General features: G+C 35.1%; 1 pseudogene; it reads left to right on the top strand.

Annotated features, from left to right (window-relative positions):
• Positions 1-10,336: 10,336 nt before the first annotated feature.
• Positions 10,337-49,044, top strand: LOC149149931 (uncharacterized; annotated as a pseudogene).
• Positions 49,045-70,450: the final 21,406 nt, after the last annotated feature.

Genomic DNA, 70,450 nt, shown 5'->3' with positions numbered 1-70,450 from the left:
TGATTTCATATGTGAGTGTGTGTGTGTTTGTCTGTGCATATACAAAATTTACACGTCTACAAAATGGCTTCTTTATATGTGTGACTTTTGTATATGTACATATGTATGGAAATGTGTATATATGGAAGATGACCTCCATATATGCATAACCTTTATATATGCACATAAATATCGAAGTATGCATATACAAAATATGGCTTCTGTATATGTGCATATTCTATATATGCACATATATATGTGGAAGAGTGCATACACGGAAGATGGTTTGCATATATGTGCAACCTTTGTATATGCACATATATATGGAAGTCATATTTTATATATGCATGCTTCCACATCTATGTGCATATACAGAAGTTGTGAATATATGGAAATCATCTTTCATGTATGTATGTTTCCATATATATTTGTCTATATACAGAAGTCGTGCATATAGAAAAGTCATTTTCTGCATATACGATATATACAGAAATCAAATATATATAGAATATGACTTCTATATATGTGCAACTTTTATATATTTAGATATATATATGAAATCATGCATTTACGGAAGATGACGTCCATATATGCACAACTTCAATATATACACATAGATATGGAAGCCATCTTCTTTATATGCACACTTCCAAATCTGTCATAGAAAATGCTCATATATAGAAGTCATATTAAAGTTGTGCATATACGAAAGCTATCTTCCATATATGCACACTTCCATATATATATATATATATATATATATATATATATATATATATATATATATATTCATAAACTGCATGCTATCTTCCATATATACACACTTCCAGATTTATGTTACAGAAGATGCACATATACAAAAGTCGTACTAAATTTGCACATATGCAAAAACTATCTTCCACACACACACACGAAATTGTGCATATACGGAACATAGCTTCCATATATGCACAACTTTAGTACGACTTTTGTATATGTGCATCTTCTATAACATAGATCTGGAAGTTTGTATATACAGAAGATGGCTTCCATATCTCTGTGTATATATAGAAGTTGTGCATATATGGAGGTCATATTCTATAAATGCACGATTTCATATATATCTAAATATACAAAAGTTGCACATATATAGAAGTCATCTTCTATATATATTTGATTTTTGTATACTTCTCTATTTGGTCTTCATATCCATAGGAAACCTACATCCACCATCTTAGAAGATGCTTTAGAGCTTTCCAATATAGGAAAAAAATGCATTTAGGTCAATTTACAAGCTTAGAAAATTACTTCCCTTGAAGCTCCATCCATACATAATTATATAAGTTAATTTCAAGGGTGGATTGGTTGAATCTCCAGGAATACCAAATTTCATTTTCCTTGTAAATTCAAATATTTTCTGTAGCACAACTAACAATTTGTTCTTGTTAGATTTGCATTGAAATGGACAACCATTCCTAGCAAGCACAACACCTATCATGATCATTTAAGGTTTAGAGACCCAAACTAAAAAAAAAAATTATTCATATACTTTGGGTGTTATTATCAGATGAGGGCCATTTAATATCCTTTTAGTGACTGACACGAGCCACTCTAGGTTTCCATGGATGACAGGAATAATAGGTTCTTAGCAATTTTCTTATAATAAAGTGTTTAGATATACTAACATCTTCCAAGATATAGATGATCTAGATTCAATTGTAATAGATTGATTACTTCCTTCCAATGTTCTGATAATTTGACTATGAAAAGACCCCTGACAGACATCCCGGCTCAAGGTGTAGGTCCATTAAGAATCATAAATTTTGGAATACCACTTTCTATATGCCCATCACAAGATTGTACATGGCTTTAAATCTTAAAATGATTCCTTAATATAAGGAGATTCCCCCTTTTTCAGGAAACATTGCTATTCATGAAAATCTCAGATGCTTAAGTAGGTTGAGTTTCTTTCTCATTTTGTCCACCCAGAATTATATTTTTTTGAATATGATTTATACATGTAATAATATTTACAATATTTTTTATATTTTTTAAATTTCCTTTTTTTGGTTAGAATCAATTGGTATTGAACTAATAAGTCTAACATTATGAAGTTTTTTAACAATACACTCAATCATCATTTATGTAAGTTTCTATGATTCATATTTTTTAAATTTTTTATGAAGAAATATTAAATTAATATATGTTAATACATCCATAAAATAAAATAAATACATAATTATTAATATAATAATGTTAAAAAACATACGTGAATAAGATTATAATATGAGGAAAATTTTATTGACAAAAAAATTAATAAGTTTACTAATTAGGTAGATTTTGGAATAGGTTTTCCAAAATTTCAATTTAATTATCAATAATTATTAGGTGGATGGATCAAATTTAACCTCCATGGAATATTCTAGAATATTCTTAGTAGTATACACAAATCAATGATTAAGACTTATCTCCATAGTAGTTATGCTCTTTTTACCCTTTTAATTAAATTAATTAATTAAAAAAATGTGATATGAACAAGTGTCGTATCAAATGATCTATTGTTTTTTTGGGCGTGAGGTATTGATAACACATGGTATTGACCCATGATATGGCAAGAAAGTCTATTACATATTAAGAATATCCAAGATAAAGTGGGGGTAAATCTCCATGATTAACAATATTGCTCCATGTTTATATATGTATATATATAAGAAAGTCTATTACATATTAAGAATCTCCAAGATAAAGTGGGGGTAAATCTCCATGATTAACAATATTGCTGCATGTTATATGTGTGTGTGTGTGTGTGTGTGTGTGTGTGTGTGTAATTTATAAATCAATTATTTTTGTAATTAGTAATAATAGTAATTTAAAATAAAGTTATAATTTAGCTATTTTTATGATTTTTCATGAAGTGTTTTGATGTTTCTTTTGGATTGATTTATATCAACTTTTACCAACCATTTAATTTATATGAGTGCTAGTATATTAGTTAGTTTGACATTATGTAAAGTTCTTGGTTTGTAATATAGTTTTTAATTAAAAATGTAATGATTTTTTTGGATTGGAAAATAGTGTTTGTGTTCTAATAAAGTAATTAGTGTGCTAGAAAAAAAAGTAATATCTTTCCATTTCAATCTTTGCATCTAATTGCAATTTGCAAATATTTTACAATCAACTATATATAGATCATGAAGGAATGCATGTATATTAAAAAAAATATGCATGTTCATCAACCAAGAGGAGAAATTATATATTTTTATACATCTTTCACATTTATATATGAGTTTTATAATAAATCCATGAAAATTTACTTGATCCATAACTTTAATAACCCTTTAAATGTTTTTCTTTTGTGAACTGACATAGTCAACAACTAGGGTAGGCTTGTACTAGTATGACACAGGGTCAATTCAACTACTACCACTATAACCTCTAGGCACATAACCTCTCACATGGCACACGTGGCTAGTGAAGAGTTTCAACTAGTAATGTCACATGGAGTTCCTTAAGAGTGCACCCTATTGCCAACTGATCTACACCCTATGGGATTTTCATAATTGAAGGAGATGTGGGTGAGCTTTGATCCACTTATGTGTGCATGTGTCACAAGGATATTTAGTATAATTGACCACTACTTTATGGTGCCCCATGGTTTCAAGCTACGTATTCATGGGAATCGAATCTTGCACAATAGTTAAAAAAATCCTCACTTTCCAACATTAAATCCAACCTCTTTTTATAATAACCCTTTAAATATTAAATTCTGAACAACATCTTAAATAACTAATTCAACCTTTTTAATATTAAACTTTCAAGTTTTTACACAATCAAGATTTTACAAGTAAATGGTGAAGGAGTTCTATTTAAAATTATATAATAAATATTTTATTTTAATTATAATATAATATTTTTATATATATAACCTTTATCTATATCGTAATATAATTTCAAAATATCCTTTTAAAATTCCTTTAAATTAGAAAAAAAATAATACGGTAATCCTTAAGCTACATAAATATTTTCTTTAATCCTTACTAATTAATTTATAAAAGGAGAGGCATTATTATTATTATTATTATTGGGTGAGTTTAGGCCTCTGTGGATGAGGTCATGGAACTTGTGGAATTAGACCATCTAAGGGATGCAGTGGCAAGCCTACCTAGTGTGACTAGATTTTCAATAGAACAAAGAAAAAAGCTAAGAATAGTTGTTAACTTTGTTGCAAATCCTTCTATAATTTTCATGGATGAGCCCAATTCTGGTTTGGATGCTATAGTCATTACAATTGTTATATGGATTGTTTGTAGTATAGTAGATACTGAAAGGACAATGGTATGTACCATTCATAAGCCCAATATTGATATATTTGAAACTTTTGATGAGATAAAGCAATGTCTAGATTATATGATAACTTATATTGTTATTTGAAAGTGGTGATTACTGACCTACTATAATGGGTTCAATTATTGTTGATGAAAAGAGGATAGAAAGTCCTTTACTTTGGGCCACTATGTCAAATTCTCACAAGATTGTTGAATACTTTGAGGTAACTACTTGCAGAGTCCTATAGCTAGAAAATGAATGGTTTTGAACAAAGTACTATCAACTTAGTGTCTATATGTGAGTTAATTTTCTTACTTTCACCATGTAAATTGCAGGCTATTCCAGGAGTACCAAAGATCAAAGAAAATACAACCCAACTACATGGATGTTGGAAGCTAGTTCTATTTCTTTTGAACATAGTTTGGAGATAGACTTTGTAGAGCATAATAAATAATAAATAAAGAATCTCCTCAAGTAAGCATTAAATTTGCCAATTTTTTGGCACGAGAATCCTTCTTCTTATAATAGCTAGCATTATAACAAGTCTACAAGATAAAAATATATCCACTTCAAAGTCACATTCTAACATTTCATTCTTTTTCTTGGACGTGAAGGTGAAATAGAACCTTGGTTAAAGAGCTCAACACTCCATATCTGAGAGAAAAATATCTATACTTCACTACCGAGTACTCATAATCATTCTTTGGACAATTCATGTCATGTGTGTAGAAGCAATGGTGGACTTACTAGCACGGTCCCAATTATAATGCTATTAGGTGATTTTCTATTTGTAACAATCTTTTGGAAAGTTGACAGAAAGTTGTATGTACTAAAATTTAACATTGTATGGCATATTAGTACCGAGAACATTTTGTTTGAATAGAAAAATCAGCAAAATGTGTGATGTCATTTTGTATGATATAAAATATTCTTAGAAACTAACGACTATATTACTGTATATCAGGGACAAAAAAAATGATCGATTTACCATCATTGGGGCTTTGAATGGAGCAATTATGTTCTTAGCAGTAAACAATTATTCAAATGTGCAACCTAGAGTTTCAATAGAGAGAATTGTGTTCTACAGAGAAAGGGTTGTAGGAATGTACTATGTATTGCCCTATGCTCTAGCTTAGGTTAGTCCTCTATCATTATTTCATTTTATTCTAGACATTCAAAGTCTCCATGTGCCAAATGTTGGGCAAGCATAGTATGGGCCTATAGGATTGCTCATCCAAAAGTAAACTTTGGAGTTCAAATCCTTGGGTCAATATGCTCACATCTTCTCACTAGCTCATATTAGTATTATCTGATGCTAAGGGCACCCTTGGGATTTTTGGATGATATTTTTCCTAATTTGGGAAGGTATTGAAAGGTGTTACCTAAATTCCATTATGTTAACACCATCAAGCTAGAATATGGAAACTATAAAATTCTCTTTCTATTTATACTTTTTTTGTCACTTATTCCAATATTATAATCAGATAGGATTCTTGTTTACATATGTAATATTTGATGATTATTTTAACAGGTAATTGATCTTCCTTGCATATCATTGAGACAATAGTGATCTGTGAATTTACCTTTCCTGATTAGTCTGATAGAAACCCTACCATACTTTTCTCCAATAGGAAATATAATGGAACTGTTGGATGAACTTACTAAAAAAATTTCATATTCTTCCAAAGAGAATTTGTTTTATTGGTGACCAACAACAACAAAATATGTCAATAGCCAATTGTGAGTTGCATATTGATCTACAATGATCATAGATGACAAGTCATTTCTAGAAGGTTTCCTTATTGCTTGTGCACTAGATTTTACAAGCATCTCTTGAAATTGGCCCTTCCCTAAATCAGTGGTATCCTTAACCATTACTAAACCATTTTGATTTGCAAATAAAGCTATAGAATAGTAAATCACTATGATTCGTATTCCCTAGATCGGTGCACCCTCGCATTATCAGGACCTAATGAATGCATACACACTCCATTCTATGCTACATTTCTAAGCCTTTCTTGCAGTATGAGTACGTAATGTTATCACCATTGGCGATTAAATCACACTTCATTATAGCTTTTCATCAAAAAGTTATGTACCAAGTTCTAATGCAGAAACCCCAATTGGGAACTTCCCATAGCCAAGTATGGCTTTCAAGTCAATGCTTTATTGCTACAATGAGCTCTAAGGCCTTGTTATAATACCCAATCTTAACCAATAATCAATGAAATTCACAACACCAAACCTTGTTCACAATTTTTGTCAAATAGATGGTAGGTACCCTCCATTCTCCCACTATTAGTTAGATTTGATCAATGAATTAAACTAATAAATGTGAGCATTTAAACAATTTAGGTGACCACCCATAAATTGTTTGTTTGGGTATCCATTTAAGATCCTTCTCGATCATGGATGCTTTTAGGTGAAAATAAACCATCCAATAATGGATGCATCTCCACTACACATTGCATGTCATGTTATTCCTCTATATTGGTAACAACATACAATAATATGTGCAATTAGGAGAAGATACCCATGTCATTGTTTGTTAGTATATGATAGACATGTTTGGAAGAGTGAGGGGACAACCATGGGACAACTTGTAATATAAATCCATCGATTAAAACATATGGTGAACCATTATCATATTATAATAATCTTGGCAATATCATGATCCTAATTAATTTTTTGGAATGAGTAAGTTATTTATTGAGTACTTTATGTACCTATTCCTCACTTTATTAAGCTTAATTTTTTCTTAAAGGTAGCACCTATTTTATATGGCTACATTCATTAGGTGAGAAATTAATCATTAGGTGCAACTATCCCATAGGGAATATCCCATTATCTAGTAGTTGTTTGGATTAGCCAAGTTCATATTTTAACTAAGAAAAATATTATAGGAATTTATTAGTTTTAAATTGTTATAATTTTGTTTAATGTAGTATATAATTATAACATAATGCTATAATTAATATAAAATAGAGTTATCCAATTATAATGATTATATATAAAAAAGGTTATGTGATAAGGTTAAAATGTATGTAATTTTATATATGTTTTAAGGAAAGTAGGAAAATGAAGAATTAAAAGCTAAAAAGTAAAAATTATGTTAGTTTATTGTAATAAACTAGAAGGATAAGCACATATTGGCCATTTCCAAATTAGAAGTTATTGTTATATTTGACTTGAAAAATTCTAATATAAAAATAAACTTAGTTTCTATACGTAATCTAATCACTTCCATAAATTATCCAATTATTTATGCTTATAATTAAGCACATACATAATAATAATATCATCTACTTATAATCCTTAAAACTTATAATCATATTTTAATTGTATTTTAACATTAAAACTTTATCATATCTTAATGAGTATAACCTTGATATTTATATTAAACTAGGCTTTTTTTTAAAGTCGGTGGTAATGAATATGATGGTATCATTGACACTTTTCATCACAATTTCCAATGAACAAGAAAAAAAAAAATTGGTAGGAAAAAAACCGCCTATTTTAATATTATGGATAAAAAAGTACATTCTTATGATTGACATTATATCCTCATAAACCTTAAGAAATTCACATCAGGACTACATTGGGAGGAAGCTTCTCCGCTTACAACATAATGAAACTATTTACTCTCAGCCATTTTTGCAATTTACACAGGGTCTAATATGTGGTTCAGATCATTTACATTTCTATAGATCGCAGACTTAATGTATTCTTTTCTTATATGATTTCTATACAAAATCAGATACAAAATTTATACAAAACTTAAAACAAAAAGAAACAGGAATTTTATAGGGACTTATCTGCTATGAAGTTTTTCCTTTTTAAGCTCTCTTCAATGATCTATCCCGGCACTTTTACATTTTCTACTTATGTCTCCTCTGCTCACATTTTCATCATGATGTGCATGCCTTGTTCTATGTCCTGTAGTCACTTTTTCGATAATTCATCTGCAGATTTGTTATGTTCCCTGCTGATGTGCTCAATGGATGAATTCTGGAAGGAACTCCATATACATTTTATAAGTCTCAGCCAACCTTGTAGGGAAGTTTACTGAATGTTGTTCTTCCCATTAACATGGTCTATTATACATTTAGAGTCCCCAAAATTTTTTACTTGAGGGATATCCAAGAACTTGATAAACCATAATAGTCCCCATAAAGAAACAAGTTTTGCTTTCATACTTGTTCCCCACGGATAGTTGTAGAACTAAACTCTCCCCTTCTCTTCCTTCTTCTTTTTACTTTTCCTAGGGTCCTCATTCTAATCTAATACCACCCACTGTTCTATGGATTCATAGATTAAGTTTTCCCCCTTTTCGCTGAGACCAAAAATCAGATGATTCCAATCTTTCCAGATTTCCCAGAAAATGACCAAAGCTAGCATTCTCCTGCTTTTACTCTGAGTGCTCCACCATTTTAAACACTCCTCAATTGTATTAAACTGAGTGAATGGAATCTGCCTCTTGTTTGTGAAGTGTTTCCAAATGCTAACAGATCTATGACAATGTAAAAATAAGTGCTCATTGTCCTCAGAATTATTCCTACATAGATAGCATATCCCAGGGCCATAGTGGTTCTTCTTTTGTAAGTTTTCCCATGTCAAATTTTTGTTCTGCCATGTTAGCCAGAGGAAGATTACAATTTTAATTGGAATGTTTACTTTCCAAAAACTATAAAACCAGCAATATTCAACATTCAGAATTTCCTTCATGCAAATTTTGAGGTAACAGTCTACCACCTCTACTTCTCCTGAAATCTTCTTCTTTCCAGCCCATGTCAAACAATCCCCTTTGTTGTCATAACTTATCCCTACCTCCTTTAATGTTTTTACCAGTTGTAGCCAATCCTGTTTATACTGATCAACCAGATTCTTTTGGGAGAATTCATGCCATATTGGAATATTTCCATTCCATTCACTGATCAACTGACTTAGGACATAAATACCTCTTCTATTCAGATGCATTATCAGTTCTACTATCCCTGGTACACCCTCACCTGCTCCTACAATGCAATCTTTACCCAACATAATACTGTTACCAGATCCAAAAAACCACATAATATTTTGGAAAAGAATATTCTTGACCTTTCGAAAACTATTCCAAATTTGTGAGCTGCATTTTTTCCCAATTTCTCCTTGTCTAAACCAGAAGGAGAAATCCTTATTCTTCATATATTTGGATCGGATCAGCTCTCCCCAAATACTTCGACTATTGATACCCCTCCAAAGTGATTTCAAAATAAGAGCCCATCCAAAGAACTTTAAGTTAAGAATACCCCAGCCACCCAAGATTTTGGGTCTAGTGATCTTTTCCAGCTTCACTAAATGATACTTATTGTTCATACTTGCACCAGACTAGGAAATTATATTATTTAATTCGTTTAAAATAATTAAAAAATTAACTTACTGTTAATTTAAACTTGATCCTTAACAAACACACAAATATTTTCCACCCCATATTAATGTTAATGTTAGTGTTCAATAAAATAAATTCAACTTTTCAATTTATTTAGGTATAATTAATATTAGCGAATCACAACAAACACTACACATTAATGTTAATGTTAGTGTGCAATAAAATAAATTCAACTTTTCAATTTGTTAATGTTAGTGTGCAATAAAATAAATTCAACTTTTCAATTTGTTTAGGTATAATTAATATTAGCGAATCACAACAAACACTTTTAGTGACAGCTACAATCTTTACTCTTCGGCTCTCTGTTGTAGTTGGCCATAACAACGATTGCAGTTGGCCATAACAACGAGCAAGATGTTTTTTTACGGGGAAGAATCCCTGTTGAAGAATCAACATATTACATAATAGGTATACAATATTTGTATAAATCTGTACAATTAAAATTCTTACAATCGTTGCATCACTTTGATGTCAACCTTCGTTGCATCACTCTGATGTCAACCTAGCATAGACAACCTATGATGCGAAGCATCCAGCATGTAGGTGAATCGAGGCCGGGTGGGGAGGGCATTATTGCACTGTCCCAACCACCCAGGACACATCACGGGTACATCAACAAGCAAGATGTTGTTCCAAAACCCTTTCGTCTATCATTTATCAACAGCCACTGGAATCAGTAAGCGTTTATTCTCATACCATCCTCATTTAAATTCTTTGATTCTATCAAAATTCTCAATTTCTCCTCCACCGTTCATAGTCAGATCTTCTGATATCCATAACTTCGTTTCAAATACCAAATCCCTGCAATCCTCGAGACCTTATATCGCTCCATACAGAATGGTATACTCCACAAAATTGCCCTTCGAAAGGGCACCCCAACAACGAAATCTCATCATCCAATCCAATTCAGACAACGCCTCAGAGGACGACTTAGACGACGAATAGGAGAAGAAGAAGCAAGCCGAGAAACCCAAGGGCCCCGTGGACCCTAGAAAACACAAACCCTTGTTCGACCCCTTCAACGAGAACCCTGTGATTTAGGAGCCCGACGACCCCACAGACCTCCAGGAGGTCTTCCACAAGATGAGAGAGGACAACCTTGTTCAACAGGCCGTCGAGATGTTCAACGCTCACTCCAAGGACGGGCTAACCCACGAGGCCATGAAGCTCTTTGGATAGATGAAGGTGAAGTCTAGGATGCCAGATGTCATTGCACAGACTGCCCTCGTGGAAGCCTATGCCAAGGATGGCAAGCCCAAGGACGCGCTCAAGGTCTTCATGATAATGCAAGCCTTGGGGTGCCTGCCCAATTCATATAGCTACTCTGTTCTCATTCAGGGGCTGTGCCAAGCTGGAATTCTTCAGGAGGCAGTAAAATATGGCAAACAATAAATCCAATGCTATTGGGTATTGAATGCCTTATAAGAGACAATATTTAATGCACTCTAAGAGCTTGATGGGACAACCCTAGTCATTCTCTCGGATACATGCTTGATGGAACAACCCTAGTCATTCTCTCGGATACATACATGGACATATGTAAGATTTCTACGACACAACAGCCATAAGAATTTCAAGCCACCTCCACCTCCGCCTTGATCGCTACCGCTACCACCAGTGTGTAGGAACGCAGGCATATACAATACAGGATATACAATGTACGCATTTAATTGGCATGTTAATTTGAATTTGAATTTTGAGTTTCAATTTAAAAGCCTGCTCTCAAAATTTTAATCTCTATAACTATGACAGCCTAGAGGGTGCAACAAAAGGATGCCCGTCCTGCTCTTTGGAGGGTGCAACGAAATGTGGTCTAGTGGTTTCGGTGGTGATCATGGTGAACGTGATGCCGAGGTCTCAAATCCTCAGCGTGGTGGTAGCACTACTTTTGAGGTGCTGGGGACTTCTCAGGCATTGCGCTCACTGCAACAGTTGCACGAAGACGCTGAGGCGCAGCAAGATATACAATAGCTATTCTACCAAGGGGGAGAGCAACTTCTTTTGTGATGGTAGTTACGAGCCCTACCTGTGGATACACAATTCCTCTCATGCTGCTAAATATTTCATCTCACCCACGGTAGCCAAACAGCAATACATTAGTCCTGATGACCTTCGTGAATGCCTGGAGATGAATATTTATCTGGATGGAGGGAATGGTAGTTTCTCTGTACTCAAGATGCCCCCTACCTGTGGATACACAATTCCTCTCATGCTGCTAAATATTTCATCTCACCCACGGCAGCCAAACAGTGATACATTAGTCTCGATGACCTTCGTGAATGCCTGGAGATGAAGATTTATCTGGATGGAGGGAATGGTAGTTTCTCTATACTCAAGATGCCCAGAAGCCGCTGAGGTTTTCTTTAAGTTTAACTATTGAGGTCAGAATATATATCTACATACGCACTGCAATATATTTTCATCGAAATTTTTCTTTATTTAGATTTGTTGAGTTTGTTTCTTCTCAGCAACTTTGCATAATTACTTCCTCTAGAGATCAGACATTTTCATTTATTATATCTTCTGTCTTGTGCGTTTGCAGGTTTACATTTATAGGTAATGGCACGTACAACATATTACTAGTTCTTTTATTGTGAATACCATTTATTTTTTGCTCTGCCAGAGAGGTTTACAATGGCATAGTCTGGGTTATGCTAAATAAGTTTACACTGCATAATCTTGGTTTTATAGGAAAATTTTAATCATTGCTTTGGCAAAACCGCTGAGCATAGTGGAGATTTTTACATATTTTTTGAAACATAAGAGAGAGAAAATACTGAGAGCCAGAAACAACTGCTATAGATCTTTGAAAGAAACTCTAATGAAATGCGAAATTGTTTTGTTTTTTTTTTAATGATATCTGCTGAAATTTTTACAGGTTCATGGGTTCATAAGATGTCTAAGTTGGACCATTTGTAATTTTGCAAATGATTTTTAAAGTTTGAGTACTCCTGTTTTAATATATCATGGAAATAGAATTGTTCTATATCTATATATGTTTTGGCGTAATGGTTGTGAGGAGGATATATTTGATTTTAATTTTTTTAATGGTTATTTTAAAATTTGAATGTACATTTTGTTTTATTGAAATGTAATTTTAAAATTATATAAAAATAGATTTAATATTATAAAATATTTTATTATAATAAGTTTTCTCAATTTTATATTTTAAAATATTTTTTATTAAATGTATTGGATTTTTTTGGTTGGAATCTGGGTAAACAATTTATTTATTTTGGTGAAATTTTGATTATTTATTATTTAAAATTTATTTTTGCTTATATAAATTTAGCATCTTAACAACTTTAGTACATTTTGATTTGAAAGAGTTCACAAATCAATATTATGATTCCAATAAATCTTTACAAGATTTTAAACCTTTTTGACTAAAAAAAATATACTCAAAAAACTTTTAAAACATATCATAAATTCAAACCAATTTAATTAACATAAAAATATTAATTTTAAAAGTTTATTATTTTTTAATCCATTTAAATGTATGAACAACTAGTAAATAAAGAGAATTTTTTAAAATGAGTTTTAAAGAGGATATTCATTGATTTAAAAAAAAATACACAGTCAATCTGCCATTGAAAATTTTAAAAACCAGGAGGAGTCAAAAGGTAATTCAAATACACAAAATTCTATTAAAAGCAGGTCCCAAGTAAATCAACAAACCCAAAAACATAATTTCAAGCATATATTAAAAAAATTCATGTAGATATTCTTCATCAGAACATTAAAATTCCACACTCATATTTCAAGAGCTTCTGAAATTCCTAAATGGATACTATGGTTCAAATGGATTCTACAACATAGAAACATCAAAAATAAATTATTGGAACATGGATTCCATGTTCCACATATGAATATCGTTTAATGATCCGGATTTAAACAGGAACACAACAAATTACAGAGACAACCATAAACACAAAGATGCAGCAGAAATAATACTTCATTTCATTAATGTAAAATATTGAGATATGCTTACAAATAGAAAATGGAAATAAATAGCTAGGGCGATGGTAGCTTATCTCTAAGAAGAGATGTGGTGGCTACATGCCTCTAAATTGTGTTACAATGAGGCTCAAAGGCCTATTTATTGTTGAGAAATAATGGAAAACCCTAAACATCCAAAAACCTAACCCTAGAAGATGAAACGCCAAACTGTGGGCCCCATTTGGGTAAATTGGTACATCGACTTCCCGGGGTTGTAACTTTGGCATACGATATCCATTTGACACATACAATATCTTGTTAGAAAGATCTATCTGAGAACTACAACTTTGGGAAGGGCGACATCATTCCATGGACCCATGTTGCCCCCAAATTTCCCAAAATACGTCGTTTAGGGCCTCAAAACGGCTCCGGAAGTTCAGGACTCAAAAAACTACTAAAAATAGTAAACTGTGCTACAATTTAGGAAACTAAAAAACTGAAAGAAACCATGGTAGGTGTCCAAGTGGACTTGGTGGGTGGCAACCAATATCCACCCAGATCATTCCTCTCCCCTTAGGAAGCAATGGTCCCCATTGCGTTGAGTTCCTCCATGAGATGTGGAAACTTCTGCTGAACTTGGTCCCTGGTGAGCCACTTGCCCTGGTGAAGGAGTTGGCCTGCTTTGACAACTCGATACAATTGAATGTTCTGTTGGCGAGTGTGCTTGATCTGTGTGTCCATGATCTGATCAGTTGCAGTGTGTTCCATGCACTCTAGATTTAACTCTGTGGGTGTGAGTTGTTCTGCAATGTCGGAGGTGTCTAGTAATGGTGGAAAGTATGGCCAAAGGTGGTCCACATTGAACATTGGGTACAGACCGAGGAATGGGGGAATGCTGAGCTCAAATGCATTGTTTCCCATAGCCTTGGTAATGGTGTAAGGACCATATCGAAGTGGTTTGAGTTTCCGATAGGCTCAGGTAAGGCGTTCCTTTTGCAAATGCAACCAGACTTTGTCACCCACCTGAAACTTGTGTGGCACCTAATGTTGATCATGTCACTGCTTGTACTTGGCATTTGATTTCTCCAGAATGTCATGGTATTGCTGGCGAATATGTTGGATGTGCTCAATGAAGCTATTTTCCTTATCTATTTTAGACTGGACATGAGCCGAACCTATGTGAGTAGTTGCAAATCGTATGGCCACATCAATGGGACATAGTGGCTAGAATCGCAAGCCCACCTGAAAAGGGTTGTGGCCAGTCAAGCTGTGGAGAGCCCAATTGTAGTTGTGCTGAACATAGGGGAGGCTCTCGTCCCATGTGCGTGGATGCTTTGAGTTGTACATGCGTAGAATGTGTACAATCATCTTGTTGACAACCTCTGTCTGGCCATCAGTTTGAGGATGGAGGGCTGTGGACTTAGTGAGTTTGGTGTCCAACATTGACCACAGACTAGACAAAAATCTACTAAGGAACCTGTTGTCCCAATCTGAGATGATAGATTGTGGGATCCCAAAGTGTACCCACACTCGTTGAAAGAAAAGTTTAGCAATGGCTTTTGCCGTGATATTCTTCTTGCAGGCTGCCAGAATGGCCATCTTCAAGAACCTATTGACGACCACAAAAACACAGTAATTTCCATGCTTATTAGTGGAGGGAAGGCCTAACATGTAATCCATGCAGACGGATTCCCAAGGTCGACTAGGGGTAGGTAGCGGGGTATATAGGCCTTGCTCCTTGACTGTCGATTTGGCAATGGCACAGGAAGTGCATGATCTAATGTACTTCCCAACATCCCGTCGAAGATTCGGCCAATAGAAATACTTTTGCAGTACTGCCACCATTTTCTCGACCCCGAAATGCCCAACAACTCGACTATAGTGTGATTCCCAAATCATCTTGGCACGCTCGCTTGAAGGAATACAAAGGTGACCCAGGTTGCATAACAGGGCATCCTAGAGGTGAAAATCTAGAACATGTTGACCCTCCAAGAGTGTCTGGTATGTGTGGCCGAATTCTGGGTTGCTTTTGTAGAGAAGTGGCTAATCAGCAGTCTCGTGCCCACAAGAGTTCGGCATGGTGGTTAATGACATGATCGGTGGTCGACTGAGGTAATCTACAACATTATTGGTCCTGTCCTTCTTACACTTGATATTCAAATGGAACTTTTGTAGATATGTGGACCACTTCTGATGGCAGTCATTTTGCAATTTCCCTTGGGTCTGTATGAACTGGAGGGGTCGGTGGTCTATGTGGATGACCGTTTCCTTCCCCAAAATGTAATGTTTCCATTGTCTACAGGCCTACACAATGGAATACTTTTCTTTGTCATAAGTGGGATACTTTCGGACTGTGTCTGAAAGTGTCTCACTGTGATATGCCACTGGATGCCCGTGTTGAGTAAAGACTGCCCCAATAGCATAGTCAGAGGCATCTGTCTCGACCTCAAATGGTTGTTGCAAGTCTGGCAAGGTGAGCAGTGGTATCGAGCAGAGGTGATCTTTCAACTCTGTGAATGCCTTTAGTTGAGATTCAGACCAAAAGAATTTTTCTTTCGCTCCTCCTTTGGTGACTTGACTCAAGGGCCAAGTGATATGAGAAAATCCCAACACAAACCTACAGTAGAAGTTGGCAAGGCCTAGAAAGCTGTGGAGCTCTGTTAGAGTGGTTGGAGAGGGCCAATCCCGAATGACTTGGATCTTGGTTGGATTCACATCCACCCCCTGTTCATCAATAATGTATCCTAGATACTAAACCTAGGTCATGCCAAAAGTGCATTTCTCAAAACTGGCACATAACTTGTGTTGCCGCAGTGTTTGCAGAACCTGTCGGATGTGGTGGAGGTGCTCTTCCCAACTCTAGCTGAAGATCAGGATGTCATCCAAGTATACCACTACAAATTAGTTGGTGAATGGCTGCAAGATGTCATCCATTAGCCTCATGAAGGTTGCAGGAGCATTTGTTAATCCGAAAGGCATAACCAACCATTCAAAAAGGCCCTCCTTGGCTTTGAAGGCAGTCTTCCACACATCGGAGGGTTCGATTGGTACCTAGTGATATCCTAACTTCAAATCGATCTTGCTCAAATATTTTGCCCCCTTTAGTTGGTCCAAGAGGTCATCAATCCATGGGATCGGGTACTTATTACGGATAGTGATCTTGTTCAGCACCCGATAGTCAATACAAAGTCTCCAAGTCCCATCCTTCTTTTGTACCAACATGATTGGGCTCCCACAGGGGGATGAACTTGGATGGATGTGACCTTTCTGTAGCAGCTCCTGAATCTACCTCTTGATTTCATCATTCTCCAAAACAGAGCGTTGATAGATTGGTCCATTGGGCAGTGATGCACCTGGGGTCAGATTGATGGAGTGCTTAACCTGACGGTGTAGAGGAATTCTTGCGGGGGAGGTGAAGATGTCCTTGTACTCCTCCATGACCTTTTCCATCTAGAGTTGTCATGCGGAGGGGCCAGGTCTGGAGGTTGTGGCCACTGTCTTCTTCTTTTCTTGAGGGTGTATCATTAGGAAAACAAATTTCTCGATTTTGGAAATGAGCTTACTGCATTGTTTTGTAGTAACCAAAGAGATGGTGGTAGGCGGTGCTACCTCCGGTATCCTATACAACTTATTTTCCAAAGTAATAATAACAACACGAGGCCTTGATTCATACACAGCATGTCACTTCCACAAGTATGGTTGGCCTAATAATACATCACAAACATCAAGGGGAGCAATGTCACACAATATCTTGTCCGTGAAGGGCTTGATGTTGTATGGAAGGCGACACTACTAGCTCACGCGAGGATCTCGTCCTTGGTGAAGCCACCCGATGGTGTATGGTTGTGGATGTGCTGTGGTCAATAAGCCCAGCCGCTTCACAACCTCTGCCGAAATGAGGTTCTTTTGGCTCCTATTGTCGACAATGAACTGCAGCGAGGATCCCTTTACCCAGATCTGGGAGTGGAAGAGATGCTTCTCCTCCTCTGGATCTTCAGGTTCCTCTTTCTGGATCTTCATGGTGGCAACAGTGGCGTTGGGCTCTGCATCGATAATCTGCTTCCCTTTGTGATTCCCCTTGTCCGGTTTTGACTCAGAGTCAAGACATGCATCTGATTCTGAAACCTTTAGCTCAGCCACTAGTGACTGCTCGGCCTGATACTTGCTTGTGTTGTGAGTAGAGCTCTTATGGAACTCACACCATTTTCCCATGTCCTTTGTCAGCTTTTCGGCACTGTTCTTTGCTTACAACTTTGACAGGTTGTCTTGGGTCACCATGCCTTGGTTTTGTCCTTTATTCTACAGTTTGGGGGCACCTTTCCCTTACTTTGGATTCACAGATCCAAAGTCATGCTTCTTCTATTTAAACTTTTGCTTGACCTTAACGGCATATCAGTATGTCGTGCTAAGCGAGGAGATGTTCATGAATTCTATTTCTTCCTGGATGTACTTGTGCAGGCAGTTGTAGTATTTGAGTATCAAATGTTGCTCTGAATCCTTGATACCCAACTTTGTGTGAAGGGTATGGAAAATATTGGTAAACTCTGGCATGTCTTGGTCCCTTCCCTACTGCAGCGTGGTCGACTTTATGTATTGATCCTCATAGCTTCCAACAGGGTAGTACTACTCCTTAATGGCATCCCGAAACGAATTCCAAGTGGGTGCAACTGAAAACAGTGGCCGATATTTTCATCCTTCTTTTCGCAGTAGGTTTCCCACTAGTCCTTGACGTGAGGGGCTACTTTGAGAAGAGCGAAAATAATCTTTCCCCGATGGGAAAAATCATGAACAGAAAAATAACCCGCTAGCAAATTTAACCATTTATCGACAACACCTGTGTCTATCTGACCCTCGAATATGGGGATTTCAAAATTAACTTTACCTTAAATGGTGTGGTGTTTCCAGAGTAGATGTGGGAAGTCAATGCGTCACCCCTGGGTAGCTGCTGAAGGATCTGGGCAAAGTTGTCCATCATTGCTTTCCTTTGTCACTCGAGGGCTTCTTCGACCAATATTTTGATAGGATCTCTTGCCCCCTCATCTCTCTTCTCATCCACCATGGAAGGGCGTCGAGGTTTGCAAGGCTGGTCTTGCAAAGGTTCGACTAGTTCAAGCCCTAATTCCTTATATCCCGACCTAGTTGGGGACATGCAAAGAAAAACAGAGAAAAAGAAAACCTGGCTCTGATACCACTGATCCGAATTTAAATAGGAACACAACAAATTACAGAGATAACCATAAACACAAAGATGCAGCGGAAATAATACTTCATTTCATTAATGTAAAATACTGAGATATGCTTACAAACATAAAATGCAAATAAACAGCTAGGGCAATGGTAGCTTATCTCTGAGAAGAGATGTGGTGGCTACATGCCTCTGAACTGTGTTACAACGAGGCTCAAAGGCCTATTTATTGTTGAGAAATAACGGAAAACCCTAAACATCCAAAAACCTAACCCTAGAAAGTGAAATGCCAAACTATGGGCCCCGTTTGGGTTAATTGGTACATCAACTTCCCGGGGTCGTAACTTTGGCATATGATCTCCGTTTGACGCATACAATATCTTGTTAGAAACATCTATCCGAGAACTACAACTTTGGGAAGGGAAACATAGATCCATGGACCCATGTTGCCCCATATTTCCCAAAAACCGTCGTTTAGGGCCTCAAAACAGCTCTGGAAGTTCAGGACCCGAAAAACTGCTAAAAATAGTAAACTGTGCTACAATTTAGGAAACTGAAAAACTGAAAGAAACCATGGTGGGGGTCTAAGTGGACTTGGCGGGCGGCCACCAATATCCACCTGGATCATTTAAACCGTCACAGAAATCTCCTAGCTGGATTCTGGGAGATTTGCTAATCAATATTTTATTTATTTTCTCTACTCCCACCTTTTTTTTTAAATAGGTGGGCATCATTTTTCTGTCTAAACTATATATCTTGATCATGTATCTTTAGCTTTTACATAAAATATGTCATTCTACTTCTAGTCACTCACCCAAATCAGAATTTAATATTTTCTATCCAATCTTTCTAGACAAAAATTATCTGCAAAAAACGATCATCTTTAATTTCTACATAAAATATGTCATTCTACTTCTAATCACTCACCCAAATCAGAATTTATTATTTTATATCTAATATTTCTAGACAAAAACTATGTTCAAAAGAATTAATTTGCAGAGAAAACTACATAGTTGTGGCTAAATCATGAAAAAAAAACACAAAGTGGCTAAACAATATTTATGTTGTCAGTACCATGGCTAGATCCATTGAAAAATGTAGAGAAATATATCTTCATGGGTGACCTGTTGCATACTTCTACACAGAATCTACTCTATCATTATGTTCCCTATAGATATGACAAAATGACAAATTGAATTTTTTTAACATTGTTCTTATCCAATGCATTTAGTTTATGAGCATTGGTAGTCCAAATGTTCATGTCTTCATTACCCAATCTATAGTCACCTTGAAATCTCTGAAAATATCCACAAAAGCAATTCCAATTAAGCTTGCACAAAATAAAACCGCCAAAAAAATCTAAAAACTTTGCTCTATAGAAGCAATTCCAAGTCATCTTGCACAAAATAAAACCCCCAAAAAAACTATAAACTATACTCTATTATTTTTGTTCTGGCACCATTCTTCCAAGAGATAAAAATCTCCAGGCTTCAAAACAACATAAAATTGGCTACCACATTCTGCTGCATCAAAAAAACCTACTAATGTTTTTTTCCAGATATCCTCCAAATAGTAAACCCTTGTAGAAAATTTCTTGGTTTTCTGCCCAATCTACATATAAAAGCTTGTTATCTTCAAGCAAGTGTATCTTACATCTACTACTATCACTTCCAAAATATATGCATTTAGGCTTCTCCAAATACCCATAGAATGTAAAAAACAGACTCCTATAATCTCATTTATAAATTTTAAAAATTACACCATTAAAATAAATAAATAAATAAAAATTCTCTTTCTAAATTAAAAAAAAATACAAAAATACAACCAATGTTTTTAATAATACCTTTAGTACCAGTATGATTCATAAATGAACTATGGTGTACTTTCACCCATTGATGTCACACTAAGCCATTTTGGTGACACAAGTACAGTTTTAATTAGTTATTCATTTTATAAACATATGGACCAATTAAAGTATAGTGCTTCCTCGTTGCTTTAGTGGGGAGACTTTGACGTTGTGACCGGCTACATGCGCTCAAATCCCATCAGCCATGCTATTACTTTTAATTTTTCATTTTTTTAGTAATTTTTTTTTTTAATTCAATTATTTTTCAAATTTTGAAAAAAGAGTAGGTGAGTCTAAGAAGAGTTGCATTAGGAAAAAAAAAAAAAACTAGCGGAGGGACATCAATTGTTGCGTGTTTTTTTCTGCCATGACATAAAACAATAATATCAATATTGAATGGATTGTACGACATGTGTCTAACATATCATCTCACTTGTCGTGGTAGTTGGGGAATTAACACCTGCCTCGTTTCTCGTGTTTTTCCTCCTCTTTTAGGGTTTAGTGTTTACTGCATTTCGAAGGCTATGTTATTTTGCTTGGGGTCGGTGTGTGGGAATTCTTCTGCCCCATTGTTGTTCAATCAATGCTTTGATGTTGGTCAACATACACTCAGTGATTGCACTCGACTAGTTTCATTGCTGAGAGAAATGGTTTGTGTGCTGAGAGAAGCAGTTTGTGGGGGATTCAGGGGTTTGAATGTTGTGATTCAGGGCTTCATTTTTTATGCCTCGTTGCTCCATGGATTTGGTGCACCAGCGCTTGGTACAATCTCCCGTTGTCAACTGAGCCCTAAATTTCCATTAACTCAACAATGGACACGGTGGACATGGGGTTTTCGCACTCCAGTGGGTTTTTTCGAGGTTAAGTTCTGTTGCTTGTGAATTTTTCTAGCATTTTCACTGGTTTATTTGGAATTATTTTTAACACCTTTGTGATTTTGCAACAAGTGAGCATGGTTGGGTTCGCAGATGAGGTTTCATGAAGGGTTGAGGTCTTCAAAATTGATGCAACATGGTTTGTGTAGCTTGGTGGCTTTGTTGATGATTGTCTAGTAGGATTACATTCCTACTAGTTGCTAACTCTGTTTTTTTAAACGCATTCAAACCATGGGAAGTTTGTGCTATTTGGTGTTTTTATGTTTATGGTTCACTGTAAATTTTGCATAGGGTTCACTGTAAATTTTTCTCGGGGTTCATTGTAAATATTTCCCTGTTTCTATGCTTAGGGTTCACTGTAATTTTTCTTGGGGTTCACTGAATTTTTGCTTGGGGTTTAGTGTAATTTTTCTGGGGTTTTATGCTTGAGGTTCACTATAACTTTTTAGGGGTTTTTTCGCTTTTGGGTTATTGTAAATTTGAGGAATCCTCATCTTTTGAGCTTGATTACCAAAGAGAATGAGTCATTTTGATCTTGAAAACCTTCTTTGTCGAGATTCCATGGCCCTGACCGCACCTTGGGAAGAAAATAAAGATATAAAAGCATTACTTTCTTTGGGGGTTTATACATTTCTCAAGGTTGTTCATTTGATCTTTCAAAAGTTGTCAAATCGCCCACGTAAAGGTAGTAATTAGGTCCCAATCCATTGCACATTCTATGATTACTTCCATCTCATTAGGAAGATTTTGGGGTTCACCTTCGTCTATCATCTTGCATTGCTTATAGTTCAGCGAGGGTAATATTTTACGCCATATTTTTCAGTTTCTTCTATTTTATACACATATATAAATACACATTGTAATATGGCTAGTTATGCCTCTATAAGGACCTCTGCCCCAACCTTCCTACTAGAGGTATTAGACTTTCTGAAGATCCATGCTGCAATATCTTGGTGTGTCGTGCAGAGCGATTTATTTGAAAGAACTCAATGAGACAAATGAGAGGAGATACAACATAGGTAACTTACAGGCCTCCTAGCTGAATATCTCTTGCCCATTCTAGAATTTATGACTTGTTCTTTCAATAGTTTTGAGCCACTCCCTGTGGTACCTTGGACATTGCAAATTCCACTATAATTTGGTCTAATTTGTTTTCAATTTTTATGAACAATGTCTTTTTTTGTTATCTATGTTTCTTTGGTGAACTCTTCCCTGAAAGGAAGACTTAAGTTGGACATTGATCTCTCTATTCTTGACGATCTGATCTATGCTACTTGTAACCTCTTTTGTTTTAAGTAATGAAAGTAAGGTATTTTTTTCTTCTTGCAAACAAAAGGGTGAAGTATAGCCCCTTTGCTCAATTTTCACTTACATAAATCTCATTTTGATTCGGTCTGAGCCATAATCATAAAATTTGTAAAGAAAAAGCCTCACATTTGTTTGGAAACTTCATAGTTTCTATCTCCTTGTTGAAGGCTTGTATTTGAAAAATCATCCTTAGAGAAGGGCCTTGATATTAAACCTCCTTACATTTAACTTATGCCTGAAAAGATAGAAAGTTATATAGATAAGGTTTAGCTCAAATTAGGTTGTAGTTTGCTCAACAATTTAATCTACACTTGATACTCATATTTAATCCACTTGTTTGTCTTGATTTTGAATGATGATAGAAATTTCAGTTGAGTAATAAGTATTGACATGAGTTGTGGAGTTAAAAACACCTTGGGATACTGAGGAAGTTGGGATGAGTTCCATTTTTCATTTGAGACTTTCGACATGCCTAGATGCTTCTAGGATTCTTTCTTGTCATCCATTATGTTTGTTCCACCTTTTTTTCTCTATTCATAACAAGACAATTATGAATTTGTTTGATTAAAGAGTTTTGAATCTATTTGATTCAATGGATTCATGGAAAATCAAGTTTTTTAATAGATTGTGTGGTATTCTTTCTTGTCATCCACCATGTTTTGATTGGATTTTCTTCTCTGGTCATAAAAAGACATTTTTGAGTTTTTTTTATTAAAAAATGTTGAATTTTTTTGATCCAATGTAGTCATGACAGATCAACAAAATTGAATTGAATTATGTGTTATTCTTTCTTTTCATCCACTGCATTTTCCTCACAATTTCTTCTCTGGTCATAACATGATGGCTGTGAATTTGTTTGATTAAAGAATTTTTTTATTTTTTTTTTTTATTCAATGGACTCAAAATGTTTTAATTAACCCAATTGCAAGGGAAGCAGAGCTATCCCCCATAAACATTGTCAAATGGAATTGAATGCATTTTCAATTGTAATAGTGAGGGAGAAATTAGGAGGTTGAAAATGACCACCAAAATAAATGGAGTCATCATGTTTGCATCGATCAAAACTACTTATTGTTGTTGTTCACTGTTTTATGGAGTTTTAAAATTATAAAAAGTAATTTTTTCATGATACATTATTCCCTCATTTGTCATTTATTTAACAACTTGGAGAAAAATGTGATGTTGTGGATTATTTGGTATGTAATGGCAGAACAAAAGTTCCATTTGCATTCTAAGCTAGAATTTCTCCATTCAAATAGACTATGAGTGTTGCTTCTAAAATGGATTTCGATTACAATGTTGCAAACAATATGGAACAAACCGACCTAGATTATAAGCCAAAATCCTCACGTGACAAGAAAAAGAGTTAATCCATCCAAAATCCACATCATAATGTGGTTACAACAAAAAACATATCACACCCCTAGGCTAGATCGCCTCCAAAATCTTTAGTGCACAAAAATTTTGAGTTCCTTGCTTGATAAGCATACATAGGATTGACACCTGCACTGGTAGGAATATAGCAAGTGGGTAAACCCCCATTCTGATACTAAGGCACTTGAATGTTTATGAGGTCTTGGAATAATGGTGTATTATCTACAATTTGGTAATATGTGGTTAACATCATCCTGGTTTCACTAACTGTGTTTGCATCATTGTCAATTGTTATCCCTCTTTCTCTTTGAAGAATTTTTTGAGCCTTTCTTGCTTCTTTTCCTACCTTTCTATTTGTTTTTTATGGTCCTTTTGTTGCCTTACTTTCTCTCTTTCAAACCTTTCCTCTGCTCAAAGTTGTGTTGTAGCAATCCTTGCTGCCTTCTTTTCCTTGACTAAATCCTTCTTTTTCCATTTTAATTCTTCAATGTCAGGTTTCCTTTTTTTAGACTCAACTAATAGGGCTATATAGTTTATGAGGTGAGTAACTGTGAAATTTGGCCGAAACAAGGACTACCCAGTGTTCCATGTTTTTTTTTCATTGACACTATCTCCACTGGTAGCTTTAGTAACCAACTAAGTAACTTCTCATTCCCTGTGTGCTGCATGCCATTAGTTGACACTTGTCATTCAATATCTGGGACTACTGATTGAACTATATTATTCTCTTTGTATGATTCCTCATTATGTGCACTATCTTCTTCCATTGATCTATTGTCCATAAAAAAATGAACAATTTCGTTGTTCAATTCTGTTGGTTGTGAAGGCATGTTCATGCTTTCTTCATTCGTTCTTAAGACATCATGCTTTTTTATATTCATCATGGCTTCTACCAACCATGATGGTGGGGTTACTTGGCTAGGAAATGTCAATTGGTCATTGTTTCTTCCTAGTGAAATAGTAACAATATATTTTTTTCAACCACATTATCATTGTCAGTTTGATGATCAACAAAGTCATTAAGAATATCAGCAACTGAAGTTCCATGTGCTTCAGTTGGTAAAACAACCTCCATGTTACTGCCAATTCATTCATGATTGTATTGTGTTTCACTTACCTATTTATCTTCATCACCATATAAGTGTCCTTGAGAGAGGGAAATTATATTATCAGCTGCAACTACATCTTCATGTTCATCCACTTCTTCTTGAATTTCAACATCTTCTTGGACATTCCCTTCTTCTTAATCATTTACATGAAATGCCTGGCTACAACCAGTATCATGCATAAGAGCATCATAGTTCAGTGGCCATATTCTAGTCCTCCTAAAGCCAACCTTGACATTTGATGGTGTGAGAGCCCTTTTAAAGACTTTACTTACAAGCTATGCTAGCTCAAACCTTTTCACCTCGAACCCTGGATTCTTTTCCATCCATGCAGCTCGCTCTGACCTTAAATAGTTCTTGAAAGGGCTAAACTCACTAACATCAAGGGGTTGAAATCTATGAGTGGTATGAGCAGGGAATGTTAACATGTTGATGCCCAAATTGTTTTCCTCCTCAATTGTTTTCACAACAATGTGGCTTCCATGACCATCTAAAATCAATTGGTGTATGTTATCAAGTGAGACACCACTTGGAATAGATGCAACAAAGTGACAAATCCAATTAAAAAAAATTCCTTAGTCATCCATGCATAAGGATGTGTAGCCATGCATGCACCTGGTTCACAGTTTCGTATATAGTTTTTGAATTGATTTTTACCTTTGAATAGATTAAAGCATGGGTTTGAAATGCCAATTGCATTGACACAACATAAAATAGTTATCCACTCCCTGCTCTTAGGCAAAATATTTGGAAAATTTCAGCTCCCTCTCTTGGAAATTACTCGCATGCCACAATTCCTTCTTGCCTGTAAACTTGTTTCCTGACAGTTCCATATATGGTCTACAACATAAGACTACTTATTGTATGCACTAAAAAGAGTGTCATAGAAATTGGACACAATTGCAGGGCATAAATTTAAAGTTTTTCCTCTGTCAAGACCCTCATTTCTACATAATACAAGATTTGGATGCATTTTTTTGAATCCAAACCACCATGATTTACTAGGAAACCCATCTTTGAATGGATTTGAGTTCTATCAACTCTATCCCATGTCCCAATTGGGTCATCTCCTTACACCACTCAACCACCACATCCTCCTCCTCTTCAGTCATAACTATAAGAGGCCCTGTACATTTTGTATAAGTCATCCCATTTATCCAATAATGTATTGAGGAGGGAAAAATACCATGTTTTTTTGTAGATTCCCAAACTGAATATCCATTAAACTCTATGTCGTCAATTGCAAGTAACATGTCCTTTTTTTTCCAACATCTTATAACGTTGATCTTCTCAGTTGAACTCGCCCCTTGAACCGTAGTTGTTGGTGGCTCTGTGGTTGATGGTGGGACAAAATCAACCTCTGTCGCATGGTCATCCTCAAAAAAAATTCTGGGAGCATTGTGGACATTCACATCACCTGTTCCTTCCTCATCTGATGAAGAGCATCGTAGCTAGGCACCCCTGGTCACTCGCCTGCCATTTCTCCTTTTATGAGAAACATAACTAACTCTTGCCATAGATGAAACTATCTACAAATTTATTGCATGCATTTAGTTAATAATAATTGAATTTTTCTTTCCTACAGGCTATTAGTAATTCTGCTTTCCTACAATAAATTAAGAATTAAAAAAAAAATAGAAACAACTTAAGAATTCTTCATACATATTCCTTTTTTACAATAAAACTTGAAAAATCAAATATACAAAAGGAATTTGTTGTATGTATTCAACTATATCAATAAATTTTTTTTATAGCTTGTTTTTCCACTTAGAATACCATGGCTATATTTGCACTTGGAAAATTACTACCAGTGTGTTGAAATTCACCTATAATTGGCTATATGTCTTCAATTATATGTATAAGTTATGGATTAAATATTTTATGTGATATAATAAAATGATGTAGACATTGGAGGAATTTCAAATAAACCTAGTGACACCTGGTTCATTTTTTGGTTAATATGTTGATCTGGTCTAGTTCTGTTTTATGAATTGTTTTATGACTTAGTTTTTTCAGCCTCATGTCCATGAACATTGATTTTACCAACTTAAAACTCAATCAATCAATTTCTTTTTAATGGTTAGTGATTCTCGTATTGTGGGAATGGTCCTTATTTTGTGAATAGTGTTATTCCTATAGATAACAATCTCCAGGCATGAAGGAAGTTGTAGGTTTGCCTTGCTAAAGGGATTTGTGGTAGCTCAATAGAAGCTCTAGTCATGAAGGAATCTCTAGGCTTGCCTTAATAAAGGTTTTATTGAGCTGCTAATTTCCTTTAAAAATGTTGAGCCCCATGTCTATGAACATCGACTTTGTAAACACAAAACTCGGTTAATTTCTTTCTAATGGTTAGTGATTCTCCTATTGTGGGAATGGTTGTGTTTCATGTTATAGAAAATATTCATGTTTAAAAAAACAACATAAATCTATGTTGGGTTTGGAATTAAACTGATGTGATTCCTAAAATTGAAACCTTGTTGAGCCTATAATTTTCTACATGCCTCTTAGCCTATAATCATCAACTCAAAACCTAGATAGTGGTAGAATTGGAAAATTCATCTAGAGGTGGTAGAGGAGGTGTTCCAAGGTTAGCAACTCTCTCATAGAAAATTTTGTATGTTCTTAGATGGAGCCTCAAAAGGAAAAACAAGTCAATGGTAGGTGTAGGAGGATCATTTTCAAAAAGTTTGTTTTGAATGGGGACTAGATAAGGCAACCAATAATCAGGGAAAGGCATTTGTTTTATATCATTGGATCCTTCTCTCCAATTGCTTAATAAATTTTGTTAATTCCTAATCAACGTTATAGATGCCATCATATGACCAGGCCAAGTGGCCCATTGAATTTAAGATGTAAGGCTAGAATTTTGAAATGATATTCGAATGGAACTATTGTAGGTATGTAGACCACTTCTAATGGTGATCATTCTAAAACTTCCCTTTCATCTGTATGAACTATAGGGGTCGGTGGTGTCTGTGGATGACCGTTTCCTTCCCCAAAATGTAATGCTTCAGTTGTCAGTAGGTCTGCATAATGGAATACATCTCTTTGCATTAAGTGGGATACTTCTGGATTGTGTCTAAAAGAGTCTCACTGTGATATGCCACTGGATGCCCCCGTTGAGTAAGGACTACCCAAATACCATAGTCAGAAGAATCTCTCTTGATCTGAAATGACTGTTGCAAGTATGGTAATGTGAGCACTAGTGCAAAGTAGAGGCGATGTTTCAACTCTGTGAATTCCTTCTGTTGAGATTCAGACAAAAAGAATTTTTCTTTTTCTCCTCCCTTGGAGACTTGACTCAAGGGCCAAGTGATATGAGAGAATCCCAACAAGAACTTGCAGTAGAAATTGGAAAGAGCCAAAAAGCTACGAAGCTTTGTCAGAGTGGTTGGAGCTGGACAATCCCGAATGACTTGGATCTTGGCTGGATCCACATGCACCCCCCGTTCATCAATAATGTATCCCGGATACTAAACCTGGGTCATGCTGAAAGTGCATTTCTCCAAATTGGCACATATCTTGTGCTGCCGCAATGTTTGGAGAACCTTTCAGATGTGGTGGAGGTGCTCTTCCCAACTCTAGATGAAGATCAGGATGTCATCTAAGTATATCATGACAAATGAGTTGGTGAATGGCTGCAAGATGTCATCCATCAGCCTCATGAAGGTTGCAAGAGCATTCTTCAACCCAAAATGCATAACCAAGCATTCGAAGAGGCCCTCCTTGGCTTTGAAGGCAGTCTTCCACACATCGGAGGGTTAGATTAGTACCTGGTGATATCCTGATTTCAGGTTGATCTTGCTGAAATATTTTTCCCCCTTCAGTTGGTCCAAAAGGTCATCAATCCATGGGATTAGATACCTATTACGGACAATGATCATGTTCAGCACCTGATAGTCAATACAATGATCTTTTTCATGATCTTGGATCCATTTTGTAGAATTTTTAATCATTAGGATAACAATTTTAGAATTCCCATCAATGATCAATTTTTTATAGTTAAAGTGCTTGCCTATTATTATACCTTGCTCCAGAGATAAGAGTTTTGCCACATTATTAATTTCATTTCCTATATTGCCCACATAAATGTGAGTAGTTTGTCCATGATATCTCTAAATACCCCTCCAAAACTAACAAGGCTAGAATTACTCCGAGAGGCCTCATCAAAGTTTAGTTTTAAGAAGCCAGTAGAGGTGGTTTCTAGTTATTAGGACTTAAGCGAATAGGTTGGGGTTTTGGAGATTAAAAAGTTATGAAGGATTTGTTGAACCCAAAAGGTGTGAGAATGCGTGATTCCTTGGAACTACATCCCCAATCTTGTGTAAACCAAGGGGTTGTGAGGATTTTTTCTCTTACCCTTCCCATTATGGAGCTCCAATAGTGTCCAGATTTAATGACTAATATTTGAATATTCTTATGTTCCTTTCCTTCCATATTTCCCACATTATAAATCCTAGAAAACAATTTCCTGTTCTATTCACTATAACACTTGTAAAAGGTCAAAAGTTACATTCTTAAAGTATAACATGGATATTGGTTCCATTCCAATTTGATCATCTGAAAATTATGGCCAAATGATTCCATATTTCTAATGAAAATTTATAGTTATTAAGTAGATGCTCAGTTGTTTCTATGCTTTTCCAACATAAGCTCGAGTGTACCTGGACCTTGAAAACCTATTTTTTGGAGATTGTCCTAGGTTAATATCTTGTTTTGCATGAGAATCTAAAGAAAATGAATCGAGTAGAAAACTATAATAAAATCTGATCTTGATACTGGAGCATGTGAGCGAACGAACAGCTAGGATTTACAGTCTTTAGCAGGTGTTGAACTCCATGGAAGGGCGCAAAGGAGGGAGATCCACTCCCTCCTACAAGCAGGCTATGGCCAGCCGAGGTAAGAAACCAATAGAAGATGTCAAAGGTCTTGCAGAAGAAGGGAAAGAAAACATGGAAGAGGAGCAAGAGGGAAACAAATCAAGGGAGAATAATAGCACAAAAGAAAAGGAGGAAGAAGACAAGGAACAGGGAGCAAAAACCAAGGCACAGAAGGGACCATGTAAACCCAAAGCTGATGTCACACCCAGAGTAGTTCTGAATGATCCTACTCTATAGGCACATAGGGACCACATGTGGACATATGCTATCATATGTAAATTCATGGGATTATGGCCCACTAAAAAGGCATTACAGACATGGATTAAATACCATTGGAAACCAAAAGGAAGCATTGACCTACATATTGGGTCAAAGGGATTCGTTACTATGGTCTTCGCAAATATTGAGGATAAATACAGGGTGTTTGAAGGAGGGCCCTACTTCTACACAACAACAGGCCTCTATATGCAGTTGTGGATGATGAACTTTGTCCCAGAGCATGAGACTTTCACTTCGGTTCCAGTTTGGGTAAGACTCTACTCCCTCCCTCTTGATTACTGGCAAACGGAATCGTTAACTGCCATAGGAAATAAATTAGGGTGTTTTGTCAAAGCTTCTGAAGCCACCAGAAGGGGAAAATACACTTCCTTTGAACGAATTTGTGTGGAGATGGATCTCTCCAAAGCTCTACCAGATGAGGTTATCTTGGAAGTTTTTGATGAAGAATGGGTGAAAACAGTAGATTATGAACATATTCCATTCAAATTTCGTAGATGCCATGAGCATGGGCACCTATTCAGGGATTTCCCTCTCAGTAAAATAGAGAGCAAGAGTAAAGCTACCACAATGAAAGATACTGAAAGCTTTCACAAAGTGAGTCATAGAGGAAAAGGGGGAAAAAGGGGAATAAAGCATCATCAAGCAAAATGGTCATAGGCCAATCTGAATAAGTACCAAGTACTTGAAGAAGAAGAAGAGATAACAAAAGTAGATCAAGGAATGGAGGGAAGTCCAATGGAGAAGGAGAAATAAGAAGAAAAAGATCAAACAAAGGATAATAATAAACAGAAAGAGGCTATGATGAGTGATGCAGAACTGGAGATGGACCAGGAAATGACCCAGAGTGAGATGGAAATGGAGGACCATGAACTATAGGAGATTCTTGATAGAGAACACCTAGATTTGGAAGGGTTCTTGAAACAGGGAACCATGGGAGGGGTAGATTCGTTACCTCAAGAAGAGTTCACTAGAGTACAACAGTTGTACATATGGAAAACTCAGGCTAAAGGGATGGATAGGCAAAGAAACACTGAAAGACAGGGTAACGAAGGTGTGAAAACTATGAAAAACACACCAGGATTAGCACCTAGATACCCAGGAAAGAAAAGAGGTAGAAAAAAGCAGAATGAGCTTTTGATGGAATGTGGAAAGCTAATGATAGATTCAGGTAAGATGAAAGACCTAACCAGTTACTCCTTTACAAATATTTAATGATGAAGTTCACTTCTTGGAATATCAGGGGTCTAGGTAGTAAAAGGAAACAAAGATTACTTAGTAACAGAATGAAACAAGAAGCTCTGGATATGATCTTTATCCAGGAAACTAAATGTTCCATTCAGAAAATAAAAGAAATATATAGCAAATGGCTCAATCGATTTGAGTTTCTAGAAGTCAAGGTATAAAATACAGTAGGAGGCATACTAACTCTTTGGAATCACCAAAAGATTAGCATAATAGATGATGAGGCTTCTAGAAATTACTTATCAGTGGTTATTCAGCCTGTCGGGATAGGGAGACCTATCTTGTCACGAATGTTTATGGCCCTCAGAGAATGGATCACAAACTCAAGTTTCTAGATTCTATTGTGGATCTCAGAGAGAGATATGTAGGAATGCCTTGGATCATGGGTGGGGACTTCAACATGATCAAATCACTTTTAGAGAAAAAACAAGGAACCAGAACTCTAAATAAAGACTCTTTAGCATTTCAAACTTTTATGGATAATATGAAGCTAGTTGACATTGATTCGAGTAATGGTCTCTTTACTTGGAACAATAAAAGAGGAGGAGAGTCTCAAGTAGCCTCAAAGTTGGACAGATTCATTGTTATGAAACCAGCTCAAGAAAAGATAGAAAAGATAGATCAACGCCTTAGAATTCAGCCTCTTCGAGGGGGCAACCTCCTTTACATTACATAAATGAACAATTCTTGGATGATTAAAATGAAAAAACCTCCTTTCTATATATAGGAGTCTAAGGAGTCACAATATAATCCAGCCGACCTAACAATAATAATATAAAGCCACAAAAATAACAATAGAGGGATTCTATGGGGCACAGTAATAACAATATGGGGGCAATAGGGGCACAACAATATTAATAAGGGTATAAATACAATAGTAATGGGGTAATCACTAGTATTATAGGGACCCAACATGCCCCTCTCCTTCAAAAAAGTGTTGTCCTCAACGCTTGAGTAGTTTTGGATACTTCTGCATAAAATTCTCATCCTCCCATGTGGAATCTTCAGTGGATAAGTTCTTCCACTTGATAAGATACTCTGAAATTGATCGATTTCGTAGCTGTCGAGTTCTTGTTTCTGTGACTGCTTCCGGTTCCAATATAATTTTTCCTTCCTCGTCAAGTTCTGGCAATATTGTTTGAACTGGGAGCTTGTCGCCTATAACCTTCTTTAAACATGAAACATGGAAAACTGGGTGCAATCGAGAAGCTGCAGGAAGCTCCAATTTGTATGCCATAGTACCAATCTTTTGCAACACCTTGTACGGACCATAATACTTTGGTGATAATTTATTATCCTTCTTAGCTTGCTTGAGGGACATTTGCTTATATGGTTGTAGCCGTAGGAATACCCAATCACCTACATCAAAACTTCTTTCACTGCGATGTTGATCTGCCTGTTGTTTCATTCTATTTTGTGCCAACACGAGGTTATCCTTTAAGAGTTGGAGGACTTGTTGTTGATGTTCGATGTGATGTTCCACTGCCTGAACCTTAGAATTTTCTCTTAAATATGATGTGATGGATGGTGGTTGATACCCATAAAGTGCCATAAATGGGGTCATTTTTGTTGCTGTATGGAAGGAAGTGTTATACCACCATTCAGCCAGAGGCAACCATTTGACCCATTGTGTCTGTTTATCAGATACAAAGCAACGAAGATATCCTTCCAAACATTTGTTTACTATCTCAGTTTGCCCATCAGATTGAGGATGATAAGATGAGCTATGAGCTAACTGAGTACCAAGACAAGAAAATAATTCTGTCCAAAAATTTCCAGTGAAAATGGGATCTCTGTCACTTACAATAATCTTTGGGTTTCCATGTAGCTTTTGAATTGTTTCCATAAATGCAGTAGAAACTGTACTGGCTTTAAATGGATGTGATAATGCACAAAAGTGTGCATACTTGGTAAGTCTGTCAACTACCACCATGATGACACTCTTTCCCTCAGACTTGGGTAAACCTGTGATAAAATCCATTGAAACCTCCTCCCAACGTTGGCTTGGAATGGATAAAGGTTGTAATAGACCCGGTGTCTTAATTGTTTCAACTTTATTTTGTTGGCAAACCAAACATTCCGCCACAAACTTTTGAATATCTGATTTAAGGCCATCCCAAAAAAATTCCTTCTTAACCCTGTGGTAAGTTTTTAAAAATCCTGAGTGCCCTCCTAAGGGAGAAGTGTGCAATTCCATAAGAATCTTTTGTTTTAGCTGGGAATTCTTACAGAGGTATAAGCGATCTTTGTACCATAACGAATCATTTTGCCAGCTAAATGTATCAGACATACTGGAATCTTGTTGTAACTTTCGAATAAGTGCCCACACTTCTTCGTCATTCTTCCATTCCTCCCTTGCTTCGTTTATCCAATCTGGTTGGATAATAGAAATGGTGCACAACAATGCTTCCACATCCTCATCCTTTCTTGAGAGTGCATCTGCCACCACATTTTGCTTCCCTTTTTTGTAGATGATTTCAAAGTCATAACCCAACATCTTTGTGACCCACTTTTGTTGCTCTTCAGAGGATAATCTTTGTTCTAAAAAGTATTTAAGGCTATCATGATCCGTTTTTACCTTGAAGTGTCTTCCCATTAGGTAGGGTCGCCATTTCTTAAGTGCATGGAGTATTGCCAACATTTCCTTCTCATAAATAGCTTTGCTTAAAAACTTTCCCTTGATTGGACGACTTTCAAAAGCAATGGGTCTTTCATCTTGCATTAGAACAGCACCAATTCCATTTCCTGAAGCATCACATTCCACAATAAAGGTTTTTGTGAAGTCCGGTGTAGCTAAGACGGTGCTTGGCACATTGCCTCTTTAAGATGTTCAAAGGCCTTTGTTGCTTCCGGAGTCCATGAAAATGCATCTTTCTTCAATAATGTTGTTAGAGGTGCTGCTATTCTCCCATAATTCTTAACAAACTTGCGATAATACCCTGTCAGCCCGAGAAATCCTTAATGGCTTTAATTTTGCTAGGGTCTACCTTAACTCCTTCATGAGATACAATATGACCCAGATATTCCACCTCCTGGACTCCAAAGAAACATTTGGATCTTTTTGCATATAATTGTTTCTCCTCCAATAGTTGTAGCACCCTGTCAACATGTTCAACATGATCCTTCCAAGACTTGCTGTAGATTAGTATATCATCAAAAAATACTAACACAAATTTTCTAAGGAATGGTTTGAAAATTGAATTCATCAAACCTTGAAATGTTGAAGGTGCATTGGTAAGGCCAAAAGGCATGACCAAAAATTCATAATGACCCTCATGAGTTCTAAATGCTGTTTTCGGAATGTCTTCAATCTTCATTCTGATTTGATGATATCCTGAACGAAGATCCAACTTGGTGAAGTAAATTGATCCATGCAATTCATCCAGTAATTCATCAATGACAGGAATGGGGAACTTATCTTTAATAGTGAGCTTGTTGAGCTCCCTATAATCTGGACACATGCGCCATGATCCATCCTTCTTGTGCACCAATACTACTGGAGCAGAGAAAGAACTTTGACTCGGTTGAATTATACCAGCCTCTAGCATTTCTGCAACCATACGTTCAATTTCACTCTTTTGGACATAGGGATATCTGTACGGCCTGATGTTTGGAGGAACACTTCCTGGAATCAGATGAATAGCATGATCATGATCACGCATAGGTGGGAGACCTTTGGGAGTCTCAAATACCTTGGAATGATTGTCCAGGACTTTTTGGAGATCTGGAGAAATAGATGATTCCAATGTGGAAACATCTAGCGAACATAATTGTGCAATTACACCTCTTTGCTCCTTTTTTAGAAGCTTTGTCATACCATTAGAGCTGATTATCTTTCCTGGTTTCCCTGCAATACCCCTTAATTCAACTTCCTTTCCTTCCATAGAAAATTTGATGAAAAGTTCTTGAAAATTAAAAGCTATTGTACCCAAGGATTGTAGCCATTGGACTCCTAGTACAACATCAGCACCTCCCATTGGAATGGAAAGCATTGGGCTAGTCAATACATATTCTCCCATGGATAGCTTGATATTATGGCACTTTCCAGAGCAATTTATTGTTCCTCCATTTGCAATCATCACTTGACACTCTGGTGCTGGATATAGGAAGCAATTCAATTCTTTTGCTACCTTACAATGAATAAAATTGTGGGTGCTTCCTGAATCAATCAACACTATTACCTTTTTCTTCTTGATTTGTCCTTCTATCTTGATGGTTTGAGGAGTGGTAATTCCCGCCAATGCATTACAAGATATGGTCGGATTTATTTGTTCTTCATCTAGGCTTTGTTCCTGGAGTATATCCTCTTCTTTTGACCTTTCTTGCTCCTTTTCTTCTTCCTCTTCACAATCTATGTAGAATAATTTCTTCTCAGCACACTTATGACCTTTAGTGTATTTGCTATCACAACTGTAACAAAGCCCTTTTGCTCTTTTTTCTTCCAATTGTTGTGGTGTCAACCTTATAGGTTGTGGAAGACTAGGGGCAACAACACTTCCGTCTTTATAGTTGTGAGTGGTATGCTTCCTGGTTGCCATAATTTTGCTTTCCATTTTTCTTGCTAACCTGAATGCCTTCTCTAATGAATCAGGTTCCCAAAGGCGAACATCATGTTGGATATTATCCTTTAAAGACCCTATGAACACATCAATCCTATGCTCCTCTGGAATATCTTTTACCCTTATGTTCAATTTTTGGAACTCCTCAATGTGCTCCATTATTGAACCCTTTTGTTTGAGACTTATCAATTGGCTAAAAAAAGTGTTGCTTTTTGTATCCTCATAATGTGCTATCAATTCTTCCGTAAAAATTGCCCAAGTGATAAATTGTTTACGAGAGCAAAGCCATTGATACCATACAAACTGATTTGGTTCCAAATATAAAGTTGCCATACGTACCTTTTGTGTGTTTTGCACATTATTGAGATCGAAGAATTGCTCCATCTGTAATATCCATGTGGCGGGATCCTTGCCATCAAACTTCCTCATATCGATTTTTGGAATATGGTGAGTCTTCGATCCAACATTAGAGTCTATGGAATCATGATTAACATTTCTTTTGTTCTCATCATGAGTTTCCTTTAGTACCCTTTCACCCTTAGTGACCATTTCTTGTAGCAACTTATTCATATTTATCTTCAATTCTTCCATCTTATCATCCATGCCATCATTTTTAGCTTCTACGCCTTTCTTTAAACAATCCATCTTAGCTTCTACACCTTTCTTCAAACCATCCATCTTAGCTTCTACATCTTTCCTTAAACCATCCATCTTAGATTTTGTTGCTTTTTGTGCAAGTGACACTTGTTGCACTTGTTCTTGTAATTTTGATATATCATGTAGCATTTCTTCCTCTTCTTCATGAGTCATGCTAGAGCTTTCAGGTTCCTTACTAGGTGTTTGCATTTTCTTTCCTCGGGGCATCAGTTACCGATAATAATGCTCTACTATGCCCTTTGAATTCCTTCAAAATAAATTTTCAAACCAAGCTTAAGCAAAAATTAAAGAAAATCTACACACCTTTTTTCACTTTGTAGGAGCTCGATATTGCCTCTGATGTATCTCTGTACTTTCCGATCATCTAGTTCTGAATTTTTGATCTGCAGTAGCCCTTTGTGTCCTCTTTCCAATGCCACAAGTCTGACCCAAATTGGATTCTCCAAGGAAGAGTTATGCGAAATCTCCCACAGTGACTTGATTATAGACTAGTTCAGTAGAGCGAACTTGTACGACATGCCACGAGTCACTGTTTCAACCTTTGGATTTTCAAAATGCATAAAATAAACTACAATCTGTCTTCTTTCTGTACCTTCTTATGAAATTTCAATCCAATCCCTAGAGAGAAAGTTATGACAATTTTCCGCAGGTCACCTGTTTGGAATGTAATTCAGGAGTCTGCAAAAAGACCAACTTCCTCAGATCATATCTCTTCAAATATAGCGCGAAAAGCTCTGAAATTCAGACCTGAGGTTTAGCATGATTTCTTCTCAAATGGGTTTTTTTTTCAACTTCTGAAACATCACAGAAAAAAAGTTAGAGCGAAAATTCCATGATGGCCTGTTTGGAGCAGCGAAACCCTAGAGTCCAAACCTCTGATACCAAATGTTATGAAACCAGCTCAAGAAAAGATAGAAAAGATAGATCAACGCCTTAGAATTCAGCCTCCAAACCTCTGATACCAAATGTTATGAAACCAGGTCAAGAAAAGACAGAAAAGATAGATCAACGCCTTAGAATTCAGCCTCTTCGAGGGGGCAACCTCCTTTACACTACATAAATGAACAATTCTTGGATGATTCAAATGACAAAACCTCCTTTCTATATATAGGAGTCTAAGGAGTCACAATATAATCCAACCGACCTAACAATAATAATATAAAGCCACAAAAATAACAATAGAGGGATTCTATGGGGCACAATAATAACAATATGGGGGCAATAGGGGCACAACAATATTAATAAGGGGTATAAAGACAATAGTAATGGGGTAATCACTAGTATTATAGGGACCCAACATTCATCATCTCAAAGGAACTTATGCTCATTGATAAGGAAATGGTAGCAAGAATTCTCCCCTTTGGAGGCTCAGATCACTGGCCGGTTCAACTGGAGGTTCAGGGCATTGGTACCCCCAGTAATAGACCTTTTAGATTTGAGAATATCTGGCTCACCCATCCAGATTTCATCAACAACATTACAAATTGGTGGTCTGAAGATTTGCATATTCAGGGTACAAGAATGTTCCTTCTACACAAAATACTAAAACACATCAAGCTCATGCTCAAAGATTGGAACAAGAATGAATTTGACAATATTTTTTAGGGAAAAAAATCTATTGAAGATAAATAGCAGGAACTCAACCAAGCCCTTATCATAGTTGGGTTTGATAAAGTCAGAAACAATCAAGCCACCAAATATCAGCAAGACTGGGAGAATTTATGTAAACAAGAGGAAATATTTTGGAGACAAAAATATAGAGTTCAATGGCTAAAAGAAGGAAAGAAAAACACCAAATTTTTCCACAGATCCACCTTGGCACACATAGATCATAATAGAATCTCTTCGATCATGGATGAGGGAGGGAAATTTCTTAATTCCCACAAATAGATAGAAGCTATGTTAGTTTAGCACTTTCATGGTATAGAAAAGGAAACCATTTCAGATAGAGACCATTTCATCAAGGACTTAACAATACATATACCTAGGCTGGTGTCTAGAGAGGATAATTTCAACCTCAATAGGCCAGTGACTGAAGAGAAGGTTAGTGAGGTCCTCAAGGAAATGTAGAATGGTAAAGCGCCAGGCCCTGATGGCTTCAATGTAGATTTCTTTAAAGCTTGCTGGAATATTGTTAAATAGGATATTCTGAATGTAGTAGAAGATTCCAGGATGAATAGAACTATTCTGAAGGTGCTCAACACCTCCTTCATCTCCCTGATCCCTAAACAAGACAATGCTAAAACTCCAGATAAGTTTAGACCCATAGCTTTGTGCAATGTGGTTTACAATATAATATCCAAGGTTGTTGCCAATAGACTCAAACCTCTTCTTCCTACTCTAGTGTCTGGGGAACAATCTGGTTATGTGGAAGGCAGGCAAATTCTCAATAATATCATTCAAGCACATGAGGTGGTGCACTCACTAACTAGCAACAAGAAGGCTGGAATGATCATGCAACTGGACCTAGCCAAAGCTTATGATAAGTTGAACTGGACCTATATTAGGAGGGTTCTTATTGCTTTTGGGTTTGATCATAACTGGGTTAGATGGGTCATGGCCCTGGTAACTTCTTCCAGCTTTTCAATTTTGGTAAATGGTTCTCCCTCCGAGACTTTTATTCCTTCAAGAGGCCTCAGGCAGGGAGATCTGCTCTCTCCCTTTCTCTTCATCCTCATGATGGAAGGACTTGGTCGGTCTATCAAGCATGCAAAAGAAGTCGGCAAAATCAAGGGTCTCCAACTTTCTGAGAATGGACAGGCCTTGACTCATCAACAATTTGTTGATGATACCATGCTGCAAGGAATCCCCACGGTCAAAGAAGCTCTTGCATACAAACAAATCCTGAGTGACTTTGCCATGGCTACAAGTATGGAGGTTAATCTTTCCAAATCTAAGATTTTTTTCTTTAATACCAATATTGCTATTCAAAGGAATATCTCCAGAATTTTGGGCTTTCAAAGGGATGTCCTACCTTCAAAATATTTGGGAGTTCCTCTAACTGCTAAACCTTTGCACAAGAGCATTTGGGAGCCGGTGATTAATAAGATGCAGGATAAAATCAGAAATTGTACTATTAGATCTTTGAACTTGGCTGGTAGGTTGGTGATTACAAAGGCTGTTCTTTAATCAATCCTATTTTTCATGCTATCAACACTCCCAGCACCTAAAGGAGTCTTACAACAATTTAGAACCATTCAAAGAGACTTTCTTTGGGGTAAGGGGGAGAAAATAAAGAAATGGGCCTTGGCGGAACATTGATTACAGGGAAGACAACCCCTTGAAAGAAAAAGTAGAGGCTCTTATGAAAATGTTGGAACAAAGGAAGATTCTAGTAATAGGGTGGCATGACCAACTTATATGGGGCAACAATAATGAGGGTACCTTTAATATTAAGGTGGAAAAATGCATACTCCTTGAGATGGATTCTCATGCTCCGGATAGGATTTGGCAGAATCTATGGAGGCATCAAGGCTGGATGAAGATTAAACTCTTCATGTGGTTGGTTCATCATAAGAAAATTCTGACTTGGGATAACATTCAGAAGAGGGGTGTTCTGGGGCCTTCCAGATGCCAGCTCTATGAGGCCCAAGAGGAAACTATGGAGCACCTTCTCAATAATTGCATCTTCACCTCCAGGTTGTGGGATTCTTTTGCCACCATTTTCCAATAGACCAATAGGGATAGAGGGAGTATTATCAATACCCTAAACAACTGGAGGTGAAATTTTTCTGATTATGAAATTCTTGGCTCAGCTTGGGCTCTTACACCAAGCTTCATTATTTGGAATGTCTGGAAAGAAAGGAACAACAGAATCTTCAAAAATGAAAAGAGACCCTACCAATGTCTTTTTGAGCAGCTCTTAAAACAACTTAAGGAGACGGTTGGTACTGTAGTGTGAAATCCCCCTAAGAATCCACCTTCAGATGTTGAAATGAGGATACTCCAACAGTTGGGTATGCAGGGGCTTATTCCTCAGGGCCTGGACAGGAAGGTTAGGAAAATGGACACTGAGCAGGACTACTGGTATCCTCCCCCTCAGGGTTTTTTGAAATATAACATTGATGGGGCTTCAAAAGGCAACCCGGGCACTGCTGGCTTTGGAGGGGTGTTAAGGGATGAAAATGGAAATATCCTTTTCATCTTCCATTGCCATTTAGGCAGAGCCACTAACAATATGGCAGAATTAATGGCTATGGAGAAATGTTTAGAACTCCTGGAGTAGGATAATCGTCAAAATGTGATTGTCGAAGCTGATTCTGAGTTAATCATTAACTCGGTCAAAAGAATTAGTTGTGGTATGGAGCCGGAGAAGGTCTCAAAACATTGGAGGCTGATCCAGGTCTTTCAATGGATCCATCTCCACCTCCTTGGCCTTCGCACAGTAAGTTTTAACCATGTGCGAAGGACGGCCAACAAACTGGCTGATTTTACAAATTGGCTGATTTTCTGGCTAATCAAGGAGTGAATTGTACCGTCAACAGGGTCGTGATGGGTTGGCAAGGGTTGCCTCAGAACAGACTTAAGGCACATTGTCACTACCAGGCGGATGAAGATATGATGGTGTATCGAAATAAAGCCATGGAGGCGGGGTCTAGATGATTTGGTATCATTATGATTTGCTATTTTTTCCACAGTCTGGTCCTTCATGGGTTGCTCGGCAGATTCTACTTCTCAGGTAGTTGGCCAGAGGGATGGAGCTTTATTTTACATGGGTTCATGAACTGGTGTAGAGGGGATGGAGTGAGAAGCCAGAATCCAGGCTTTCTCGGTGGCCAAAATACCCCAGATTCTCTTCACATGGACACAATACCGCTCACAGAGTGGTATTCAATTTATCGCGAGCCTTTCAAGCTGGAAGCGGTTTTTATGAAATGGGAGCGATTCCACTCACCATGCTACACGTGGCCAAGGGGTGGGAATGAATACCGCCCTCATCGCACACTAACTATCGGTGCTTTAGACCCGTGCGATATGATCCTCAGCCGTCAAATCAAGCATGAAGGATCTACAGTCAGGAATCAACGAGCATGTAAGTGGGTCCATGCAGTTAATCGTTGGGCTTCTAGGCATTGCGATGTTTCCTTCAACTGTTAGATCGGGCAAGGAGTATTAATGGTTGAGATTAAAGGCTGCAAGTCTGATTGTGGTATCTTCTCCATTTCTTAGCGGGATTCGAGGATTTTGGGTATTTCATTTGTTCAAGTGTTATTCCCCCATTCGAACCCGATATCATGTAATTTTGGTCCCTTTTTCAGATTTCGGTGGGTCGACCGTATGGCCTCGGTACTGTCTGGCATTTGAGGGTTTTGTGGTTTTTATTGGTAGGGTTCGGGGTTTTTACCCTTAACTCGATGCCCTTGGTTTTTAGAGAGTAGTTTTTACTTGGTCCACAGTTCCACGTGGATAGTTGTATTTTATGTAAATTATTTTCCGAACTAATGATAATGAAGGTACGACTCTTGCTTTAGCAAAAAATAAATAAAATGGATCACCTTGGGCCAGATTTTAGATTCCCATAGCTTTTTCCATTTACTTTTGTTGGGGTGTCCTTCTATGCCAACTAATAATATGTAAGCCTCCTTTAAGCTAAAAGATCCTTTAGGCCAATGTCCTTAGTAGAGGATATTTTTCCCAGATTGTATTTTAATTCTTCCAATTTCTAGTTTTTTTGTGATGGTTCCTTATGTTCCGAATCTTATCTTCACTAGTCAGTGTGTGCACTTCTCCCACCGCCTCCATTTTTGTTGAGATTGAGGTTGTACCCAATACTATTGGACTGTTACTCTAACTTTCAATATCAAACAAGTTTTTAGCTCATTCAACTCTCCTTTTTCCAAGTTAGTCCATTGCTTATAAGAATCCCACCAAAAAAGGGCTAAATTTATGTGCGTGATTTCCCAAAACTTGTGAGCATGAATCAAGTGTTTATTCTTCCAAGCTAAATTCCAAATATGAGATCCCTCAATTCCACCCCCCATCGAAATCAACAAATTATTTTTTGTTCATGGCAAGCATTTTTCCTTCCATACTTTACTCCATAAAGCTTCCAGGTTTTTAAGACACCACCACCAAGTTTTGGCTCCTAGTGATTGAGTGATAATTTTAGGGTCTCCTAGTCATAGTCCCCTAGGTGGTTAGGATAGTATAATTTTCCTAGGTGACAAGGGCCCATTTTTTTTACTCTCTAGCTCCCCCTAAAGGAGGGATCTCTGTATCTTTCTTATTTTTTATAGAATGGCTTTAGTGGTTGCCAATGATGAGAATAGGTACATAAGGATGGCTTGCAAAAGTAATTTAATAAAAGTAAGTCTAATAGAAAGGTTGAGTGTCCTAAATGTCCAACAATATTTTTTTTCTCTATACTTTGCATGAACTTTTCCCAAACTTTTTTTCTTAGAGACTTCTTACAAGTGAGGCTCCAATGAATTTAGACAAAAGCGAGCTTGATTATATACCCATTCATCTTTAGATGTTTGAATGGCTATAGGGGTATTGAAGAAAAATATGTTAGGCTTAAACATTTTAGGAAACCAAAAAGCAATATGTAGGAATATTTTAGGGTTCTCTCACCTCTATGTAGGGTACAATCATCATAAGTGGTCATTTTTTAGTTGACATGTTGAGGTATAAGCATGGTCAAGTGGGAAATGGTGACCCCCCTAAGTAAACCTTCTTGAGATCAAGCACCATGAACAACACCTAGAAACATTGAGTTAAGCTCTTTATAGGGATTCTTTCCCATTTGAGTCGATTAACACATTATACTTAGGCATAATTGATGGGTCTCAAGTCTATCATTGTAGTTAAGGGAAGGAAATAAGAACATCTAGCCATAAATAGTTTTTATCAACCTCAAGCACCATGGGCAAGTCCTTGAACCACCACATTAGAACTTTTATAGGTACCATTTTCTTCCAAGTGTCTAATGGACACCATGATTAGGTTAATTGCGCACCAAAAATGGGTCTATAGTCCCAACCAAAGTTATGAGTTAAAAATAACAACCTTATGCCCAACATGATGCTTGCTAGTCTTAATCACATGAAAAACACCTCTAATTGATAACCATGAGTCTAAAATATGAGCGCTTTACCATGGGATATTATGATGCCTTTAGTAACAATGATGGGTCTTTATAACTTATCAATGGTTAGGAAAGCATAAAAATGGACTTAGGAATTTATCCAAGCTTCCAAGGCTTAACCATGATGAAAGATAAATTGAAACACCACATACGAACTTTCTATGAGATCTTTAGCCTTTAAGTGGAAAGTGGCTACAATTAATTGGTTTTGGATAATAGTGAGGGGTCTAAGGGCCTAAGCCATGGTTGAAGAGGATAATAAGAGCCTTACGCAAGAAAATGAACATTGTATGCTTTAGGCACTATGATCAAGGTGTCCAACCATGACACATGCATTCTCTCTGGTGTCCTTGACCCCATATGGTATTTTAGGTACCATTTGGTAAGTTTTGCATAAAGGGCATATGCCTAAGGGTCTTCACTATGCATGGTTATTAATTTATGTAATAGGAATATATATTAAAAAATAATTAGTGGATATACATGTTTTCCTCTACATGTTTAATGAGTTGGATTCTTTGGTTTTAGCTTACGATTGAAAAACCTATTGGATCAACCTACGTAAATAAACACACATCCATTTTTCCAACTCATTATTCTTATTTTTATTTTCAATGACATATTAAATATTATCCAAATGCTTTCTAACTAAATCACACAAGGTTTATAAATCTTTAAAGAAATATAATGGAGATCATCTTTTCCTCCTTGATGATATTTATCCCCACTATCTCTGTTATTCTTCCTTCCATGTCTTATTCTACCAACTCTTCCTCTAGAAGAATCTTGTGACTGATTCCTCTCTTTTTGTGCAAGGCACACAAATTCTTCATGGGATTGATAAGCTATATTCCTCTTCCCAAAAGTTTTCTCCCTTCTTGCAAACGCCTCCACAAGAGTGTCAAAAGTATCATCCTTGCGTTGGGAACTAACTTGTAAGGATTGAGGATAGAGATAATATGTAGGATAGAGGGCCTTGACAAAGGCTATGATAAGGATGTCCATTTTAATTCCAATGGGTTCCACATCATGCATCATAGGTCTAATTTATGAACTACTTCCAATTATGAGAGTGAGTCAAATAAATATTTTGACTTCTTTAATGCATCATAAGAATTTGTAATTGGAATAATGTGATGACTCACCTCTTCCGGTTTGTTTGAAGCAAAATCAATTTCTATATGTTTGGAAGAGATTGATAAAAGTAAAACGATAAATCAGGCTGCAAATCCATAATAAAGGCACCCAAAAAACATTTTGAATCTAATGAGAAGAAAGTCTAATTCCTACACCATATTTCTAAAATTGAAACCACATAGGCACTTGATGACATAGTTTCTTGAATCATTATAGCATCGAGGATGTGGGCTCGAATAAGCCACTTTAGAGTCAATTTTTTGGGGTTGGCCCTAAAACCCCTAATATTCAGAGACAAGACCTTCATTTTCCTTCATGGGAGGGGCCTTTTATCTAAGAAACTTGGATATTATGGTATTTTTTCCACTTAGAATGTCTTCCCTAAACTTAGATTGGGCCTTAGAAAGTAAGGATTTGTGACTGGCATGACTGATAGAAGGAGCATACATAGCTAGACCACTAGATGGTGAAACATATTCATGCCTCAAGGAAGATGAATAGAGAGCATTTCACTTCACATGGAGGTCGATAGAAACATAAAGCTCGTTTAAGGAACGAATGACCTTGTAATCTGCAGAAGGAGGTTTCCCACAAGAGTTGGATGAAGAGTTGGAACCATAAGGAAAAAATAGATTTGGAAAGACATCGTTCTCCTTGACATGTGGCAACATTTTATAGATGGAGAGACCTTGAATAGAAGGCACTGGAGACATTTCTATCAGGGACATAACTTTGGAAAATTTCTCAAGCACATTACCATCATGAAGAATTTTATCATTATTTTTTATTGGAAAAAATGAGGGGGTCTGAAACCACTTTCCTAAAGAGGGAGGATGATCATCGTCAGTGTCTTCGAGTTTGGAATCCAGAGGATCCTTCTCCATCAGTCCTGAGGCCTCAATCTAGATGTTCAAAAGTTTCCTAATATAAATTGTTTTAGATTATTAGAATTTTTCTTTTTTGTGCAATTAGAGATGAGGTGACCTGCCTCGTGGAAAGGAAAACAATGGAAGAGAAACTTCCAATAATCAATATTTTGATTCCATGAAACCTTGTTGAATACTAATTCAATATCATCTAGTAAACATTTGTTGGGGTTGATCTCCACTTACTTCCATGCCACTCATCCATCTTGCTTTGAAAGGAGAACTTCCTCCCAACAAACAAATTGGCCAATATGATTTCCTATTTTTTCCAAAACTGTTTTGTTCTAGAATGGTGTTGACAAATATGGGAGGAGGGCCCATTTTTTTCATTCACATGGGGCTAAGCGAAGCATCAAAATCCATATTCCACTTTTGAAGCATCAACCTAGATTTTCACCAACATTAGTCAGAGGATAGGAGAGTCCTCACTTCATCTACTTTATTGAGGATACCACATAATTAAGCTTTAGGAAATATGTGGAATTGCATAAAATACTGATAATAAGAACCTGATTGGATTTGATCCAATGTGGTAGAGAAGAAGGTTTAACAACCTTCCTAGCAAACCGAACAATTAGATCCCTATACATAAGTTGTAGAATGTATCAAAGGGGAATATCATCCTCTATTATCATTTAAATATTTGAATTTCATTGCTTTATAGGATGTCACATGATGCTTATTGTAATTAGGGCTTGTTGTATCCAGAGACGGAGCATGCTTAGCAGAAGGAATCAGGCCTGGAACCTCCAAATGTTGTGCATTATCTGGATGATTTGATGAAAAATTAAATAAGCCATGAGGAAAGTGAGACACTTCCACTATCATGTGAATGGGAGGTGAAACCAATGGGCGATCCTTTATAAAAATAAATCTTCATGGGATGGGTATGCATGCCCACTTTAAGGGTTATCCTTGCCATAATAATGTAGTTCATCATCCATAATAAATTCGAGAAGAAAAATGCCAAGGAAGACTTAAACTGAGATGAGTTATATGGAAATTGGAAAGTAAAATATGCGAGAATCCGACAATAGAAAAATAGAACCCAAAAAAAAGAAAGAAACTCCCTGCCCCTCAAGAAACACAGATCACAAGAAGACCTCTGAGTGTTTTTATCAATATTAACAACTTATTGTTCATGGTATGCCACCTTTTTTTGTTCGTAGTGTTACACATCATATTTAGTCCATATATATCAAATATTTATATAATCATTTTTCTTATTTTATAAATTAATAGTTAAAATGAAATTAAACTAATTTATTCATTTATTTTGTAAAAGTTTTTATTTTAATATTTTAAAATATCAAATATTGAATACAATTTTATTTTAATATTTTTCAATAAAATTTTAATTGTATATATATAATTTATTCATATTCTAAAAATAAATTTATTATTATTTTTATAGTGTAGCACATTTTTATTTTAAAATATTAAATATTTAGTATAATTTTATTTTAATATTTTCCAATAAAATTTTAATTTTATATATGTATAAACTAGCTATGATTGATATGTATAAATTATGAATTTTATGTTCTTTGTTTGTTTATTAGGCAATGTAAGTTTTGAGATGACTAGCGTGTTTAACTTGTGGTTTGAGTAGCCACAATCCAGGGGTTTAATCCAAATTTCGAATAGGTGACCTTTTAACCATAAATTGTCTTAATAGAACAACCTATGACTTTATATTCTACACCCAATAGAAAATTCCACATTTTATGTTTATAAAATAATAAAATATAATAATTTTTTGTATTTTATTATAATAATGAAATATAATTTTTTTGTATTTTATTAAAATAAGAAAAATATCTATATATATATATATATATGAATTTTTTTTATATTTAATAAAAATATAAAAATACTTAATATTATTTTATAATTATTTATTTAATAAATATATATCTAAAATTAAATTATTTGTTTTAATTAATTCAATTTGTTTTAACTAAAATTAATAAAATGAATATATAAAACTTATAAAATTAATAAATTAGAATTAAAAAAACATATTTCAATTTTAATTTGTAAACATAGTAAAATAAAATAAAGGTATTACCTATTATAATTTTTTTTTAAATAAATATATGAAATTGAATTATTTATTTTAATTAAAATTTATAAAATTAGTAAATTAGATTTTAAAAAACGGAGAAAATAAATATATGAAATTGAATTATGTATTTTAATTAAAATTAATAAAATAAATATATAAACTTTATAAAATTAATAAATTAGATTTTAAAAAATGGAGACGGAGACGGAGAGGTTGGCCACAGCAGCCATTTAACCAGGTTTTGGTATTCTGCAATCAGGTTATAGAAATTGAAATTTTGAGAGCTGGCTTTCACATTCAAACTCAAAACTCAAAATTCAAATTCAAACTAATATGCCAATTAAATGCATACGTTGTATATCCTGTATCGTATATGCCAGCATTCATACAGACTGGTATCCTGTATCGTATATGCCAGCATTCATACAGACTGGTAGTGGCAGTGGCGGTGGCGATCAAGGCGGAGGCGGCATGAAATTCCTACGGCTCTGGCGTCGTAGGAATCTTATATATCTCCATTTATGTATGTAGTTGTCAGGGTATCTGACATCAGGGAGAACGACCAGGGCCGTCTCGTGAAGCTCTTAGAATGCGTTCAATACCCAATAGCATAGGAAATATGGCTTTCCGTAAAATATATGCTTGAGATGCTGGGCTATGGCTCGAAGACAAATGATGTCACTTATGTCACTTTGGTGGCTTCCTACTTGAGGGCACAGAAGGCTGATGCGATGCGGCAACTCCTAGTAAAGCTGAAGGAGAAGGGGTTCGTCGCTGACGACAAGGCAGCTCGGCAGCACATGAAGAACATGGGTCGGTTCAATAGGGGTAGTCATGAATATGTTGTTTGGGTGGTATAAGTAAGTGACAGAAAGAATGAAATGCACATATTTCTGAATGACTTTATCCTCGTAATATTTTTGGCACAATGAATTCCCATCACTCACTTTGCATGAAACTGTGCAGCGAAGAGCATTATTATTTATAGAGCAGGGGTAGTGCAAGTAATTCCAATTTTTTAATTCTTTCGTAGACTGTTATACTTCCCACCTAATACATGGGTATCTGGAACCTACAACAACTGATTGTTGGTGTTCCGCAGGACGAAGCAGACTGTTATACTTCCCACCCAATACATGGATATCCGAAACCTGCAGTAGTTGTTGGTGTTTCGGCTTGGCGCAGGCTTGTTTCGAAGGTAAGCCAAGCTACAAATTTTGATTTTCTAAAACAAAACATGAGGGGTGATTGCTCACTGCAGATTTTCTAAATTTTCATGCTTCCCTCGTCATATTTCATTTCAAATTTTGAAATTTCTAGCTTGACTCTCTGAGTTTGAAATATATTTCCTACCAATTACATTTATTGCATTAACTACGTACGTCATAATAGTTAAAGTCAAATTGGTCTGGCCTAACGAGTCACGACGTCGGAAAGATGGAGCTATCAAAAAATCAATGGTCCATGAAGTAGCATGCATGGACATGGACATCGTATGGACGTTAATAATCGATACCTGCATTAATTACAGTAACTCGTGGAGCCTCGGGAGTTGGATTGATAAATCCGCCGGAAAATGTATGGACATGTGTAATTATACATCCTATGGTATGGCATGGTGTGATGCACTAAGCCACTAATGATTGCCTTAGTGACTTGTTTTTAAGAATTGCCTATATTAATTTCTTATAGTTAAACGATATAAGATATTTAATGCACTCTTTAAGACTTACCAACTGTATTCCCGATGGCCAACCTTATTCACAAATACATAACCATGGTATGCCATGTCGTTTGCTGAGATGTGATTTGCTCACAAGGCCAGCCTACTCAGGGTAGGTGTGCATGCCATTAAACATTATGCATGCATGAACATGTTCTATTTAGATTTCGTTTAGGATTTGGCTATGGCTCAGTTATCAAGTCACCCCATAATTCGTGCTTATTAGCTTCCAGATTTGAATTAGATAATGGCGCTCAATCAAATTCGAATTTTGATTTTTTTTAAATCCAACCTTCCCTATTTATTTTGAATTTCTATACCCGTCCCTGCCCTATTTTATTTTAATATAAATTTGATGAGCAAATACTAGGTGCTGCAGGAGCCTGTTTATCATTCTCGCCCTCTCTCTTCACCATCTAGCTTTGGGCGGGCGTTCACCATTACGACTAAGCAATGACTTGTTTCTAAACAAGGCACCTTGGGCCAATGGAGTTATGCAGAGAAGTGGCTGAGGCGGGAGGTTGGCTGCCCAGAGCCTTCCGGGAAGTAGCAATGTGATAAACATTTGGAGGTGTGGCCATGGGTAGAGAGAAAATTTGGTATTAAGCATTAGGATTCCAATACTGTAGATTTATGTTCTTTAAACTGCAGAGTTGTTCCTACAATGACCTCTTAGAGGAGGTCTGCACATGATCAACAGGGTTAAAATGATGTTGTGTTCTCGTTTATGGCAATGTTTTTTTTAATGTGTTAGTCGGTTGGCCTCATTATCTTACCGTTCCAGAACAAAATTTCAAACTATGGTCTTACTTGCATATAGTACCATATATAATTACAGTGTCAGCCTTGGATTTCTTTTCCGTCAGTGGGATTATTATATTTAACAGGCAACGCATTCCAAAAGAAATTAAATGAAATTCAAGAAGCTAAAAACTGATGCTTTTGATGTCGATGTATAGTTTTTTAAATTTGTTTAAACATTAAAATTAAAATTTAACGATAATCAATGAATTAGGCTCGTCAGATTGATAGATTGACTTGTAATTTCACCAAAATTTTAATGGAAATGTATATTTATTTGAATGTATATTTTTTTAAATGGGCGATAATGTTGGGTAAGAGTGTAAATTCTTTAAATGTGTTATTTCTATCGTTTGAAAATGTATAAATAAATTTTGGTTATGTAAAACAAAAATTTATATTCATATTTTACAAATTGTACAATTTAAATTTACAATTGCAATAAATCTTTATTTAAATTTGGATAGATATAAAAATAAAAATAAAAATGTGCATAGTTAAACTATATTTATTTCATAAAATATAAATGACATATACTAAATAATATATAAAAAAATAAAAAAGTCAATATTGGAAGTAATGCTTCCAAGACTTCCAAGTTGTTATAGATTATCATCATCAGTCCCTAGGCATCAATCTGAAAGTAGTTATTTCCCTATGTGTATGAGTTGTCTATGAACCATAGATCCACCTTCTTAAGATCTTATCATCTAGAAGTTGGTGATAAACAACTATATATGTAACATGTTATGTGTTCAATAATATATTATGTGATTTGTGTTGTGTGAAATTTTTTGTGCTCTTTTAATTTTTCTAACATGGTATCAGAGCCTATTTTCCTTTGACTCCTTCAAGGGAAGGCCAGGAAGATGTGAGAGTCATAATAGTTGATTTTTTTTTCTAACATGGTATCAGAACCTATTTTCCTTTGACTCCTTCAAGGGAGGGCCAGGAAGATGTGAGAGTCATAATAGTTGATTTTTTTGTAAATAAATAGAATAAGATAGAAGATTTGATTGCCTTTATTTTTAATTTTAGTAGAATAAATTATTCTTTTGTGAGGGATTGTCAATCTATCTGCCTTTGTAAAAGACTTCTTGTGGGATCTCTCTGTTTTTGTGAGAACTTTTTTTCTGCCTGCTCAAACTGCAATTCAAGTTCAAGGAGCACTGTTTTGGAAAAAACAACGGTCATTTCTCCATAGCTACAAGTTTAATACCAAGACGATTCAGGCCTCGTTGCTAAAGCTCAAGGTGGCTATATGAACGATTGTGACCGGCAAATACTGTCATGATTCTTTAGCCTCGAGCTTGAAGACAAGCGTTTGCTGGTGTATGGGAAATAAAGAAGAAGAATCCAGTGGTTTGGTGTGTGTTTACTGTGTGAAATTCGCATGGGTGTCCAGCAAAGCTTGACGACATGCGTACAATTTTATGAGGATTTCCGGCACCAACCAACATCCAGCGTCTAAGAGTTGAAATGGTTCTGCCGACCAGAGTACTGTCATGATTTGAGAAAATAAACATCTACGTATGTGCGAGGATCCCGCACGTGTACCCACAGATGATCGCTACAAACGATCTATTCGGTCGTGTCCCTATAGACAATCTGTCCTATCGAGCAGTCCTGTCGAGCGATTGCTGAGCCAAAGGATGTTTTGAAAGTCATCGAAGTGACCACTGCTTAGGATATATCTGCTCGATTTGTGGATGTGGCATATTTCACCCACAGATCCTCATGGTGGGATGTTACAGAACCAATTCATTATGTCTTCGATGACGACGTTCTCCAATCTATAACGACCATCCTGTCATCGCTATTGTTCGACCCAGAGATCCGGAGGCCAAGTCAGAAGATCTGGAAGTCGTGTCATAAGTTGCTGCAGTGGGCAGCGAATTGGTGCTTTCACACGTGGATCTACAGGAGAAGGAAGTGGCAACTGAGAAATTATAGTAAGCAGACGCTCGATGGATTTGTGAGAGAAACCAAGTGCAAATCTACACAAAATCTCCGATATCAATCAGTAGATATCAAAATTGTTGCAGCCAGCTAAAGAAAGGAATCTAGATCTATTGTGAGAAAGTCATAGACATTTGTTTTCTGAAGAAATCGCATTTATGCTAGGATTCAAGAACAAGAAGGTGAAATCCTGGTTCCTGTACCTGAGATCTCATTTGCAGAAGTTAATATACTACTGGTCTTTTTTTTGTTTGGGTTCGAGATAGTCAATCGATTACTAGACATCATGATGTGTCGTTGTGCATTCAGTTTTTTCTCTTGTTTCAGCGGTTTCTCTCGTCGTTCACCTCATTCTCTATGAGAATGGCTTTTCATTTGATCATTCATCGAGTTACTATGGTGGATAATTATATGTGTTAGCAGTGAGTGTTTATTGTTTTATTGTTTTAGAATGGAGTCATATGTGTAAATTTTATTGCATTTATGAAGGAAGGTGTCTCACATTACTAGATTGAGATGATCAAATATGCAGAACCACAAAGAACAAGACAATTATTCAACAAAATAATGTGACTTGTCGTGCTCCAGGAGCATTAGACACATGTATTTCTTAATAAGGTCAAGTTGGTGTGACCCGTCCTGTTATACAAGGTCAAGTTGTAGAATTGTCTACTAAAAGCATTCTTATCGAGGATGTTATCCTAGATAAATGGTGAAGGCCGCGGAGGGTTGTGGATTCAACATATGGTGGCACTTCCATAGGGTGGTTTAGTATCGAGACTGGTCCGTTGCACTCTGGGAGGTTGAGAAGTGTCAATTCTGCAAAGCACATCAACAATGGTCTGAAGCGGTTATGTCTTAAATGGATCAAGTAGGAAGCTCTAAAGTGTGGTGAAGAAAAGAGTGGAAACCATGAGATTTTAGAGTGGATATGAGTGCTAGTGATGACCATATCAGACAAATTTGACAAAGATTCATTCATTGTTGTAATATGTACCTTCTGGTTTGTCATGTAAGCATTAAAGGAGGGTATTGGAAGTAATGCTTCCATGAATTCCAAGTTGTCATAGGTTATCATCATGAGTCCCTCAATGTCAATCTAGAAGTAGTTATTTCTCTATGTGTGTGAGTTGTCTATGAACCATAGATCCACCTTCTTAGGATCTTATCATCTAGAAGTTGGTGATCAACAACTATATATGTAATATGTTATGTGCTCAGTAATATAGTATGTGATTTATGTTGTGTAAAAATCTTTGTGCTCTTTCAATTTTTCTAATAGAGAATAATTAGAATATATTTATTTGACAGATTGCCATAAAATGCATTTGAAATATTTTTAAGGCCTTCAAACTTTATAAGTTACAAACTTCAAATTTAAAATTTTAAGAAAGCCTTATGAAATTTAGATAAAAATGATGAGAAATATATCAAAAAAGAAGAAAGTGTATATTACATTTAATTTTATGTGGCATGGATTTCTTTGAATAATTGTGATGAGTCACTTTGGATTGGCAAATAGCAATCCCCCACTTTTGGTTTGATAACTAAGTTATAATAGATTTTCCCCACACACACACACACATATGAACTTAAATGTAATATAGAATTTCTTCTTTTTTGATATATTTCTCATCAATTTTATCTAAATTTCACAAGGCTTTCCTAAAATTGTAAATTTGAAGTTTGTAATTTGTAAAGTTTGAAGGCCTTAAAAATCTTTCAGATGCATTTTATGTCAATCTATCAAATAAAAATATTCTAATTATTGACTGTTAGAAAAATTGAGAGAGCACAAAGATTTTCACACAACACAAATCTCACATTATATTATTGAGCACATAACATATTACATATATAGTTGTTGGTCACCAACACTCTAGATGATAAGATCATAAGAAGGTGAATCTATGGCTCATAGAAAACTCACACACATAGGGAAATAACTACTTCTAGATTGATGCCTAAGGACTCATGATGATAACCTTTGAAAACTTGGAAGTTATGGAAGCATTACTTCTAATGCCCTCCATTAATTCTTACATGACTAAACTAGAAGGTAAACATTACAACAATGAATGAATCTTTGTCAAATTTGTCTGATATGGGCATCACTAGCACTCATATCCACTTTGAAATCTCATGGTTTCTGCTCTTTTCTTCACCACACTTTCAAGCTTCCTACTTGATTCACTTAAGACATAATCACATCAAACCATTGTTAACGTGATTTGCAGAATTGACGCTTCTCAACCTCTCGGATTTCAACGAGTCAGTCCCGATACTGAACCATCCTATGGAAGTGCCACCATTTGTTGAATCCATGGCCCTCCTCAGCCTTCAACAGTTATCTAGGATAACATTCTAGATATAGAACGTCTTCAACAGACAATTCTACAACTTGACCTTGTATAAATTATCTTTATTGATGCTCGCGGAGCACGAGGGGTCACACCAACTTGACCTTATTAAGAAATACATGTGACCAATGCTCCCGGAGCATGATGAGTCACATTAGTTTGTTGAATAATTGTCTTGTTCTTTGTGATTTTTCATATTTGATCATCTCATAAATCTAGTAGTGTGAGATGCCTTCCTTCATAAATGAAATAAAATTTACACATATGACTCCATTCTAAAACAATAAACACTCAGTACTAACACATATAAATCACCATCATTCTAACTCCATGAATGATCAAATGAAAAGACATGCTCATATAGAATAAGATGAACGACAAGATCAACCACTGAAACAAGAGAAAAAACATTAAATGCACAACGACACATCATGATGTCTAGTAATCGATTGACTATCTGGAACCCAAACAAAAAAACTAGCAATATATTAACCTCTGCAAATGAGATCTCATGTATAGGAACCAGGATTTCATCTTCTTGTTCTTTAATCCTGGCATAAATGTGATTTCTTCAGAAAACAAATGTATATGACCTTCTCACAGCACATCTAGATTCCTTCCTTTAGCTGGCTACAACAATTTTGATATCTACTGATTGAGATCGAAGATTTTGTGTAGATCTACACTTGGTTTCACTCACAAATCCATCAAGCCTATTATTACTATATGTTCTCAGTTACCGATGCCTTCTCCTGTAGATCCATGCATGAAAGCACCAATTCATTGCCCACTGCAACAACTTCTGAAATGACCTCGAGATCTTCTAACTTGGCCTCCAGATCTCTGGGTTGAACGATAGCGATGACAGGAAGATTGTTATAGATTGGAGAATGCTGTCATCAAATACATAAGGAATTGGTTCTGTAACATCCCACTATGAGGATCTGTGCATGAAATCTTTGACATCGAAGAATCACATAGATATATCCTGAGAAATGGTTACTTCCACAACTTTCACACCATCCTTTGGCTCAACGATTTTTATGCAACCAACTCATAAAATAGAAGAAAATATAGATCAATGACTTTAAAATTAGCCTCTTAAAAGGCGAAACCTCCTTTACAATACCCAAATGAACAATTCTTGGATGATTCAAATGACAAAAACTCCTTTCTATATATAGGATTCTAAGGGGTCACAATATAATCAAAGTCGACATAACAATAATAATGTAAGGGCACAACAATAACAATAGTGGGCTTCTATGTGACACAACAATAACAGTAAGGGGGCTACACTAATAACAATGAGGGAATACACTAGTATTATAGGGACCTAACATGCCCCTCTCCTTCAAAAAAAGTGTTGTCCTCAATGCTTGAGTAGTTCTAGATGCTTCTGTATAAAATTCTCATCCTCCTGTGTTGAATCTTCTGCGGGTAAGTACTTCCACTTGATCAGATACCCTAAAATTGATCAATTTCGTAGCTATCGAGTTCTTTTTTTTGTGACTTCTTCAGGTTCCAACATGGTATTTCCTTCCTCATCAAGTTCTAGCAATATTATCACCTATAACCTTCTTTAAGCACGAAACATTGAAAATTGGGTGCACTCGGGAAGATGTAGGAAGCTCTAATTTGTATGCCATAGTATCAATCTTTTGCAACACCTTGTAAGGACCATAATAATTTAGTGATAATTTATTATCCTTCTTAGATTGCTTGAGGGAAATTCTTTTGTATGGTTGTAGGCATAAAAATACCTAACCTATTTCGTTGCGATGTTGATCAGCCTATTATTTCATTCTATTCTGCGCCAAAGTGAGGTTATGCTTTAAGAGTTGGAGAACTTGTTGCTGATGCTCGATGTGATCTTCCACTACTTGAACCTTAATATTTTCTCGTAAATATGATGTGATGGATGGTGGATAATATCCATAAAGTGCCATAAATTTGGTCATTTTTGCTGGAGTATGGAAGGAAGTGTTATACCACCATTCAGCTAAAGGTAACCACTTGACCCATTGTGTATGTTTATAATATACAAAGCAACGAAGATATCATCCCAAACATTTGTTCACTATATGAGTTTGTCCATCTGAATGACGATGATAAGATGAGCTATGAGCTAATTGAGTACCCAGACAAGAAAATAATTTCATCCAAAATTTTTGAGTGAAAATAGGATCTTTTTCGCTTACAATAATCTTTGGGTTTCCATGTATCTTTTGAATTGTTTCCATAAATGCAGTAGCAACTTTACTAGCTTTAAATGGATGAGATAATGCACAAAAGTGTGCATACTTGGTAAGTCTATCAACTACCACCATTATGACACTCTTTACTTCGGAATTGGGTAAACCTATGATAAAATCCATTGAAACATCCTCCCAAAATTAACCTGGAAAGGATAAAGTTTGTAACAAACTTGGGGTCTTAATTGTCTCAACTTTATTTTGTTGGCAAACCAAACATTTCAGCACAAACTTTTGAATATTAGATTTAAAGCCATCATGAAAAAAATCCTTCTTAACCTTGTGGTATGTTTTAAAAAATCCCGAGTGCCCTCCTAAAGGAGAGGTGTACAATACCCAAAGAATCTTTTATTTGAGTTGGGAATTCTTGCAAAGGTACAAGTGATCTTTGCACCATAATGAATCATTATTCCAGAAAAATGTCTCAGATGTACTAAGATCTTGCTACAAGTTTTGAATGAGTGCCCACACTTCTTTGTTATTCTTCCATTCATCCCTTTCTTTGGTTATCCAATCTAGTTGGATAATAGAAATGGCACAAAGAAATGATTCCACATCCTCATCCTTTCTTGAGAGTGCATTTGCAACAACATTTTTCTTCCCCTTCTGTAGATAACTTCAAAGTCATAAATCAACATCTTTTGACCCATTTTTGCTACTCTTCTAAAGATAATCTTTGTTCTAAAAATTGTTTAAGACTATGATTATCTGTTTTTACCTTGAAGTTCATTCCCATTAGGTAAGGTCACCATTTCTTAAGTGTATGTAGTATTGCCAACATTTCCTTCTCATAAATAGCTTTGTGTAAATACTTTCCTTTGATTGGATGAATTTCAAAAGCAATGGGTCTTCCTTCTTGCATTAAAACATCACCAATTTCATTTCCTAAGGCATTACATTACACAATAAAAGCTTATGTGAAGTCTAGTGTATCTAAGACCAGTGCTTGGCACATTGCCTCTTTAATATGCTCAAAGGCCTTAGTTTTTTATGGAGTCCAAGAAAGTGCATCTATCTTCAGTATGTTGTTAGAGGTGCTTCTATTCTCCCATAATTCTTAACAAACTTGCAATAATACCCTGTCAACCCGAGAAATTAACACAGATGCTCTATGGGTGTGGGTATTTTCCCTTCCTTAATGACTTTAATTTTGTTAGGATCTACCTTAACGCCCTCATGAGATACAATATGACCCAGATATTCCACCTCTTGTACTCCAAAGAAACATTTGAAGGTTTTTGCATATAATTGTTTCTCCTCCAATAGCTTAAGCACCCTGTCAACATGTTGAACATGATCCTTCCAAGAATTGTTGTATATTAGTATATCATCAAAAACTACTAACACAAATTTTCTAAGGGCTTGAAAATGGAATTAATCAAACCTTGAAATGTAGAAGGTGCATTGGTAAGTCCAAAAGGCATGACCAAAAATTTTTAATGACCCTCATGAGTTCTAAATGTTGTTTTTGGAATGTTTCCAGTCTTCATTCTTATTTGATGATATCCTGAACAAAAATCCAACTAGGTGAAGTAAATTGCTCCATGTAATTCATTCAATAATTCATCAATAATAGGAATGGGAAATTTATCTTTAATAGTGAGCTTGTTGAGCTCCCTATAATCCAGACACATGCACCATGATTCATCCTTCTTATGCACCAATACCATTGGAGTAGAGAAAGAACTTTGACTAGGTTGAATTATACCAGCCTCTAGCATTTCTACAACCATATGTTCAATTTCACTCTTTTAGGCATACAGATATCTGTAAGGCCTGATGTTTGGAGGAATAATTCCTAGAATCAAATGAATAGCATGATCATGATCACGAATAGGTGGGAGGCCTTTGGGAGTCTCAAATACCTTGGAATGATTGTCCAAGGCTTTTTGGAGGTATGGAAAAATAGATGATTTCAATGTTTGAGCCTTAATTCTGCAATCACGCCCCATTGATATTTATTTAGAATACTTTTCATGCTATTAGAGTTGACTATCTTTCCTGGCTTTCTTGTGATACACCTTAATTCAAATTCCTTTCCTTCCTAAAAATATTTCAAGAAAAGTTCTTTAAAACTAAAATTTATCGTACCCAAAGATTGTAACCATTGGACTCCTAGTACAACATTAACACCACCAATTGGAATGGAAAGAATTGGAGTATTCGATACGTATTTTCCCGTGGATAGATTGATTCTATGGAACTTTCCTAAGCAGCTTATGGTTCCTCCATTTGCAACCATCACTTGACACCCTGGTGCTAGATATAGGAAGAAATTTAATTCCTTGGCTATATTACAATGAATAAAATTATGGGTACTACCCGTATCAATAACACTATTACCTTTTTCTTCTTGATATGTCCTTCTATCTTGAGAGTTTGAGGAGTGGTAATTCCTACCAACGCATTACAAGATATGGTCAGATTCATTTCTTCTTTCTTTGGGGTTGGTTCCTGGTGTATATCTTCTTCTTTTGACATTTCTTGTTCCTTTTCTTCCTCCTCTTCACAATCGATGTAAAATAATTTCTTCTCAGCACACTTATGACCTTTAGTGTATTTGTTATCACAACTGTAACAAAACCATTTTCTTCTTTTTCTTCCAATTGTTGTGGTGTCAACCTTGTAGGTTATGGAAGGCTAGGAGCAACCACACTTCCATCTTTATAGTTGTGAGTGTTAGACTTCCTTGTTTCCATAATTTTGCTTTCAATTTTTCTTGCCAACCTGAATGCCTTCTCCAATGAATCACATTCCCAAAGGCGAACCTCATGTTGGATGTTATCTTTTAGAGTCCCTATGAGTACATCAATCCTATGCTCCTCTGGAATATCATTTACCCTTATATTCAACTTTTGGAAGTCCTCAATGTGCTCCACTATTTAACCCTTTTGTTTGAGATTTATCAATTGGTTAAAGAATGTGTTTCTCTTTGTATACTCATAATGTACTATCATTTCCTCCGTAAAAATTGACCAAGTGACAATTTGTTTATGAGAGAAAAGCCACTGATACCATACAAACTGATTGGGTTCTAAATATAAAATTGCAATGCGTACCTTTTGTGTGTTTTGCACATTATGGAGATCAAAATATTGCTCCATCTATAGTATCCATGTTACGAGATCCTTGCCATCAACCTTCCTCATATCGATATTTGGAATATGGTGGGTCTTCAATCCAATATTAGAGTCTATGAAATCATGATTAACATTTCTTTTTTTCTCATCATGAGTTTCCTCTACTACCTTTTCGCCATTAGGAAGCATTTCGTGTAGCAACTTTGCCAAACCTCCCTTCAAACCTCCCATGTATTTCTTCAAATATTCAATGTTTCCTTTTTAGTCATTGATTCCATTCTTCAAGCCATCAATCTTAGCTTCCATGCCATTCTTCAAACCATCCATCTTAACTTCTATTTCTTTTTGTGAGAGTGAAATTTGTTGCACCTAGTCTCGTAATTTTTGATATAACATGTTGCACTTCTTCCTCTTCTTCATGAGTCATAGAAGAGCTTTCGAGTTTCTTATTATGTGTTTCAATTTTATTTCTCCAAGGTATCAATTAATGATAATTATCCTTCACTATTCCCTTTGAATCACTTCAAACTAATTTTTAAAACAAAACTTATGCAAATTTTAAAAAAGACTACACACCTTTTATTTTTTTGTTTTTCTTTGTAGGAACTCTATGATGTATCTTGGAAATTTCGGATCTCCAAGGTCTAAAATTTCGTCTTTTCATAGAATACTGAGTCCTCTTTCCAACCCAACAAGTCTGATCAAGATTGAATTTTTCAAGAAAGAGTTATGCCCAATCTCCCAAAATGACCTGATTATACACTAGTTTCGTAGAGTGAACTTGTACGAAGTTCCACATGTCACTATTTCCACCTTCAGCCCTGAAAATGATACCCAAAAAACTAAAATCTTTCCTCTTTCTATATATTTTTACAAAATTTGAATCAGATGCTCAGAGAGAAAGTTATGATGAGTTTCGCAAGGTCACCTATTTGGGATGGAATTGGGGAGCCTGCAAAATGCCTAACTTCCTCGGTTCATATCTCCAAATATTTTGCAAGAAACGGTCTGAAATTAGGACACAAAGTTCTTCTAGATGTCGTCTCAAATGAATTTTTTTGCCTCTTTTTCATCTTCGTAGAAAAAACATTATAGCGAAAATTCAGCGATGACATGTTTGAAGCAGCGAAACCCTAGAATCCAAAGCTTTGATACCAAATGTTATGCAAACAACTCACAAAATAGAAGAAAATATAGATCAACAACTTCAAAATCAGCCTCTTAGAGGGGGAAACCTCCTTTAGTTTACAAAAATAAAAAATTCCTGTATAATTCAAATGACGAAACCTCCTTTCTATATATAGGAGTCTAAGGGGTCACAATATAATCAGAGCCGACATATCAATAATAATGTAAGGGTACAACAATAACAATAGTGGGCTTCTATGGGGCATAAAAATATAAATAAGGGGGCTACACTAATAACAATAAGGGAATACATTAGTATTATAGGGACCTAACAACGATCGCTTGACATGACTGCTCGACATGATAGATCGTTTGTAGGGACATGACATGATAGATCGTCTAGAGGGATTTTATGTAGGGATCATTTGTAGGGACATGTTTGGACTCCTCACACATACATAGGCATTTATTTGCCCATATCATGACAGTACTCTGGTCGGTGGAACCATTTCACCTCTTGGACGTTGGATGTTGGTTAACGCTGGAAATCCTCATAAAATTGAATGCACGTCCACAAGATTTGTTTGACACCCATGTGACTTTCACACAATAAACACACACCAAACCACTGGATCCTTCTTATGATTTCCCACACACCAGGAAATGCTTATCATCAAGCTCGAGGCTGAAGAATCATGACAGTTTTTGTGGGTCACAATCGTTCATACAATGGCCTTGAGCTTTAGCAATAAAGCTTGAATCCTCTTGGTGTTAAACTTGTGGCTATAGAGAAATTCCCACATTTTCTTCCAAAATAGTGCTTCTTGAACTCGAATTGCAGGTTGAGCAAGCAGAAAGAAAGTCTTTACAAACACAGATAGATCTTACAAGAAGTATTTTACGAAGACCGATAGATTTGACAATCCCTCTCAAAAGATTAATTTATTCTACTAAAAATAAAAATAAAGTCAATCAACACTTCTACCTTATTCTATTTATTTACAAAAAATCAACTATTATGACTCTCACATCTTCCTGGCCTTCCCTTGAGGGAGTCAAGCTAGAATAGGCTCTGATACCATGTTAGAAAAATTGAGAGAGCATAAAGATTTTCACACAACAAAAATCATACACTATATTATTGATCAAATAACATATTATGTATATAGTTGTTGATCAACAACTTTGAGACGATAATATCCTAAGAAAGTGGAGCTATGGCTCATAGACAACTCACACACATAGTGAAATAACTACTTCTAGATTGACGCCTAGGAACTCATGATGATAACCTATGACAACTTGGAAGTCATGGAAGCATTACTTCCAAAATTGACCTTTTATGTTTTATATATCATTTAGTATTTTTTATTTATATTTTATGAAATAAACGTAGTTTAACTATGGACATTTTTATTTTTATTTTTATATTTATCCAAATTTTAATAAAGATTTATTGCAATTGTAAATTTGAATTGTACAATTTGTAAAATATGAATGTACAATTTTGTTTTCCAAAACCCAAATTTATTTATACATTTAAAAACATTTTCAAACAACATAACTAACACATTTAAAGAATTTACAATCTTACCCAAAATTATCACCCAATTAAAAAAATATGCATTCAAATAAATATACATTTCCATTAAAATTTTCATGAAATTACAAGTCAATCTCGCAATCTGATTAGCCTAATTCATTTATTATTTTTAAATTTTAATTTTAATGTTTAAGCAAATTTTAAAAACTATACATCTGCATCAAAAGCATCAATTTCTAGCGTATTGAATTTCATTTCATTTCTTTTGGAATGTGTTTCCTGTTAAATATAATAATCCCACTCACAGAAAACAAAGGCAAGGCTGACAATGTAATGATATATGATACTATATGCAAGTAAGACAATAGAGGATAATGAAATGGCATATCATTTGAAATTTTGTTCTGGAATGGTGTCAGATTCATAACCTGCAAATTTGACTAGAACCTTATATTCTCTCCATCTCCCATAAAATATTTTTATGAGATACATAAACAAATCTAATATCAATATTATGCTCTCGCCCTATGCACAAAGATCATGACCTCATTACACTAAAAATCTGAGAAAGTTTGCAGATAAATTCAAAGAAAATTTTCACAATCTTACCATTAAAAAATGTAAACAACATGGATGGGTGAGAGGGTATATTAATTTTACTTCCTTTTAGATGAACACAAATTTAAATGTTTCTCATAGGGATACCTAATTCAACGAATTCAATTAGAAGAAAAGAAGTTGTAATTTAAATGCAATTTTGATTCTTCCGCCAGGCCTAATTTATTTTAATTGGGCCAGTAATTACATATGCAGCTAAAAAATCACATCATAAAATAAATGGTTACATAGAAATAAGTCACAACATTAATTCTTCATGATTACAAAAAATAGTCCAATGAGTTAATCCATCTTGATAGCAAAATACAAACTATTGCAGATGAATCATTATAATCCAAAAAATAAACACAAAGGTGCAAGATGGGACATAGATCTTCATAATAATAGTTATTTGATCCTTACATGGTAATAATCAAAAAAATTGAAAAAATATAAAAGTGGTTTGCACAAAGTTACATGTAAGATAATGAGGCCAATCGACTACACATAAAAAAGAACACTGCCATAAACGAGAATACAACATCATTTTAACCCTGTTGATCATGTGGAGACCTCCGTTGAGAGGTCATTGTAGGAACAAATCTGCAGTTTACAGAACATAATTCTACAGTATTGGAAACCTAGTGCTTAATACCAAATTTTCTCTCTACCCAAAAACTGAGAGAGCCTTCATGGCCACACCTCCAAATGTTTATCTCACATTGCTAGTCCTTGAAAGGCTCCAGGTAGCCAACTTGTTCTATCTCAGCCACGTCTCTTCATAAAACCATTGGCCCAAGGTACCTTGTTTAGAAGCAAGGCATTTCTTATTCATAATGGTGAACGCCCACCCAAGCCTAGATAGTGAAGAGAGAGGGTGAGAGCGATAAACAAGCACGAGTAGCACTCAGTATTTACTCAATGCTCAAACCTGCTAGCCCAAAAGTGAGAGCCCATCTGCTTTTTGCTTCAAATTTCTAATATAAAAGAATAGGGTAGGATGGGTTTAGAAATTCAAAATAAATAGGGTAGGACTGATTTAGAAATTCAAAATTCAAATTTGAATGAGCGTCATTATTCAATTCAAAATTTGGAAGCTGATAAGCATGAATTATGCGGTGACTTGATAATGACGCCATAGCCAAATCGTCAATGAAATCTACAGAGCACATGTTCATGCCATGCATGATGTTTGATGGCATGCACACCTGCCCTGAGTAGGTTGGTCATGTCAGTGCATCACATCTCAGCAAACGACATGGGCATACCATGGTTATGTATTTTTGCATAAGGCTTGCCACCATAAATATCGTTTGTTAGTCTTAAAGGGTGCATTAAATATCCTATATCCTTGAACTATGGGAAACTAATATATATGTATCTATTGATATATTAGTGTTCCTTAAATACATTTGTCCCCATCTATGGCCGTCGACCTAGGCATCAATTCATCCCCATCCTTGGTGGACATACCCTTATCATAATATGATGGTCATGCATATCATGGGTTTTATGACTTTCCCTAGGGCTTCCAATATATCCCATGCTATAGGTTATTTAAGACCCTTAACATTGCTTGACACGGTACCATGACATCCATCCATATCTATGCATAACATAAGGCCATCACCATTCCACTGCTGCCTGTTCTCATTGAATGCAATGCAACGAATATGAAATAAAGATATTCAGAATATTGATCACTTGTTCTTATCTTGGGAAGTGCACCCCTTTTCTTACCATCAACAATTTGACAACCTGCAACAAGTAGACAACCAAATAGCAAGCTTAATTTCCTCTCCTCTCTACAACACACGACAACTCGGAAGCAAGCTTCATTTCCTAAATTGCAATAGACCGGGATTTGCAACACCTATAATTTTTCCCAAACAATCCGCTTGGAATGTTTGGATGTTTGGCTCCTACGATGTTTGTTTCAAAATTTTCTTGATCAAATGTAATACACTGCTCAGACTAGTTGCAATTAGTTTCATTGGTGGAATTATTTACAAACATCTACACTAGTAAACAATGTATAACTCAACAGAAATGGACTGATCAATATTTATATTGAATATTATACAATGTTCTTCCATTGAACATAGAAATATAAATTTAAACCATTAAATTTAGGGGGTGCTTTATATGCTCACCCAACATAGATCGATAAAAGCAAGTAACACACTGAATTATACATTTGGATTAAACACTTCATTTTGAATGGAATATTTGTAAATTTAACAATGCAGAAGATGAAAATTTTATCGAAAAGAAAATTATTATGTTCTAGCAGGAATTTTAGCGAGCAAAACTAGTCATGAAAATGACTAAACTTCTCTATTAGTGGCCCAGCTTGTAATTCATGTAAATGTAATCACGGTTCTGAAACTCATTATCACTGTCAACTTCACACTTCTCCTTCTCCACCTCCACGCTTTCGCATTGCACACTGCCTCGAACTTTCCAATAGGCATACATATTATAACATGATGCCATGGAATTATGTCATAGAAATGTTATGTATTAGCATAGAATCATCTCCTTATATCTATTAAGTTGGGAAGAATTTGGCAAAAAAAATTAATAGGTTTTAGATTTAGGAATATCTTCGATATGTGATAGATAGGATTTTAGTTAAACTAGTTCTAAGGGGTAGCTTAGTTGGTCGAGTTCTCATTGCTAAGTATCTTGTCAATTGGTAATGCGTCAAATCTCCTCAAAGCCTTTGGGATTAGGTCCGGCTAGTTTGGTTGGCTAATAAGAGTAAAGTTAAACATTTAAAGGGAATTTTCTTCATTATAATGTGAAAAGCACAAATAACATAGATGCATAGATGTTGTTGCAGGTGAAAATAGTATACCTTCAAATCCTAAAATAGAATTACTTAAACTAAATGTGCATTCCTAGCTTTTAAATGTAATCTGCACATTGTAAAATGAAAGAGTGTTTTTCTAGCATTTAAACATAATATGCATCATTATAATAAGAAAAAACTCAAACTAACAGACATCTTTCCACATAGACAAAAACACAAAGTATCATATATTCACCAAGGTTGCAGATCACCTAGCTTTTAGCCAAATAATAGTTATTAAAAGTGTATTATTCCTTGCACATTGTAAAATGAAAGGGTGTTTTCCTAGAATTTAAAGGTAATGTGCTTCATTATAATAAGAAAAAACTCAAACTAACAAACATCTTTCCACATAGACAAAAACACAAAGTATCGTATATTCACCAAGGTTGTAGATCACCTGGCTTATCGCCAAATAATAGTTATTAAAAGTATATTATTCCTTATCTTGGGATGGTCTGCTAATTTGATGGATTGGGTACCAGAACTAGATTTTCATGGCCCTCCATATCTGCTCTAGCCCTCCCAAGACTACATCTTTATCTTCGACATTCTAGACTTCAATAACTTCAAAAATTAGTGAATAAACCAACAACAATTTTAGTAAACAAATAAATCCAAGAAATCTGCACTTCTTAACTTGTTGCAAATCTCCTAACTTTGATTTACATCGAACATGGAGAATAAATGTCAAATATAATTTAGCTAAATAATTTTTACACTGATTGAGTTAATTGGTTTTTATTTTTACTCCAAGTAAATATTAGAATGGTTTTTTACCAAAAAAATTATGATAAATTCCACCTAATTACCAGCCCAACTTATTCATGAGCCCAACCCAACCCAACCTATTCATGAGCCCAATGAAAAAGGTAGAAAGAATTGGGGATTTCTATTCACAAAGAATAATACCATGAACAAAGCACTTAAGAATGTTGAAAAAATTGTGGCCCTTCCATCAATACTGTGACATCCATCCTTATTTATTTTGAAACATCTTGTTCTAGGTAAGAGCACAAATCATTGCCGTGTTTTGATTTTACTTTCATAGATTTATTTATTTATTATTATTATTTTAAGGAAAAGATAATTCAACATTTAAAGTTCATAAAATATTTATATATATATATATAAGATGAAGAGTTTAGTCTCTATGGTTAAGCCAATTTGACATAAATATATGATTTCTTATCTAATATTTTTTTAATATGGAAATTGAAGAGTTTAATGGTCATTGCTAATTAAATTTGAAATAAATTTAGTGCAGGGAATTTTTATATTTATTATTATCAAATGTTTAATATTTAAGAATAATTAAATTTGAAATAAAATTAGAAGGATATTTGGAATTTTTTGTATTTATAAGGAGCCTAGGTAGCATAAAATGAATTATGTTCTTTCTTTGGGGTGGTTTCATAGAATGAGAATCCACGTATTTGAAAAACTAATAATAATTAAAATTAAAATTAATAAATTAATATTATATTTCAATATCTATATATATATATATATATATATATATATATATTTGTATTTTTTGTTACTTTTAAAAAATTAGGTGGTGAAACCTACCTTGTTGGGAGGATTTATAGATATAATGTAGGGAAATTATTTGTTAATAATCAAATTTGTGTATAAAAATTGTTATTGTTGAATTAGAATTTAGGTGATGATGATAAAATTATTGTTAGGCATCTATTACAAATAAATAAATATACATATTAATTATAAAATATAGAGTGATTATAAAGAATTATCTATAATATAAAGTATATATATTATTTTATTTATTTTTAATTTGTATAATAATAATTATAATAGGTTAAAAGGGGTAATAGGCGCTTGGTAGATCTAGAGGTGAAATAGATTAAGCTGATTTAAGTATTATCCATAATTAATTAAATTATAATTATTAATTTTCTGTTTTATTATTTTATTTTATTTTGACGGAGTTGAGCATGACACTATATCTCTACCATATTGGGCTGCATGCTTTTTCAATTTAATTTAATTTAATTTTGCATGTGAATTTGTTATGATTTTGGTTTCAAAGTTGCAATCTACTTATATTTATCTAGATATATTCAATATATAATACACATTTGTGAAAACATGAAAGATTAGATATAATTTTGTTTATTTAATCGAAGATTATATATTGGTGAATGAAAGCTTGTAGCTAGCCTCATTTACGAAATGAAGTGGCATCTTTTTCAATTTGTTTTTCTTTGCTATTTTTCATATGTCACATAGCTTTATTAGTAAAGGAGTAAGTGACCCATAATCCACACATCTTTTTTATTAACGAGAACTACTACCTCAAAATGGGTACTTTAGCCCCAAAATCCAAAAAAAAACATGAAAAAACAAACCAAAAATAAAAAGTGTTGATTTTGCATCACCATCTTTTTTTCAGAGTAAATTTTCAATATTTTTTTAAATAACAGTAAAAAACAATGAAAGCCATTTTGTTTGGTACAAAAAACACCTTGAAATCGAAAAGTGTTGATGCTAGAATAACGTTTTTTTTTTTTTTTGTTAGGGTACATTTTCAACATTTTTAATAATGACATTAAAAATAAAATATCATGACTCTGAAAAAATTTAAATTTCCAATGATTTTCAAGGATGACATTAACAATAAAATATCACGTATTTGAAAAGCCTTAAAATTCCAACAATTTTTAAGCATTACATTAAATTTAAAATATCACTTCTTTGAAAAACCTTAAAATTCCAACAATTTTCAAGCATGGTGCTAAGAAAAAGTATCTATAACTGTTTTCAACCATAACATTAAAAATAAAATATCACAACTTAGAAAAACATTAAAATCTTGACAATTTTTCAACCATGGAATTAAAACCAAAGATTATGACTACAAAAGAATCTTAAGTTGTCAAAATATTTCAAGCATGACATTATGGAAAAATTTTATGACCAAAAAAACTTTAAAAATGAACACCTAATGAAAGAGTTATTATACCAAGAGTATTTTTTTATAAATGTTAAATGTATAGCGATTTTAAAATGTTAACCTAAGACAGTTTGAGACATTGCGAAAAAAATTAAAAATCAACTATCAAATTGACACACATTGTAGGTGAGTTCAACCCATTGTAATGAAAACTTAAAGACCAATCATGAAATTAACACATTGTGGGGCAGACAAGCATCAAAACGAACCATATATATATATATATATATATATATATATATATATATATATGGGAAAGATACATAAGAAAACAAAAATTCAAATATTGAAAAAAAATTAATAACAAGTAATGAAAGATAAAAAGAAACATAACAAAAAAATTTCAAATATAAAAAATATATAATAATGACATAAAAAAAAAAACTATAAAAAGTAAAAAAAAAAAAAATTAACCATACCATGTAAAATTTAAAAAGAAAAGAAAGAAAAAAAAAGAAAGAAGAGTAAAATAAAATAAAAACCAAATTAAAAAATACAAAAATACAAAAAAAATACAACATTAAAAAAAAAAACTTCCCCCGGCCACCATGAGAACCCAACCAGCTAGGGGTGGCAATGGGACGATTCATGACAAAAAATAAGTTAAATATCATAAAAAAACAAACAAACAAAAAAGCATAAAAATGTAAAAAAAAAAAACAGAATTAACTTCTAAAAATGAAATTTTTTAATAAAAATAAATAAATAAAACAAAAAATAAATTAAAATATATAAAACAAAAACAAAAAATTAAAAAATAAATATACTTCAAGAAAAAATAAATAAATATAAAAATAAGAAAAAACCCATTTCTCTTATGTTAAAAAAAATTAAAACAACATTTAGAAAAAAAGATTAAGTAATTACCAAAAAATAAAATAAAATAAAATAAAAATAAAAATAAATTCAAAACAATTAAAAAAGAAAAAATTTAATATATATATATATATATATATATATATATATATATATATATATATATATATATATGTA

The sequence above is a fragment of the Pinus tabuliformis genome, chromosome 9 (assembly GCF_031772625.1).
Source record: "Pinus tabuliformis cultivar Carrire ecotype Pingquan chromosome 9, CPIR1, whole genome shotgun sequence".
Classification (NCBI taxonomy): Eukaryota; Viridiplantae; Streptophyta; class Pinopsida; order Pinales; family Pinaceae; genus Pinus; species Pinus tabuliformis.
The sequence above is the reverse complement of the archived record's forward strand: the minus strand, read 5'-3'. Positions and strand labels throughout refer to the sequence as shown.